Source organism: Phoenix dactylifera, chromosome 1 (assembly GCF_051530095.1).
Source record: "Phoenix dactylifera cultivar Ajwa chromosome 1, Ajwa_hap1_PhDact_Kaust_v1.1, whole genome shotgun sequence".
Lineage (NCBI taxonomy): Eukaryota > Viridiplantae > Streptophyta > Magnoliopsida > Arecales > Arecaceae > Phoenix > Phoenix dactylifera.
In genome coordinates, this window is record NC_143190.1 from 51,203,151 (window position 1) to 51,274,648 (window position 71,498).

A 71,498-nucleotide genomic window follows, 5' to 3' on the forward strand; every position below is an offset into this window, starting at 1 on the left:
TAGTGCCAGTTGGACCAGAAAGCGCTTCCACAACCGTGTTCAGACGAAGGATATCCGATCCTTACATTTAATCGACGCCCACGCGTTTTAATTTTGGGCCACACCAGTGAAAACAAAGTTCCGTACAAACTATGCTACCATCTTGTTTGCTTTTCTTGAACTTTTTCCCTGCGCATCAAGGCAGATCAGCATGAGACTCCAACATTTTTCACTCTCGGATTTGTTGCTCCCCATGCCAAATAAAATGTGATGCTCCTGATTTGCGACCAGTACTACGTAACATTCTCGAGAACAAATCAGTTACCGTTAAGGAAAACCGTCAAGGAACCAATATGAAAGCGAGAAATGCAAAACGATGGTTATAAAAAGACCCTTCTATGAAACAGGGTTCCCTTTGCTTTCCACGTCTTAAAGCAAGAAACGCGACCTCTCGGTCCTGTAATAGGACTCCTATTATTAGCTCAACGGACCCGTCCGTTCATCAAGAAGCCCCTTTCTCCTATTCTTCTCCTTCGCCCCTTCCTCGACGGAGTTCTAGGGTTTCCGGCCATCGATTCGAGGCCCAGATTTTTCCCATCTCGCAAACCCTAGCCATGGCGGCCGTCGCCGTCGCGGCGGAGTGGCAGCTTCTCCACGACCGCTATTACCGCAAGCTCGAGATCTACTCCATGCAGTGGGGCCGCATGGACCTCGCCCGCCACCGCGTTGCCTGTGCTCCCTTCGGCGGCCCCATCGCCGCCATCCGCGACGACTCCAAGATCGTTCAGCTCTACGCCGAGTCCGCCCGCCGCAAGCTTCACATCTTCAACTCCGCCGGCGTCCACCTCGCCTCCGCCGCGTGGGACCGCCCCGGCGGCCGTCTCGTTGGCATGGCCTGGACCGACGACCAGTCCCTTGTCTGCGTCGTCCAGGACGGCACCGTCTACCGCTACAACCTCCGCGCCGAGCTCTCCGCCCCCCAATTCTCCATGGGCAAGGAGTGCTTCGAGCAGGGCGTCGTCGAATGCGTCTTCTGGGGGAACGGCATGATCTGCCTCACCGAGGACCGCCAGATCTTCTGCGTCCCTGACTTCAAGAACCCGAAGCCGTGCAAGCTCGCCGACCCGGGTATAGAGGAGTATCCTTTGTGTGTTACCGTCGTCGAGCCTCAGTACACGATGTCGGGGAACGTGGAGGTGCTTCTTGGGGTCGGCGATTACGTCTTGGCTGTGGAGGAGGACGGAGTCCAGCAGCTCGGGATCGGAGTGGGCCCGTTGCAGAAAATGGCTCTCTCACACAATGGGAAGTATCTTGCTACCTTCACGCATGATGGGCGGCTCCTGGTCATTACCACGGATTTCTCCAGGATCATTTTGGAGTACAACTGCGAGGTTAGTCGCGCAATACTTTCTCTTCTTTATCCTTTGTCTTCTATTTCATGTTTTCTTTACTTCTCTTTTTTCATCTATCTATATTTTATGATGTTTGTTTGGGGATTTCTGAATGTATAGAATGATATTCATGAAACTCCAATCTTATGACCATTATATCGATTATTACATTGCTTATACTCTACATAGAACAAGCAAAAGCACTTCCTTTTCGCCAGTAAAGGGAGCCGAATGGTAACTTCATTAGCTGTTTAGAAGGTTCTCAAACCGAAAACTTCATGTTCAGTCACAATTCTTCCTAGTAACCCAGTTCTTGCTTACATGGAAGTGTTGAGTCTGCAAATTGGCTATTTGGTCTGCAGTTTTTATTTTTTAAGCGCAGTTTATGTAAAGTGCTCAGAAGAACTGTTTGATTGTGGTAATTACATGGATCTTGGCAGCCAAATTGCAATTGCATCCATTTAAATACCAGAGAGAATAAATTCTGATGTTGTATTAAAAAAAAAAAATTAACCCAGCAGCTAACTTCCTCTCTCTCTCTCTCTCACACACACACACACACACACACACACAAAAAAAAGCAAACTTATTTTGTTTTGTTTGTTTCCTTAGAGATTTTGAGCTACTAGAACACTAAAATGTATTTAGGGGGTATAAAACAAGAAAACATTTGAATTGCTGTCATGATTTGAAGATGCTATTGTCTAGGGCTTCTTTTGTCAGTTTACTTTGTTAAGCATAGTACATTATCTGTTTCTTAGTCTCCACTGTAGTATAATTTTAACAAACTTGCCACTATTAAGTGCTCTTTATCATTAACATGTCAAACCATATTTTCCCAAATTTACACAATACAACACCTCATGCTGCTACTTAATGTGGTATAATTCTCTGCGAATAACTTTGAGTCTACAGTCAACAATTTGTAATCTGATCTTAAATGTTTTAATTATTCGTTTAACAAGAATGAAAGACCAGAGATAGACACTTTTATACTTACCTTTATCTATTATGAATGCTTCTTACTGTTTGATCACTTTGATCTTGTGTCATTTATGTTCCTGAAGCCCTCTGGATATAACTAAATATTAGGAGAATCCTCTTCCTCCCTTATGAATTAACTTAAGGTGTTGTCTTACATTTATTTTTTATTGTACAAACTGGATTCCAAGTGCGTTATGTACTTCTGGATATAAATTTTACATCTATCTCGCAGTCAGCATTGCCCCCAGAACAGATAGCTTGGTGTGGGCTGGACAGTGTGCTACTCTATTGGGATGAAATGCTTCTGATGGTGGGTCCCCGTGGAAATCCAGTTCGTTATCTGTATGATGAACCAATAAGACTCATTCCAGAATGTGATGGAGTAAGAATTCTCTCAAATTCATGTATGGAATTGATACAACGAGTTCCTGATTCCACTGTTTCAATCTTTCAAATTGGAAGCACATCTCCGGCAGCTTTATTATATGATGCTTTGGATCACTTTGACAGGCGAAGTGCTAAGGTATCTTTGTAGTTTTATAAATATAAATTAAAAGAACTAGTTCAGCTTTCTTATATATAGATGTTTATGTTCTTTTCGTGTTATTGAACAGTTGATTGCATGCCACTTAAGAGACATCGTAATATGATAGTATTTTGGAAAATATAGATAGAGGGTGAGATTGTATAACTTTTTGAAGGAAACCAACCACTACTGAACCAATCAACAAATTTCTTGGAACTCTTGGTGGTTGATTTAAGCCTTCAAGGACTTAAAAAAGATGAGTGTAATTGAAGTGAACTCTTTCTACTATTTTGAGTTGGAAACCTTATCTTTCTTTTTCTAAGAAGTTATTGATAGATCCTGCAACTGTTCTATTTCTTACTGGTAAGAATGCACATGCATAATGTTGTCTCATGTGCGACAAGCTAAATCTGAAGGCTACAGTCTATTTCACATGAAGTCTTCCAATTCTAATAATCCTTATGCAGGATGTGCTGATGCAAATCATGATAGCTGCACATTGTTATATCAACATGCGATGAGATTTGTTACTATACACACACACAATTATATATATAATATAATGTGGATATAATATATAACGTAGATGTATAGTTACTATAGTATATAGTGTATACTATATATGGTATAATATGCAATACATAATATATAGTCTATATAGCATGTGTATATACAAATGTGTCTATGTAATATGCATATATCTATCTTGGATATTTTTTCCCCATTTTTAGAAACACATATGGATTATTGATGACTTATCCATTGGAATGACATGTATCTAACTGTTGTTGAATAGGAAATAGAAGCCTTTATTGCTACTTAGTTTCAATTATAAAGGTAATGTGAAGCCATTTTGTCAATTTTTGTTTCAAGAAAGAGAATGAATCTATTTTTTTCTTAGACATGTTTATAGGGTTAAGAGCTCCTGCTTTTAGGTTTGCTAGATTTATATGGGCCTGGAAGAAGAGGAATAAAGAAAAAGTAGTAGTTAGAGAAGGGTTTGCTTTGAACTCTAGAATTTGAGAAATGATACTGATTTTAATTTGTTGAGGAATTTTACTACTGTTTAATATGGATGGTCTCATCACTACATATAATCATATAAGTTGCAAGTTACATCAATCTCTGAGATAGCATATTGATCCTCTCTAGTTAATACGCTTTAACCTGGATCGTGGAATAGATCATACAAAATAGCCACTGCAAGCAATTGATAAGAAAAAATGAAATGCATTTTAGAAATTATAAAAGGTTTGTTAATAAGCTTCTATAAAACCTCAATCAACCTTCTCCAATTTTATCCAGATTCCTTTTCTTTTATTAATCTCAAGAACTTAGTCATGCATGCGTTATTTCTTCTTTGACCCTTATTCAGAAAATAAGAAATATATTACTAATTGATGCATGTTTTAATCCTGCCCTGGTGAGCAGGTGTGAATGCTATGATCTGCAGTCCTAAATGAACAACCGATGAAATATGGGTTGGCTTATGAGTTAAATAAACCATTATTTATACCGATGAATCATAGCATTAGTCACAGCAATCTATATTTTAAACAACTGTTGGGCATTTAACATACTCGCATGTGACCTCACGTGACTACTGGAATGACATATGGATAACAGGGACCAGTCAAGAGTCGGAAAAAAATCTCAAAGAAAAAAAAAAGTTGCTTCAACTGGCAAAAGCCCAAAATAGCTAATAACCTTACATATTCCCCATCATGTGCATCTTATGTGCTTAATTCCAGTGCCAATAAACTTGAGTAAGACCTGCACTTGCTTGTTCTTCAAATCCAAAAGCTAAAAGACTCGAGACGACCTTGAGCAACCTGCTCTTGGCTTTCAGTGCCTCGGTTGTATTTTTGGATACAAACTAAACTTTTACTAGCCGATTTTATTTATGTTAGACTTTTAATTCATAGTGAAAATTGGTACCAATTCATGGTCTGTTTAAGTTTTTTTTGCTTGCGCAGTTCTTTGAACCTATTCTATTCTGTTGGCATTTGGCAGGCTGATGAAAACCTACGATTGATTCGATCCTCTCTGCCAGAGGCAGTGGAGGCTTGTATAGATGCTGCTGGGCATGAATTTGATGTTTCACGCCAACGCATACTACTGAGAGCTGCTAGTTATGGCCAGGCTTTCTGCAGGTTGGTTTTCTTGGGGTTTACTGCTCATGTTTAGAAAAAGAAGATATATGTTGCCCTATGATAGAAGCTTTCTCAATTATACCAAGTAACCCCCTTTTTATATGTGAAAAGATATTGGGGTTTTGTCATAGTTTATTCTTTTTATCAATCTCATTTAGGTTTATTTGGTAACGTTTCATGTATTTCCCCTGTTCAATTTTCTGTTTTTTACACATTGCCTAACATCAAATCAATTTCTGATTTTTCTTGTTTTACCATAATTTTGAACTGAATCTAGTAGCAAATGTACTATGTATAGAATAATTATAAAATGGAATAAAATTGAGAATGTTCCTTAGTCTTTTAACTTTTCCTCAAGAACACAACACGCATCTAGATCTAGAATGCATACATGTATTATTTTGATATTGACCTGTATTTGGTTTATTCTAATATCACTAACTAAAATCTAACAACATCGTCATCAATTTGATATCTGTCATTGTAATGACACGATTGACATTTTTAAGTATGTAAATAATCTCATATGTATGTTGACTATTAAACCGTCACTTATTCTTTGAAAGCATTTGCTAACATGTTGATATAGAAAGATAAAAATTCATTCATCATTCCTTGATGTAGGAAACCAATCTTTCATCTTTTTTCTCTTCCTTAGAAGGATATTTTCATTTGTTTGTAAGAAATAATCCCAGAAACAGATGAATATTGGAAATCATACCCCATCGTAATCTTCCTAATAAGTTCCTATCAAGAGATTCGTTGTTTATCATCGCAATCCTTTCAAACCCTTTTTTCACAAATTCAACTCATTTTTCCATATTGTTCATCCTCAACTTCCTTGTTCCCTTTGTGCATTGCTATAATGTACCTTTTCTTACATGTACTACTTTTGCTCCACATGGCTACGGTTACACCATGGTTTCAAATACAGTCGAATACGACAACTACTGTACCATTCTGTGTGAAACCAGCACTACTAGTACAGGTGCTGTGATCCTGAAAAAGCTGTAATGTTATGTACAGCCACATTAGTTTGTACCAGTCCATACTGGTGTTTATATGCAACCACCATACTGGCTGTACTATTCCACACCAATGATTTTTTTTAGAATCTATCAGTTTTGGTTCGTACCATTGGTACTAGTACTATACTGTTCCGATAGAAAAGCGGTATAGGGTTCAATACCGGTGTTTAAAACCTTGGGCTGCACCATCTCAATCCATGTTCCAATGGTGATCTTTTTGTTGGTGCAATATTTTATTGTGATCTAGTTTAGTTATTAATAATTTAATAATTGTAATCACAGTGTACATCAACCTCAATATTTTTATCTTTATAGTGCTTCACGACCTCTAGGGGATGGACTAGAGTTATTCTCTCGGGAAGCTCAAAATCATTATTAACCAAAAGATTTTCTATCAATAATCTTTTTGTTGCCCTATAATTATAGGTCTGGATTGGAGGAGCATCAAGATTGAGCAAGAGGGCATTTGTATTATGTTAAAGGCAATGCTATCTTTCTACTTGAACGCATAAGAAGTAGGATTTAGACTAATATAAGTAAAGATTTGAGCTAATATGAATTTTTAAATATGTAACAGTGTTACACCATCAGACATTCCAATACAATGTAAGGAATCGTGGTCTTTATATTACCTTACAAAAATTAATTACACTTTGTAATTGCCAGAGATTTCAACAATTCTTTCAACAAAAGCTAGTTGTTGGGCAAACTGTTGTTTTAGGGGGGCCTAGGTCATGGGTCATGACCCCTTGTGTCATGGCTACATCCACCATCTTCTTTTAACTTTATTTGTTAAGAATTTTTATTTTACTCTTGATGTGCCAACTCGATCTCTGTAAGAACCTTGAATAGTTGAATGTTATATACAAAGCTAGATTTGAATTCTCCTGCTCAAATTTGAAATTTTCTGATCCAGTTGCTGAATATCAGAGTGAGGAAGAAGGAAGAAGGATAATTTTTTATTTACTTGACATAAAGTCTGTTAGAGCACTTCTTTGAAAACTAAACATGATCCCTGATTAGATCTATGGCCCTTAGGATTTTATCTTGTTCTAACCGTTGCAAGTGTAGGAGCAGATAGGCACTGAGAGAGGGGGGAAGAGAAAATAAGGGAAAAGGGGGAGGAGAGTGTGGTGGGGTGGTTGGCATGATGGAGCAGGTTGCCTTTCCTTTTGTTTTATTTCTTACATATCTTATATTGGTTTGTTTGTTTCTTATTTATTTCTCTCTTTGCTTGTCCTTCTTCTTTTTCTTCTTTCCCCCATCCTTTTTCTTGCATCTCTCTCTCTCTCTCTCTCGCTGCACCCCCCCGCCCCCTCTTTTATTTATTTATCTCTTTGCTTGTCCTTCTTCTTTTTCTTCTTAGGATTTCACTTTTATTCATAGGATTGGTATGTCATAGTTTCTTCAATCGTGTGTTTGTAATGCAAACACCAAGTAGTGCCATTAATATCTTCATGCCGCGACTTCTTCTTGAACATTCTGTGCACCTTGTTAGCATGAATCATCTAGGACTGTAGTTTCTTGAGTTGGATATTAAGGACTCTTTTGGTTTGCGGGAAGAGGGGGGGGCGAGTGTTGGCAATGGGACAATGACCAAGTGGCTTATGGTTGGTTGGAGGTTTCAAATGAGAGAGATAGGAAAGTAGCCTTCCCATGGGAATAAGCTTCCCACCTCCCATAGGAAATAGAAACCCGTGCGGGACAAGGGAAACCCATTTTCCCATGGGCTTGGGAACTGAGTTAAAATTCTTTTCTTGTCGAGAAATGCCCTTAACACTAGTGGCTTATGTCCTTTCTCTCCTTGTAGTCAGTTTATAAAAGGCATAAAAGGTGTTTTACACAAGTTTTCCAAGAAAGTAGACGCTCAACTAAACTAAACATAAGTAACTCCAAAAAGTGTGCTTCCGATGCCACTTTCATATGGTCAACCAAACGTACCAAAACCACTTTCCTAGTTATAATATATCCAAGCATCAACTTCCTAAGAAACACAATCCTGTAAAGTAAAATTCTTCCTGCGAACCAAACAAGTCCTAAGTTTTGGAGGAACAACTATTTAATAGCCAATGGAGTCATTGTTCATGGTAACCCATCAAATGTCTCATAGTTATTTGGTCTTAAAAGAGCAACTTCTTTCTAATTGTGATCTTGGCAATGATATCTAGTTGGCTTTGGCAGTCATTTTCCACAAGACCGTGATCGCTTTCAAGAAGTGTGCAAAATACTGCGAGTATTAAATGTTGTTCGCAACCATGAGATTGGGATCCCACTGAGCATTCAACAATATAAGGTCTTCATTGTTCTGCTAGAATTGAATTGTTTATATAACATGCATTTCTTTTGTCATTGTTTTATGTTAACCATGGCATACATACTCTTTATTTCAGGTGCTTACAGCACCAGTTCTGATTGGGCGCTTGGTTAATGCCAACCACCACCTTGTGGCTCTTCGAATCTCTGAGTACCTTAACTTGAACCCTGTAATTTTCCTTATCCTTATGTTTTTGTTTGCCTATATTTTTCTGTTGTCTGATAGTAAAGGTCAAATAGCATGTAGACTTATGTTCCAAGTAGAAGAATGCTGGGAGCAATTATGCTAAGCTTGCAGTAAAAATAACTAATTCTTCTGTACATTATTCAAGACTCCAGTAATATAGTAATATGCAAGCTTACTGGGTCTTAGAACATAGTCGACCATGTATTGTTGCGTAAAGTCTTCTAACAACATGTAGGAATATGAACATGCTCTCGAACCCATTGACTTAATCTAGTGTTGCATCTAAATGCTGGCAGCTGGTTACTTAAAAAATTCTTTTTATTTAGAAGCTTGCATCGACATAGGTTACGCTTAATAAAAAAGTAGCCATCTGTAGATTAGTTGTGATTGGGCTTTTACTTCAAACACACACACACACACATAAACGTGCATAAACTAATCTACAGGCACGTGCAGTGTACTTTGGTCTAGAGAAGGAAAATATGAAAAAAAATTGATAGCAACAAATTATAGATGAGAGTGGAAGTTGTTAAGGTGTGCAGCAGAGAGAGGGGAATAGGATGAAGTAGTTCCATCTTTAAATTTGAATAGGATACATATACACTAAAAGAACTATGCCTTGTTCCAATCTTGTCGATAGATATAACTGATCTCATATAAAATTTTAATTAACAGTTAGTTATTATCCAATATGGGCAAATATGACGGACCCAAAGCTCTTAATGTGCCTTTTGATTTAATGTGTCTTAGTTTGTCAGTGTGTCTGTGTTTGCTTGTATTATTGTACGCATGTATGTATCTATGGGATATGTTCGTTGCTGGTGTTGAACTATTCAGAGAAAATCATAGATAATTAGACATTAAGCAAGCTTACATGTAATTTTCACTTTTGTGAAAATCTTTTGTAGGAGGTGGTTCTAATGCATTGGGCATGTTCTAAGATAACAGCTTCACCAGCTATTCAAGATGCTGCTCTTCTTGAAATCTTGCTTGACAAGGTCTGCATTTCCATATATATGGAGTTCTGCTATTTTTATTTTCTTGACTCTTGCAATGTCTGAAGCATCAATGGTTGAATTACAGCTGAAATTATGCAAAGGCATATCTTATGCGGCAATTGCTGCTCATGCGGATAACACTGGGCGGCGAAAGTTAGCTGCATTGCTTGTTGATCATGAGCCATGTTCTTCCAAACAGGCATGCTAAATTGCTTAATCTAAGAAATTCTTGTTCATGTGTATATTTTTCTGTTTGTTTGCTACATATTGCACTTGATAAGGCTGACAAGTTTACAAAATACTTGTTTTTCTGAAGAAAGTGAAAGTGGTGCTGCTTAAGATTGTGATAGACATGTCTAATAAATAGAGGTTTACTTGATTCATTTTTTGTTTAAGAATATTTGTTATAAATATAGAGCCGAGTCCATGGCAAATTTCTTTTGCCAATACACTATTACCATTGGCCACCATGGATATGTTAGCAGTGGATGTTTCTAACCTTGGGTTTAAACCTTGTTTTCATGTTTTCCTTGGTTGATTTGTAGAAGACATGAAATTGATTCTTAGGCATGCTAATATAAATGTGTGTTGACATGCATATGCGCATGCACTTATGCAGATATATTATTAAACAGGTAGTAGCATCTTATTATTCATTATTCATTTTATACATATTTTTGTGTCTTGATTAGTTATTTTATTGGATTGGGTGAATCATTGTCAGGGACTCAGGTCAATGAAGGATCTCATGATTTGGCTGTGAAACTTGGGGAGCTACATTTGCAGTGAATAGAACAATCAACTATCTGTATGCGTGTGCGTGCGTAAAGTAACTAATTTGACTAAATTTCTTTTAACATATTTTGCCCTCGTAAAATTATAAAGGATTATGTATTCCATGTTTGCCTAGTGAATGTTGAAACTTTGAGGTTGTATGTGTTTGTGCCAAGAAGACTGTGAACTGAGTAGTTGATGGGATTTGTGGTAGTGAGTGTTGCACGTAGCAGTGGCAAAGAAAGTTATTCTTCATGTCAGTCTAGTAGTGAATGAAAAATTGTTGGCGATATCAATAGCCCTATTGGTTATCACCACACTTCACCTGTTTGTTTGAAATCCAATGTGAAACTAGTTAGTGTTGCATCTAGTGAAACGATCATCTAGTGCCTAATTTAAATGCACACACGCATATGTATATTCATAAATACATGTACATACTTATGTTATATATACACATGTTTATATGTTTGTATTTTGGAAGGGGGGGTGGGGGGAGTTATTTATATAACCTGACTATTGGGTTCTTTTTTTGACAAATTGTCTACTTGTACAATGTTTGAAAGTAAGCGAAAATAAAACTTGGATTTATCAGGTCCCTCTGTTGCTAAGCATTGGGGAAGAAGACACTGGACTGCTTAAGGCAACTGAAAGTGGTGATACTGACCTTGTTTATCTTGTTCTTTTCCACATCTGGCAGAAGGTATATTTGTTGGGAATAAAAGTGTATACTGTATGAATGTAACTATTATGTATTTTTCTATTTTCATATCATGTGGTGCTGCTTTTTTATTGCAGAAGCCTGCTTTAGATTTCTTTGGAACAATAAATGCAAGACCTTTAGCTCGAGATTTGTTCATTGCATATGCAAGGTATTGCATCAAGCTTTTTATAGGATTCGATCTTCTTTCTTCTTGGTGATTAAAGACTGTATCATTAAAAGTTAACATTTTGAAAATGCATCCATTGTTTCTCTGCTTGCAGATTCTATAAGCATGAATTTTTGAAGGACTTCTTCCTGTCAACAGGGCGACTTCAAGTAGGTTGAGTTATTGAAAGGTCCCAATGAAATAAATTTGATTGCTTACTATGTTTTCTGTATCTGGATTCTGCAGAACCATCTTAATCTTAGATTGGCATAACTTTAAAAGCAATCCATCTTGTGATATATTATACTAAGTATAGTTCCTTTTGATTAGGAATGAATATAATTATAGTTGTCACTTATGTTTGTCAATCATTGATTGACTGGATTGCTTTTGGTATTTTGGTCAGTTTGACTTGATAACCACTGGATGCTAAACAGTGACCTGCTAACTAATTCACAACTATTAGATGGGTGGCCCAATGCACGAGACTCCCGCCATTGTGAGGTTTGGGGAGTGTCAGATATATACAGCCTTACCCCCTCGTGCAGAGAGGCTATTTTCATATTCCAAACTTGTGACTTCCTAGTTCCTAATGATGATGGAACAGTCTCACCATTGCACAAAGTTTCACCCTCTGGAAATTTTAGACTATAGACGGACTAATTAATTGTTATATGGCATTGTTGTTTTTTATTTGTTGGTAATATTTGTTTGGTTGTTTTTTATATGGCCTTACTTTTAATTATTACTGTTTAGTGCAAGTAGAAAACATTGAAGAGCACATAGAGTAAGGCATTATGCCTAGACAAAATACCATATGAGGTATGCTACATCATTGGGGAATTATATGATTTATGTATTTGTAGATCAAAATGGATAACATGCTGAGTTAAATCAACTATCATGTTGATGTTATCAATGGGTCGCGTCATAAAGATGGAGATTGACCAAGTCTGAGAAACTGTCAACATACTTTGTTAATTGTTTGGCTTTATAATAGTTTGGTCAGTTGTTGATGCCGTTGTTTTGTTTAGGCAATTGATGGATAGGTTTAGATAGGAAAAAAGATAAAAACTGCACATGATTTCTATTAACTTAGAGTTAATCATGTGACAGGTATCAGAAAGTGCCTCATGGAGCTACATGGTAGCTTTATGGATGAAAGCTGAACTTAAAGAGAACGTATTGAGATCTAAAGAATATTTATGATTTACGAAAGGCAAGTGTGAAAATTTTTGTGGTAAGACAAGCAAATTTTGGTTGCACTTGCCTGAAAAATGATTGAACTTAAAAAGCCTACTATCAAATGCATCATAGATTGGTTTAAATCTTGATAATTAGATGACATCATTTTATAGTGTGTTATATTGATATAATATAAAGTTAATTTCTGAGACAAGAACATGGTTAGAATTGTATAAGAAATAGGAAAAGGTGAAGTTTAAAGAGGAGCATAGCCAGAATGAAGAAATTTAGTTGGAAATGAGTGAAAACTAGCCGTTGATCAAAGATAACGGTGAAGAGATACCAATGTGATTCTTCATTTTTTTCTTTTTTAAATGTGAACTGATAGAAAAAAGATAAATTTGATAAAATTGGGTGAGTGGATGAATGAAGAAGATATGAATTTGGTTAGAAATTCTAGTATGCGATCGAATCTGGATACAAATTCGAGTATCTACTTGTAAATATTGTTGGATCCAGTTCTGAATTCGATTTTAAGGATTTTTATATCCGGATCCGGATAGCCGGTAAAAAAGTTCGAAATAACCTTTACAAAGCAATGACCTTTCACTTGGATAACAAACGCTCAATAACCAAGCTGCAAATCATTTGTTGCTATTTTAAATAGGTAGTTTATTTTACTTATTCATATCTATTCACACTATTAAATAGTCATTTGATGTATATTCTGATATGTCATATTTGAGGCATTAATTTTTCTAATAATAAATCCATTTCTCTTTGATAAAAATAAATTGAATATACTTTATATTATTCTTTCTAATATTTTCAGAACTTTATTGTTAAAAAATATTTTAAAATATTAATAACTTTTATGTGTTCATACATTTACATATACTCTTTCTTACATGCTCTCTAGAAATAGATAGTTCATGATTAGTTTTTATTTACACAATAATTAAAGAGTAATGGCGGTATTTGATGCAAAAAAATTAAAATTTTGTATTATATATTTTTATTCTTTATTTTTTATTTTTAAGTTTTAATATTTTAATGCAAATTCCGTCGGAACAATGACATGGACCCTTGACTAGGTCGGTCTTGGTGTGTTTTAATAACTATGCCTTAGATTCTTAGCTGCGTGTGTCACATGCAATCTAGATAGCGTATTATGAAACTATGTTAGTTTTTGTTATTGAATTCACTTAAAATCTGATTTATATCCAAATAATGTCCGACATGTATGTTTGGATAGAAAAAGTATGGATGTAGCCAATATCCGACTTGTATCCGGTATCCATTCAGAACAAATATAGATATACTTAATATCTGCTTCTTATCTGTACTGATTTAGAACAAATATGGATACTAATTGTGGCATCTGTTTAATATTCATATCAGTTCATACTCATTGATAAAATGTGTGCATGTATGCATATGCTAGTATCAGATCCATATTCGTTTTCAGCCTTAGACCTCGCTAAGTCATAGGGTTGCTATTTCAACTATTGGGTCAACTAGTGCGGCCAGTTACATATTAAGAATGAAAAATACTGATATGTAGAGTGGATGGCATGGTGACAGAGGAGAGTGGTGCTAGTATATTGGCATCAGGAGGTTAGGGTCAAAGACGTGGAAGACGTGGTGAAGGAGTGACATTAGAGTTTGGACTTCAGTAAGCAAGGATGTGATGGAGAGGTGGCATTGACGAATCAGGTAGTGGTTGGTGCATCCAATTTATTAAGTCGTTTGGGCACTCTATTTGTTAAAACCCTGGTTTAAATAAACCATAAAGGGCTTGCTTGGATACACATCAAACCCATGGTATTATCAAGGAATCATGCATCTGAAGAGAATCCTAACCATATCATGATTTTTTCCTCAAATTGCTGTTTAGATTGCAATATGGAGTTTAAGTTAACCAGGAAAAAAACCTGACTCCATGTGAAATAAAAAATCTACTCCATCTCGATTTTTCTTTTCCTACATTTATCATGTGGAGCTTTCCTTCATGGGTTCCCCATTATTAGAGGTAGCCCTTCCACCCCCAAGTCTCCCTGTGGGTGACCCCAAGATGTCTTCATCCTCCCTCTCCCATCCCCATGGAACAACAATAGGCTTTTAAGTCTAATCTATGTTTTGGCTATTGCCCTTCAAATCACTATTGTCCTCTCCCTTTTCATCTAGTAATGTTTTTTGAGGATAGAAGGCGAGATGAAACAAGATAAGATGAAGAGATCACATATATTGGTCTTTTCCAAGGTTTTAAAACTTGGTTTCATTTTCAGTTCTGGTCCTTCCAATAGAGTTTTGATTTTGACAATTCCGGCTGTATCACACCAAGTTTTGGACAAAAAAAATCAGAATAAAATTTTTAAAAAAGAGAAAATTAGAAGTAACAAAACTAGTTAAGGCAAGTTATTGCACATCATCTTATTGTGTTTTGAGTTATCTAGGATCATAATTTTGTAGTTTGAGTAATCAAGCACCATCCTTTTCACCATTTTGTAGGACCTCTTTCCATACTGGAATTTTTCAAAGTCAACAAAATGAAAAATAATTGGAGGCTTCTTGGATAAGTATTTTGAATTTCACTCATTCCTAATCATAGGATTGACAAGATTATGCCATCTAGCACATAATTGATAAGTCATAAGATGCAAAGTTATGTGGTATGTCTTTTGGATATATTATGAAACAATTTCATTCACCAACACACTTGAGTATGATATGAAACTATGACCATGCTTCCACCAAGTACTCCAAGCACTTATTCAATGAAATATATTAACTTTTGAATTGCCTCAAGTTTGATGCCTGCTAATTTATGATAATAACATTCATTAGTTCATCAATAGACATGAAACAGCATATTGTTGAAGACTTGTATCAAATCAGCAAGATAGATTAGAAGTTATCCAATGCTTAATACATGCAAAGAATGTTTTATGAACATATTTTGTTTAAAGTCTAATCATAACTAGATTAACAGAATGTTGAGAGGCTAGAGAGGCTCCGTAAATTCTACTATAAGAAAAAGAAAGAAACAACATTTTTGGTTAGTTTCAGCCGAAACAGGTTTGGCCAAAGCTGTCAGATACCACCGAAACTGACTGAAATTGGCTAATTTTGGATTGAACTTGACCGAAATGATCTGTTTCGGTTGAAAAATGGATCAGTTTTGGTTGAAACTTAAAACCTTGGTCTGTCCCTTTTCAGATTGTCTGACACCTGCCCTGGCCCTTGGAAGATGAAGGCACCATCTCTCTTGGGCTTTGTCCTTCCAAGCCATAGATTGGAAATTTGATACTTAATTATTCTATTCTTATTAGGGAAGATTCAACATTCAAACGTAATGAGAACCATGTAGATTGAAATCATGAAATTGGAGGGGAATGAGTGGAGCTAGAAATGCACCTACTGTATTTCAGTTTGTTGGATTTTGTGTATTTTTTCCATAAAAATTTCCATAGTTATCCAAACAGCAATTGAAATAGAATTTCAAATTAATCTTTTCTTTTGGAATCTCGCTATAGCAACATTCTATTGTATGGCTTTAGAATCCTTTGGTAATTTCTGCCTGAGCGTCCAAATATTCCCTGGAGGTGGGGGCTTTCTTCCTAGGTGATCTGATAACATACCTGGACTAAGCCAAGCCAAGTGGCACGTACCAATCTGTGCAGCAAATCTGATCCTGGTATGATAATAGGTTTTTTTGATCAAAAGATGCCTCTGAGACTATAGGGAGTATCTTAAATGACATAGAATATTGGCAAAAAAGAGGCTCCTCCCACATGGATGTTGAAGTATGCGAACACCAAGGGGTATGTGGGGTGGTTATGTGTAGTAAAATTGAGTTGATAGTGTTAAAATCAAGTACATGAGTTGAAGCAGGCTGGTTGAGAACATATTGAGATGGTTTGAGCATGGTAAGGGGCTTGAATTGTTCAAGAAGTCAAGAGAGAGGAAAATAAATTCTACAATAATTGGGCCAAAACTATGCTCATGTAGGCAGAGTAAAACATAAATTGGATATTCAAACACCGAGTAAATGGAATTATGCTTGTTGGTTATGGTACTGTATAGATTCATGTAGCCAAACCAAACTAGTTTAGATTAAGGCTTAGTTGAGTTGAGATGAGTTGAATATATGGTATTGTTTATAGGTTCTCTGTCTTGGTGCTGTTATTTAACTGGACCTGGCATTGTTCTTCTGCTAGAAAATGTACCAAATAATTCAGTATGTTTGTGCGGATAAAAGGCAGAACATCTTTCGGCAGTATAATCATTTATGATAAACAGATTGATCATTGTAATAATTAGAATGTGTTCTTTGTTTTTGTCTAATAGATTATTAAAAAACTACTAAGCACAATCTTTTGTGTGCTATGTAAGTATGGCTGTGAAATTTGTCTCGTAATTGGCAAAAGTTTGATATCTTGACAATGTGATTTGTCTAGCAGGATGATAACTAGCATTTAACTTGTTACATCCTTAACATATTCCTTTTCTTATTGCTTTGACATATTCCTGCATTTGGATGCATATGTCCATAACATTTGTTTTCTGCTGTTATCGGCAATGTTTACAAAAATACTTGTTGAAATTTGGAAAAATTTCATGTTTTTTAAGCATTTGATGATTATATACACTTAATACTATTTTTATTGATTTTATTGTCTTGCATGTTAACTGCTAAAGGTAAATATCAATTTCCTATATAATTGGAACTGCATGAGCAAGTACCATATGATCTTTTTTGTCTTTCTAAAGCTTTGTCTTTTTATCTTTCCGTATGATAACTGGCATGAGTTGTTCTTTTGATTAACCTTGAACAACCTTTCTATTACCCCCTTCAATTTTAAAATGCTCGTTCAATATAGTCAAGATACTGGTTTTTGCAGGATGTTGCTTTCCTCTTGTTAAAGGAATCATGGCACCTAGAAAAGAATCCAATGGCAAGCAAAGGAGGATCTCCTCTCCATGGACCACGCATAAGGCTTATTGAGCAAGCTCAGAAGCTTTTCTCTGAGACCAAGGAGCACACCTTTGAATCAAAAGCTGCTGAGGAGCATGCAAAATTGTTGAGGTAATAAAATATATTATTGACTAGTTTTCACACTATTTTACAGGCTAAATATGTGATTCCTTAACCATCTCCAAGCGTATATAAATGAGTCTGAAACACTATTGCCTCAGGCAGGGTTGAACAAAATACAAGCAAACAGCAAAAGCAATCTTGATGTGACAAGCACTGCAAGTTATATTGCAAAATATAATTCCATGGAACTAATTTAATGACCATCTATCATCATCATTCTTGAGGTGTTGATGTGGTGGTTGTTTAGGAAAGTTGTGAGAAAACCTACAAATTTGACAAAATTACACAGATTTCTATAAGGAAAAAGGAAGGAGCAATAGGACTAGGAAAAACTGTAATCAGATATACTCATTCTGGAAATATATATAATGCACCATACTTTCTATTAAGATGTATATTATATGATTTAGTTTAGGGCATCAGAATTGTTCAAAGAAATAGGATAGCAACTTTTGGATCTAGATCTGTAAGTCCTTTCTATAATGATCTTTTCTCGGCTTTTGGAGAATTAGTTTGAAATTTTTTTCATTTCTTTCAGCTAAGGGAATCTTGTTTGACAATGGTTTGAGGTATCTAGAAATAGAGAGTTGATAGTAAGCTTCTCTATGGGGATTGGTGGAGTGTTACGTGTTGTTCATTAATAATTATTTCTTTTTATTTGTACATTGTTCGAAAATTCTTTCTTTTCTTTCAACCAAGAAATGCTTGTTTGACAATGGTGTCTAGAGATAGAGAGTTGATGTGGGGATTGGTGGAGTTTCACATGCTGTTTATTAGTAATTTTTTCTTTTTATTTGTACATTGTTTGATATGATTTTACAAATTACAACTTTCTCATCCCGGTGTATCCTTTTTATTGAGAGTACAAGCATGGCATTGCAGATGACTGAAGATGTTGACCTTATGTGATTTAACTTTCTAAGCCTGGATACCAAGGATACAGTTTGTCACATCTTGGTGGATCCAGAAGTTGCAATTCTGGGGACTTCTTGGTTCTTAGGTTCTTGATGAGTGAAAAACTTTCTCTGATATGCATTAGGTTTATTGATGTGTTAAGGTTGTTAAATTTCAGTTCTTGGACTGGAAATCCACTCTACCTCTCTCCTAACTCAGGATTAACTAAGGCTCTATCTGATCTGTGGATGATGCATCTAGTTGCACTGAGTTTATTGCTCCCAGGCAATGTGTTGGGACGATATAATGGGCACATTTCTATCGTGAGGCCTTAATCTGAGTTCTGTTCCATAGGCAACCCCATCTTGATGGGACAAAGCTGGGCTGTTATTTTTAATTAAGGAATTTCTGGTATCGAGCAAATTGGTATTTCTCCTACATGTTCAAGGAAGCTCAAATTAGCATGGTTTTCTTAATCGGGTACTTTGGGTTTCTGTTTGAGTCCAGTCATGTCCTAGTTACTTGTGGAGGTATTCTGCAGCTTTTTACGAGTCTATGCTTGTGCTTATGGGTTACAATTATCATCAGTTTTAACATGAGCAATCTTAAGAAACTGATGGTGTTCCTTCCAGCAATATCGTTGGGTGACGACACAGCCCTTGAGGAAGGGTTCCCTGAGAAAAGGAGAGGGAGAATTTAAGAACTTCTGATAAGATGCTTGCATTAGAAACTTGGATGAATGAGGTAAACATATGACCATTAGATGTTTCAATTATTAAATCATATTGACATGAATTTCCCATGACGGACCTACATAAAGTATACTCTCCACCTGAAGGAGTTCCCTAACTATTGTCTTTGGAGGACATGAACAGACACCAGTCTTGGTTTAGATGGAGGCATGCTGGATTGACATGCCTGTGAGGTAGAGAGCATCCCACAGTTGCTGCGCACCACATAGCCCCATAGCCTGTCTAGATAGATCTCAAGCCAATAGTCAAGTGGGGCCCACACAGAATATGGTATTTGGCTGCCATTCGTTTACTGCTTGTTTTTAGCACCATGATTATCAGATTTACAAGAGGCTCAAACAACCTTTTGATGTGCCTTATGTGAAATCTCTGACATCAGAAGTTTTTGCTTGCCTTTTTTTTCACTTAAATGTCAAACTGCTTCTTGTGTTTTATCGTTGGATGATAACCATCCAAAGACAACAGCTTGATCTTGATGTTTTCAAAATGTAGTACTCCATGTTGTTAGGATCAGGATTGGGTTGTAAATCATAAAGGGGATAAGATCAGACAGGATCACAGACCACAAGATCCTTTCTGTTGAGTTAATTGTTACGTAGATGAATTAGAATTTAACAAATGATTGTAAGACTTTGAAAATTTGCCTCTTGCTTTTAAGTCCACAGATCCTAAATTTTTTCTTTACGTTTTAGAAGTTAAATGCTCCTTGCTACCTTGAGGTTTGTTAGCAATAAATAACTGATTCATAAAGCCATATAATCAAATAATTTATAGAAAATGGATTTTCATATGGTTTAATGAAAGTTTTATGATCAAGTTGGATTATATGATCCATGCAATAGATCTAAATTTTATGATCCTAACTGATCCTTATCAAGGTCTGCTGAACCGGTCGGTTCCGACCTGTTCAGCCTGTACCGTACCGGTACCAGCCTTCACCGGTATGGTAAAACCATGTTTGGGGTCGGAACCGGTTCGCACCGGTACTCGCGAGGAAGAAGGGGGAAAGTGAGGAGAAGAGAGGAGAGAGAGGGGAAGACCTCTCGTGCGCTACCAGGCCTTTTTCTTCCTCCCGAGCACCTCGTGGGGAAGAAGACCTCCCTTGCTTGCGGGAGAAGGGGGGAAAGAGAGGAGGAGAGAGGAGAAGAAAAGAGAGGCTTGGAAAGAAGAAGAGACGAGGAAAAGAAAAGAAAAAAAAAAGAGAAGGCTGGAGGAATAGCGCCCGTGTGCGGGGGCGTGGGCGCGAGTGGGGAAACACATCCCCGACTCGCGCACGCGCGTGTTCCAAGCGATGCGAACCGCGCGACCACGCACGGGGCAACGAGCCCACGCGCTGCCCCGCGTGGGCTTTTAATGCCACAGAGTGACATTAAATGCCATTCTGTAGCATAATGCGCGCGCGCACCCGCGCGTTTTCTTTTCTTTTCTTTTTTTTTGAACCGGTTCCAACCGGTAACCGGTACGTCGGTTCGGTAGGTTCCACATACCTTGATCCTTATCCAAGGATGAGATCCAGATGGTTTTAGACTATTTTGATGTTTGTAAGATTTTAATAACAATGGTAATTACTTACTGTTGTAAGAAGTTTCTAAATGAAATGATTGGTTCTTAGACGTACTTAAATAATTTATAGTGATCGGATTACCTGTTTTTTTCAGTACAAAAACAATTTTTAGTTTAAAATCGATGGTTACAAAAGAGATTACCATTTCCATCAGACAAGGGTCTACCCATCTAACCTGTGGAGGCCTCAAATGCCCGTTCCAGAGCACCTGGGAGCTTCCCTTATGGTCAATGTTAATTGAGCTCTAACTATAAATATTCCTTGTGCATTTCCCATCTTTTACCTGCATTTTTTTTTTGTAGGTTGCAACATGAGTTAGAAGTCTCTACAAAGCAGGCTATATTTGTTGGTTCTAGCATCAGCGATACAATTCGAACTTGCATTGTACTGGGAAACCATCGAGCTGCAATGAGAGTGAGAGCAGAATTCAAGGTTCTTACAATTTTCTCACTTAAACAAGTCTCAAATATAGTAATTTCATCTTTCATGATTTCTGCTATAAAGATAATATTTTTGCAGGTTTCAGAGAAGAGATGGTACTGGCTGAAAGCGTTCGCATTGGCTACTGTGAGAGACTGGGATGCTTTAGAAAAGTTTTCAAAAGAGAAGAGGCCACCGGGTGGTAAAATTTCCAAGTTCTCTTAGACTGCCAGAATTTTTCATGAATTTACACATCAGCATTGTAGTACAAATAAAATTGCAAATAAAGGATCTTTTGAATGGGCAAAATGTTATTTTAAGTTGCAGATATATAAATAAAATCACTTCTTCTCTTACCTCTATTTTTCGCTTGCATATTTTCTATATAATTATCTTATTCATTTAGTAATTCTCCATTTCCTTTATCTAATTGATAGGTTATAAACCCTTTGTGGAAGCCTGTATTGATGCTGACGAGAAAGCGGAAGCTCTCAAATACATTCCAAAACTTGCAGAACCCCGGGAAAGATCAGAGGTATAATATATATGTTTCTGGTTAGCTTTATATATCAATAGGAGACCTTCGGAAAGCTCTCTCTAAGTACTGGTGTTGACTTTTATAATGAAGTTTCATGTATTTCATTGCCATGCCTCTGGAGCTTGCTCTATACATAGCGGTCTTAATTCAGATACTCCAACATCCAGTGTCATGGCAAGTTCAAACATGGACATGCTGGGCCACCATTCCAAGTTCTACTTCATATGGTTTTTATTACATCTGGTTTTATTCTATTTTTATTTTTTTAAACCAGGCATATGCGCGAATTGGCATGGCCAAGGAAGCTGCAGATGCTGCATCACAGGCTAAAGATGGTGAACTGTTCGGTCGACTAAAACTAACCTTAGCACAAAATGCTGCTGCGTCCTCCATCTTTGACACCTTGCGGGACAGATTATCTTTCCAAGGAGTTTATTAACAAATCTTTTGGATACATTTAAATTTATGTATGCAGCTCCATGGCAATGCATGAAATAGTAGTCAACCTTGATTTCATGCATCATTCCTCTGTTTTTAGTCTGGAAACTTTTTGGCGCTATATTGCGCGATGCCCTTGTTTCCTCGTTGGCTGCCTTCCCTTTTTTGGCGTCAATGTTGGTAATCTTCTGTTTGGCTTTTGAAGGAAGCATAAATGTTAGCGCTGTTCTGAATGGCTGAAATATTTATAGTTACAACGTTTGCTAGCTGAGCAATCGTTGTTTAAGAAAGTGTTGTAAAGAAATGGTTTGTGCTTTAAAATTTTTTTTGGTAAATCGGATATAGTATTGTGCGATAAAATTTATGACACGGTTCCATCCTGCAGCGGTTGCAAAGAGCTGTACGCTGACGGTCGACAGGTCATATTTAGACTGCACTGTCTGGTCTCCCTGTTTTGCATAATCTCTCACTGGTCTCACGAACATTATTCAGTTATGCGGTGGAACTTACGTAGGTCCTTTTCTTGAATTAAAGACTAATATGCGAATTCCCCTTCAGCTAGGACCGAAACTCCTTTTGTCTCCAAAAATTTTAACCACGAGGAAGTGCAACTCGTTGTTGTGTACCACGATAGTCGCATGGAAGGCGTCTTAAGTCAACCAAACAGGGAAAAGGGCAAAAAAAAAAAAAAAAAAGGTGAGCGCCTGTGAAACGAGTTAAGGGGCTCCTGGGAAGCGCTGATTGGCAGCGAGATTTGCTCTGCCCCTGGCAGGAAACAACTAGAGAGATCAAGAATTGATGCCAGGTATGTTTGCAGGGATGCTGACGAGTCCCACAGTGTATGGTATCACAATCATTGATTAGGAGCGAGTGCGAGCAGATGACTCATTTAAAAGAAACCGGACCGGTGTTTAGCACATATACCGACTTGAAGAGCACAAGAACTAGATAAGCCAAATGAAGCGTGGGGGAAGCAATACTGCAGGATGATTTCAATCGCAAATCAATTTTTGTGTCATGGAGGTCTTTGTGTGTATATGAACTTTCAATCTGCCGTCTAACTTGAAGCCATTCCATCCATTTGCCAGATATCGCACGTGGGCTGATGCAATTTGATTGATGAGAAACCCTCAAGTTAAATTTAGTGCTTGAATAGTGTTTTTGATGTGCACTTTGGAAGATGCAGTCTGTTAACATAGAAAACTACAAATGCAAAGCAAAATCAGAAATAAGCAATCACTCATGAATCCTAGACGGTAATCAGGTGCATGTGTTCATGGAAACCTGCAAATCGCAAGGCGAGGGGAGTTGGTCGAGGCCGAGGGAGACGAGGGCTGATGCCCGGTTCTCCAGGGCCGGGACAGGCAGCAGACGAGAGCAGCGTTGTTGCTGGAGAGCACCTCATTGCCGGTAAGTCTCGGCCGGATGGTGCAACCATGGGTAGGTACCATAGAACTCTTCGAGTTCAAAAATTTTCAATTATAACCGTTACGAGTCGATGTTATACTTTCATCCAACTCTATTAAGGAAACTTCAATAAAAAGACTCAGGTCGTTACCGTTCAGGTCGACGTTACACTTACATCCAACTCCATGAAGCAAACTTCAATAAAAAGACTCAGGTCGTGTGCTTTTCTCCGTCCTAACGCATTTGGATAGCACACAGACCCATACACGTCCGAACATGTAGATTAGCATACAAGCTCGGCTGCCTCAGTAGACGGGGAGCACAAGACTAGAAGGCTTGCAACCATTTAGCTTTATTTAAGCGGAATGGAAGAATATTCCGCAGCTGGGCAGCAGTCATAGCACGCTCCTCGTGACTTTTACAACAGTTGGCTCGTCATTGCAACAGCAACGCCCTAACAAGTTTCAATTAAATATAGCCTCTACCGCAAGTAATATCTTTTCATCATGCAGCTTGCACCACTTAAAATCATTCATTTGATTCCAAATAATTATAATGCACCTTAATTTATTTCAGTTGTGTGAGAAATATCTGAATGACTAGATCCAATCTTCCATCAAAAAAGGGAGAAAAAAAAGACTAGATCCAATCACAAGCTGTTGGGTGACATCATTAGAAAACCAGAAAAAATACAGCATTAAAGCAGCTAAAATGTTTTCTACAGAATCCGCAGCAAATCATCATATATCCTAAAACAATAACTAAAGCAATTATTGCTGGACAACAACCTTACTTGCTTAACTGTCTTAAATATTCATTCAAATTTATATCATTTTTAAAGGGTCATTGCTGGCAAATAGAATCTTCGAGAATCTAAAACAATTCTAATTAAAAGAAAAGACAAATAAACTAGTTTTCCAAGGAAGGCAAGAATGCAGCGCCCGAATCTGCATCAATCCTTACAGCCTCCCTTTACAATGCGACCCACATCAAATTTACGCAGGGCCAAAGATGGGGTAGGGTGGGGTTTGTTGCTGCAAGCAGGAAGGGTTCACCTACATGTTTGTGTTCCTTCAGCTCTATCCTTCATGAGACCATAAGCCTGGAGAGCTAGTTTCTAAATCATTATTTCAACTCATATTTACATTTATTTAGTACTGGAATATACAGAACTACAAGAACAAATGCCTCTCAAATTAGGTTTACAGAACAAATAATACATTAAGCCAATCATAAGGTCATCTCCATGTAGTTTCGCACTAATACCACACAAAACAAGCAACATTGTGCTTATCCATCCAATCATCAAATTGAAACTTCAGCCAAATCTCACAAAAAGCACATAGTAAATACCATGTGTCATGAATTATGAGAACAGGTATAAAAAGCACGTTGTAAATACCATGCGTCATGAATTATGAGAACAGATGAGAGAATATGCTACCAGACTGGTATCAGACAACAGGCGTGCATTCAATACAAGCCAGAATGACCAAATAAGCAAATAGCATCAGCAAGACAGCATACAAAAAGCAGGTTTATGAACGTGTCCAACCTTTTTAGAATGGTGAGGTTGTTTTCCATCAACTAAACAATAAGACCCGTAACCCACCATCTATATGACATGAGAAAAGATTATAAAGGGTAAATAACAAGGAAAACAATCAATCTCACCTACATTGCTGCTTTGAACACAGCTAGGCCGGGAGGGGAGTGGGAGACAAAAATCTGATACTCCACCTTGGCAGGTCAAAAAAATGAAGTCATTGAAGCAGGAGGTAAATATTTATATGTCAAGCAATTACAATTTCGCAAGCCATGCTGACGACTTAAGTACCCCTAGTCAACTAGACAAAACCTAACAGCAAGACAAGCAATGTGAAAGGTTGTTAAAGATAATATGTTGGCAGTGGTGTTTGCCATCAATCAAACTAGAAGGCAGGCAAAGTAAAACACCAAATTGCCAAGAGATATAGGCAACAGGGAAAAAAAGGAAACCAAAATTAAAAATTGGTAACCTCGGCAAAGTTGCCCTTCTGTGGAAGGTTATTTTCAAGTCTTGTTTAATAATGAGACACAAAACCTAACAGCAAGACAAGCAATGTGAAAGGTTATTAAAGATAATATGTTGGCAGTGGTGTTTGCCATCAATCAACCTAGAAGGCAGGCAAAGTAAAACACCAAATTGCCAAGAGATATAGGCAACAGGGAAAAAAAGGAGACCAAATTAAAAGTTGGTAACCTCGGCAAAGTTGCCCTTCTATGGAAGGTTATTTTCAAGTCTTGTTTAATAATGAGAAACAAACCCTAACAGCAAGACAAGCAATGTGAAAGGTTGTTAAAGATAATATGTTGGCAGTGGTGTTGCCATCAATCAACCTAGAAGGCAGGCAAAGTAAAACACCAAATTGCCAAGAGATATAGGCAACAGGGAAAAAAAGGAGACCAAATTAAAAATTGGTAACCTCGGCAAAGTTGCCCTTCTGTGGAAGGTTATTTTCAAGTCTTGTTTAATAATGAGAAACAAACCCTAACAGCAAGACAAGCAATAGGTTGTTAAAGATAATATGTTGGCAGTGGTGTTTGCCATCAATCAACCTAGAAGGCAGGCAAAGTAAAACACCAAATTGCCAAAAGATATAGGCAACAGGGAAAAAAAGGAAACGAACTTAAAAATTGGTAACCTCGGCAAAGTTGCCCTTCTGTGGAAGGTTATTTTCAAGTCTTGTTTAATAACGAGGAAGGTAAGTAAATCAGGCAGATATAGAAGTGCCCCATCATTAGATATTCTATGTATCACTATGGCACTATTTAGTGTCTTGATTGCCTTGAAGAACAAAAAAGGATGTATCACTTGAATAGGTAGCTCAGTATATTCAAGGACATTACGACACATGCAAAGATCAACCATAATTTTACTAAGAAAACACAAAAGCAATGAAATCCTTCACAGAAGCAGAATATAGCTTGTTGATGGAATGCATTCAAATACAAGACAAAGCATGTCAACACACTATGGTCTCAAGCAGGTAGCTAAAATACAAGGTAGTCAGTCCACAAGAAATATTAAACTAGCTAAACTTTGCATATCAGCAGTTATATCCAGGACTTCCAACCACAAAACTTTATAAAAGTAAAAAATAGCTCATTAAATAAAGTAAACCAAAATTTCCAGCCACAGATTTGACAAATCAGAGAACGTTCGCTAAATAAGTTGTCTATCAAGAAAAAGGACTGAATAAACTTTTGACTCATCTGAACTTCTACCTCGATGTAAGAAGATCAAGAATGGAGAACTAGTAACTAAGCTGAATTACATAAACAAGTTTGGCCTTGATGCCTTATATGTGGTTTTCAGCTTCCTGCTTGGCGGTCTAACCATCTTAAACACCAGGGGAAACTTGATTTTGGAATCATGAAATTGCTTAGTGCTCTCTCTCTTGCAAAGCTTAGCTGGAATTGTGGCTGTTTTGATAATTTGTATACAGTGACACCTTACCCGATGACGAGAAGCCATCTCATTGTACATTTGCTCTACAGCACCATTTAGAGTGGTGTCACGGAATTCCTTGTACATATTGTGATAGCCTGTTCTGCTCTGATAACGCAGCCAAATTCCATAGTTCTTTATCTTGGTCGGTTTCCGCTCAAAAATCTGCAATTCACTCCAAATGAATCATAACAAACACAAAAGAAGCCCTGAAAGAATGAGTAATCAAGAGTATAAACTCAAACCATCAGTACATTGAAATGTTAAGCAACCCGAATGATAGATATATTAAGGAACAGTACTGTCACCAGTCACCCTCTAATGATCTCTGCTAAATTCATGCGGGATGTGGCAGTTGGAGATTGGTGCTCAGTGTTGTCCGTCAGACCCTGCCTGTGCTCAGCAATCACCAGCTTCCACATCTCCTAGTGAATCGAGCAATGATCACTAGTGGGTGACCAATGGCTTTTTCCAATAAGGAAAGCAGGCTAGACATATAAAAGACTATGCAAATTATTTGTTTCAGTAGTTCCTCAAATATATCTAGCCTCACCAACTTTTTGCCACTATCATCACTTTGGCCGATGCCACCAGTTAATTGTTCCCTTCCTTTTTATTTTTGCCAATCTAAACAGTAATTCACTAAGACTGACATTATTTGCGTGTAATTAAACCATAGACATAATCTTCTATATTCACAATTTAGAACACTAGAAATGTATAGCACGAATTAAAGGGCCTGGGACATCTAAGAACAATAATTTGCAATTATAGTTGTGAGCATGGAAATAAGTCTCACTATGATGAATGATCAATCAACAAAAAAATAGTCTTTCGAAAAAAATGCCCGCCTTCAATCTTTCCCTCTCAGAAACACATGAAAACAAAAGCGGTTACAGACTGCACCTAAATCTATATCTTTGCAATGTAGAGAATCCATTTCAACAGGGGTGCTCATACTATTCCACACATCCAAAAGAAAAGAATCTATTGGTCAAGCAATTGTCTTGCCATGTGACATCCCCTCATCTTGCCAAGTGTAATCAAGAATTATACAATCATACAATCAACCAACACATTCGTAACCCGGACCAAAAGGGAGATGATGGTGACAGAATAATATACTCTCAAACTATAGGAAGAACACCGGATCAAATTATCAGTTTCAAACTGAAACCAGAACAACGTTTATATTAATCGAAGAGAAATCATATAAGAAAATGAGTTTCACAAATCAAAGCTAGGTAAATGAAAAGAGGGTAAAGACACGGAACCTCGTTGATCGCCAGAACTTGTCCATTGCTCTTCTTAACTTTCTTGAGCTTCCTCAAGAAATACCTACAATGCGAAATTGTAAAGAATTAGAAAGGTTCTTGAAACATCGCAAGCCAAAACACAAATCAAAGAACCAAGATTTAACATCCAGAGTACTGCGAATCGGGTTCTCGAACGCCTACCAAAACTTGGATTTGGCACGGACCTCGTTGGTCGCCCACAGCTTCATCCGATAGATCTTCGGGTGCTCATCGGTCGGCGAAGGGAGCGCTCTCCCCACCACCTGATACTGATGGAACTGCGATCAACGAGCAAAGCAACAACAAAAACCTAGAACCGTTAGATCCACAACATGGAGAACGCGAAGAATCGAAATGAACCCTAAAAAACTCCACGGGATTGGACGGAGAAGGGAACGAATGAGCATCCAAGAACGCATCAAAACCCCAAAATATGCATGGGGTTGGACGGAGAAGGAAGGAACTCACCCTAAACACCACCATCGCGAACTCTGAAAGCCCTAGAGATCGCCTTCTCTTCTTCCTCTTCCCACCCTTTCCCCCGCCTCACGGTGAAGCGCTGGCGGCTGAACCGATGGACGAGTTGGCGGTGTATATTTATAGCCTTGGTTTATGAACGGGTGATGAAGGGGATCGGCTAAACCCTAATGGGCCATGTAATGGGCCAAGATAGGAGTTGGGCTCTTTCAAGAAGGCCCATTCATAGCCTTCAGCTCCGACGGTGGTGCAAATGGATTGGCTTGCGTTCAAGTAGCGACATTTTCACCCAATCCTGACTGCATCCAATTGTTGGGCGGATCGTGTCACACATTTGACTCGGTCTAATTATGTGATGCCCCCATTCTGAATCTAGGGACCAGAAAGTAAATAGAAAAAACGAGAAAAATATTAAAATATTTGTAGAAGAGGAGAAAAATAAAGAGAGAGAGAGAGAGAAAAGTGATTTTATTTTTGGTTATATATACTCATGTATAGACTCCATACAAAAAATAATACTCACTGATATAAGTTGTTATGTGATCACTAAAAGTACTCTAATAAAATTTTGCTGACAAAGAAAAATAATAATGACTAATAAAAGATCATGCTGATAAATAAAAATAATATGTATTACGTGATTTCTAAAATTATACTAATAAAAAAAAAAGAGAAAAAGATTGTGCATTTGGTGTCTGCTTTTCTTCTACCAGTCCACTTTTTTAACTAAATTAAAAGGCATATGAATTAATTTTTGTCCCTTACAGTTACCAACTATAAGATGCTATCCGTTCCATCAAAGTTCCCTTTTCTCAAATAAACAAAATGCGCTCTCCAACATTTTTTTTTGTTAAATTGCGGTCTCCATCGTTCGGCTTGGTTTTTTTCCAACAAAGCTCAATAAGAAAGTCACAGATCCATACTGAAATGTAATTGTAAGAGCAGGCCAACTTTGCCATAGAGATCCATACCTCATTACCTGGCTTTCCTCCCGACGGATGTGAATTGAAAAGCTCGCCAGCTATCCGTAGCAACACCTATTATCTTAAAATCACAGAAATAAGAAAAGCTTAAACTATCCCTACTATTGATGCATGAGGTTACAGTATTTGAATCATCATCCTCTACCAATATGTTTAAATGCAGTGCATGAGGGCATTTCAGTGTTTGCAGCCTTTTGACCACATCACATCCTTTATATGCAGTTGTTATATATGGTCAAGCTGCATGCAGACTCAAAGATTAAATCACTTGGCACTAATTTAGATACATTCGCACAATGGTTATAATTGCCTACTGATCACTGTGCAGTCACGTATATAACCTCTTCAACGTTCCTAAAAAAAAATTTTTAAAAAAAATCAGAAGAATCCAGTCATACATCTAGCATTTATCAGAGTATATTAAAACTATAAAGTTTCCTTGGCGGGCTCAGACCAAATCAGCCCTACGAATTGGTGTTAGTCCTACTTGCATCACAATTGGAATTTGGAAACAAAGCTCCCAGCGCTCTTCCCATACATCCATTCCTTCTCGCATACATGCTCAAAATGCATGCATTAACTAATTGGAAATCTTGGATTAAGTAATTTTGATTTTGATTTGATAATTTCGCAGTCCTAGTTACTTTCTTATCATCAATAAGGTGGGTTTAATTTTAATTAAAACAATTGAGGTTTTAACCAATAATCCGGGGAAGCTCCCTTGTTCAGTTTGCTCTCTTGTGGTTGTTGTAGTAACAGCATTTCACTGGTCGATAGGCCTATGGATAGGATTGAGGTGTGCATGGGAGGGAAGTGCAAGAAGTCAAGTGCATTACAGTTATTGGAGGAATTCGAGAAGAAGATAGGTATTGAAGGAGCTCTATGTAAGTTAGATTTTGAGCCAAAAATCTAACTTACATAGAGCAGCTCAATGAACAACTAGCGGCAGCATTTTGAACTTGGATAACGCATCCATTACCACAAAGCCATAAACATCTCAAAGCCAAACCCATGCATCAGATGGGTTAATCGAATCACTGCCATCCAGCAAATGCTCTTTCATTCTCAATCAAGGACAGGCATTGCATATTTGAGGAGAATATAACTTGATCAAACCTATTGTTACCTTCCCACTGCTAGAATCACATAATATGATGTCCAAGGAAACAGCCGATAAAAGATAACAAAATAGTTCAATAATGTTTAAATATACGATTTTTTACCCCAAATTTGTCAAATATGCTGAGAAACAGGCTGCATCAATGCAAGGAGTCCCACCTACCAATCATGCAGGTGGTCACTCAGATGCTTGGAGTTAATTCATCAACATGCGATAAGTCTTGACAAATTAATCGCTTCACTTATAATTGTGGAGGCTTCAACCTAGATTCTAATACTGAAATGAGACATATTATGTGCGATTCCACATGCTTCATCTTAACGCAGCCAAAAAAGGATCCTTTGCTTCACATTATACAGTCACTTCTTTGGTGCAAATCCAAAGCTTCTGGAGAATATCTTCAACAGTGTATGGATGCCATAGGAATTGATGAACAGAAAATAAAATTTCACGAAAACAAAAGAAAACATGTCAGCCAAAATAAATATTTGCTGATATTTCATTTCTTTCCCGTCCGAGAGAGGTTAAAAATAGCAACAACAAAGTCACAAGGACCTTCAAAAGATTCTTTTCCACCATGAGCTTAAATCTACACTGAACAAGGGAAGCAGGTAATATGTGAAAGAAACCATTGCAAACAGCAGATATAGCTATGGGACTTTTAATCACCCTTTAGTTACTTGCAATCTTATTAACAAATAAAAAACCTGCACCAGCTTATGAATTAAATAAAAAACTACAGATTGTTTCCAGAATTTACAATATCGGGTGAATATAAATACGCTAAAGGTGACCAACTGCAGCTTTGTAAATGAATCACCATACATCAGTTCCCTGTGTTACTCCCAGAAGAATAGCAATTGCAGCAAGAATTGCCTGTCAAGACAAGTCAAAATTTAGTTTAAAAAATCTGTGATTTCATTCCTTTCTCATAAATTTTAAATCATAAATACATTGGGAAAATCACTCTTGACATGGATAATATTAATTTTTTAAAAAACTATATAACTCTCTCTTGCACATAATTTGCATAGAAATTTGCATATTTCATCACCCAGTATTGACCATGTTGGAATAGCAATCTATTAATATGAAGGATCATAACTAAAACCAGCAATTGTTGCCCATTAACTCAAGAATGGCTGTTTAAGGTGCCGAGTTTTATGCCAGAAGCTTGGTGCAAACTCTTTGCAAAACCTACCTGAACAACTTCACTACACATTTTTCTAGATCTTCTCCCTTCTCTTTTTGATCTTCCCGTTAACAAAACACTAAAACCACAACATAGACCTATATTTGTCAATATCAACTGCCTAATTTACATACGGTGCAAGTGATGGAATACCAGCATGTCAAAAGCTGTACATTTTAGACCTGATTCCCATCATAAACTAGCATCCAAAAATTAGCATCCATCTTGAGATAGTGACATTGAATGATGTTCCAGAAGTTGCATGCCACTTAATTGAGGAAGAGATGCCACCAAACGACTTCATGTGATAAATTGCCCCCTGGGCTAGCCAAGCCCACCAAACCTAGAATAACATGCTCCCTCTGAGTCTTGACACATAGACCTTAAAGGAGGTGTGGTGAAAGGGTGTAATAAGATTGCATCTTAATTGCCAAATGAAATAGTCCATATAGAAATCCCCAAGCCAGGTCCACCAGTTCTGGAAACATGGGCTACAGCACTATTGTTGTATTACACACTGCCATGGAGGCCTTTGTTATGGTCCAGTAAACCTACTACATTGATCATTTATAAGACGTAAAGATACAAGTTAAAACTATAAAGAGTTAAATGTATCTTAGGAGTCAAATCATCTTAGAATGTGAAGCCTCTTGCTATTAAGGCCAAGAAACATCTAAAAAAACTAGAAAAACAATGTATGAATGCACACCTTATTAAGATTTTGGACAGGCTATGATTAAACTGACCCCCCACCCCAAAAATACATAACGGTCTGCCATATTCAAGGACAATAGTCGGGCACAGAGTAAACTCCAAGCTGATAAGTATGACTATCGGATGCAATCAGCAATGTAAGGAAATATGGCTGACAGTAAGTTGGACCAACTTTTAGGAACTATGTCATTATTATTTCTCTGTAAAGCTCCTCTAGAATCAGTTATTTGACAAGAGAATTTTTCAACAAAAAATCTTTTAACCAACCAAGAAAATTGAGAAATGGAGGTGCTCCATCTCCAGTAAAGGCCTCTATTGCTGGAATTTGGACCCGGGGGCGACCGCAGACCGAGGAAGAGAAGCTCCGGCTTGGCGGCGGACGGCTGTCTCTGGCAGACCTGCAAGAAGCCAGTGGCTAGGGTTCCTGGCGCCGACCCTCCGATGCTTAAGTCAGAAAGGGGCTTTTTTATGGAGAGAAGTAATGGAGAAGGATGATATATGGGTGTATTGGTTGGGGTCGAAGAAGTTTCCCCTGCTTAGAGCTCTCGCCCCTTTTTATAGGAGGGGTGTAGCGGTTACCTGTGATCAAGAGTGATTGCGTGAATCAATGAGTTACCATAACGATCCGAGATTTCGGGCTAGCTGGCGATCCGTTGAGATCGGGTGCATTCAAATGTAGACAACCGTTGAGGCGGAGATCGTGGGATTGATCCCGGATATGGAGAGCTTGATTTTCAGTATGGTGGGGAGATCTGCTTCTTCCTTTGACTGGGTCTTTCCTGGTCATGAGGTCGACCGGGCTCAACTCTGCCGAGACTGTGCCTGCAAAGGTCGTGCCGAGATCGAGGTCGTGAGCTCTGTGGTTGTCGATGCCGAGACTGGGCGCTCTGAGGTCGGGCACCCTGAGGCCGAGCGCTCTGAGGTCGGGACTGCCGAGAGCATGTTCGCTATAGTTACATTCACCATTAAGTGCCGGCAGTTTGACCGCGCGCTTCGGGTGATCCATTTTTCCCCTCAATACTACCCTCCGACTTCCAAGTTCGAGCTGTTTCGGAGCTCGGACGAAGAAAGTAATTATCTTTATCATGCTGGTGAGATCAGACGGATTTGAATTGTTTTGTCGTTCCGAACAGAGGGGAAAGGGCGCTTTTGGGTGTCTTTAATGAGAGCACGAGGTGGCGGCTTTTTACTTTTCGAGGCGGTTTCGAGCCGCGGGCTCATGATGAGGCTCCAGTGTTCGACGAGATGCCGCTTCGATTCTGCCTTTAAGGTGACGATCCGATGTTGATACGCTGGTTCGGTTTCTAAGGTCGGCGCGTGGCGCGATCTGGACGGGGGGTGTGGCTTGGCCTTGTCGATCTGAACCGTCAGAAAGGTCTATATAAACCCTGGCCTGACCCTAAAATCTTTTATTTGGCCGCCGTAGTTCTTGTCTCCTTTCGCTTTCTTCTTCTCCCAATCCTTATTTAGCGTTCTCCGGCTGCGCTTCGAGGTGCTTTCCGGTGATCGTCTTAATCCCTCGCTTCCAGCCATCAACGCTTTCGGTGAAACCCACAGTAGGCCTCTTACCCACGTTTGCTCGGAGGGCTGTCGCTTTTCTTTTTCTTCTTCTCCTTCCTTCTTTATCTTTTTCTATTTGGTGAGCACGGCAATGTCGGATGGTGCTTCATCTTCCGGTAGGGACCTTTTTCGTAGAAAGGGGGTCGTATCGGAGGTGGGCCATGACCCAGATGGAATCGGGTCAAACTTGGCCGAGGAGGAATTGGACCTGATTCGAGCTCGGTTTTTCCCTCAGCGCGGGTTCTGCCTTGAGCCAGTGAGGCCGGAAGATCGGGTTACGAGACCTCCGGGTCGGATTGGAGTGTATGTGGAAACGCTCTGGGCCGGCTTGCGATTCCCTCTGCATGGGTTTGTGAACGAGCTCTTGACGACGTACCAGCTCGACCCAGCGCAGCTCGCTCCGAACTCGTGGACTATCATCGATTTTTTATCACTTTGCCTCGCGCACGAGATACCGGCCTCGATAAACATCTTTCGTTGGTATTTCATGTTGAAATCTAACCCCGCGGATGGAGAATGGTTTTACCTTGCCCTTTGGAGTGGTAGGCCGTTTTTCCGAAGTGCTCCTTCCTCCATTCGTGGGTGGAAGGAGAAATTTTTCTTCCTATCCTCCGAGCGCACGTGGGAGTTCGACCCATCATGAGGGCTGACCCAGCTCAAGGCCATCAACAAGCCCCCCAAGCTTTTGGTGAGCGAGCAGAAGATTTTCGACGCTCTTCGCAGCCTCGAGGGGGACATTCTTCTAAACGACCTCCTGAGCAATGAGGCTCTGGTGAACGTTGGCCTGAGCTCGGTGCGCCCTATGGGTAAGGGTGGTCGTACTGCTCCTCTTCTATCCCGTCATCCTAATATTTATTTTTCTTTTTATTTTCTCAGTCGGTTTGGGGACTTTGCTTGGCTTTAGCTTTTTTTCTTTTTTTTCCAAAAGTTTCGAGGATGGTGTCCAGCAATAGCGCTCTCCTCACTCGGTATAACAAGAGGGTGGCAGAGGTTGGCGGAGCTCGTCCAGTCCCGAGGAAGAAGCCTAAGACCACCTCGACTTATGCTCCCATCGAAGATCTTGAGGTTGAAATCCCTCAGCTTGTTCGAAAGAACAGCCGACAGGAAGCAGGGGAGCCTAGACCGGAGGAGGTTCACCCTACTGAGCGCGCCACTTCTGTCAAGCGCGCAATTTCTGCCGAAGGCCGCGGAGGAGCCATCGGCTCGTGCTTGCCCGACCTCGGGCCCTTCTAGGGCCCCCGCAAGGTCATCCGTCTGCGGCGCTCAGGACCCGAGGCGGGGAGTGGCCTAGGGGTCCTGAGCTCTTCTCGAGCTCCTTTGCCGGATCCTTCGGGGCCCGATGTCCCGAGCTCCTCGGGGGTTGAAGATCGCCCCGAGAGAAACCTTTATTGCCCCGAGTGGGTGATATTTGAGGACGACTCCGCGCTTCATAACAGCGAAGTCGCTCGCCAAGTCATCCGCTGCGCACTGCTTTCAGTTGATCGTGTCGAGATCAACACCATCGGGGTCAGCAAGTTTGTTGATCAGGCCTTCTGCTCGGCCATCCGGGTAAGTCTTCTTCTTTTTTTTCCTTTTTTCTTTTGCTGCTCCTTTATTCCCATACCCAGCTGGGTTTTTAATCTTGGTTGATCTTTACTTGTTCTTGTTACAGCACCTCCATGATATCGATGTGTTAGTCACCGCGGCGGCTGACTATCAGGCTCGGGCTCGAAGGAGCTAGAGAGGGGAGGAGATCGCCGAGAGGAAGCTCACTGGGGGCAAGGCCAGGTGGGAGGAATCCACCGTGAGGATAGAGGCTCGAGTCTGAACTCGGGCTTATGGGATAGTCAATTATTTTTAAAAGAAGATAGTGGCGGCAACGGCGATAGTGGTGGCGGCGGTGGCGATAGCAGCGATGCTGGCAAGGTGTGCCGGTAGTATGGCAAAGGCGGTGACGGCACCGGTGGTGCTAGTGGCAAGGGGTAGCAGTTGTGTAGCGTAGGCAACAGAGGCAACTTTATTGGTGAGGATGGCAGCACGGTATGGTGGAGATATTAGCAATGGCTACGATTGTGGAGGCAATGATGGTGGCGATGGCAGAGACAGGAAAGCCAGCTATGGTGACAAAGGCAATGATAAAGGTGGTGGTGTTAGCAAAGATAGCAAAAATCATGAGTTTCTTATTTTTCAAAATAATAAAAGTAACAAAGTCTTGTTTTCATCTTTTAAAATAATAAAGACGACTTTGAAAAATAGAAAATAGGAACAAATACGTTTTCGAGAGGAGGAAACTTCGCATTCCCTCGCCAGGTCAACCCTTCATGCTGCCGAGGCCCGCTTGGTTGATGCCCAGTCTGAGCTCTCGGGCCTTAAGTATGAAGCGGGAGTTCTCCAGCTGAGGATCGAGCAGCTCGAGGCTCGAGAGAAGAGGGCAACAGAGCAAGCCCGGAACGCGGTGTAGATCTTTCGCGAATCGGCCGAGTTCCGGGACTTGATGGAGGAGAAGGCGGTCGACGAGCTTATCCACGGCTTCGAGGATTGCCGGTCCCAAGTTTGGAAGCTTTGCCCTAAGCTCGACCTCAGCGGTCTCCAACCTCGTCTAGGGGTCGCCGAGGATGGCAGCGCGCCCGGGAGCCCTGAGTACTAAGGCATACTTGACAGCGCACCCAAGAGTCCTGTAGCTGAGACCGAGCGTGCCGTTGTCGAGGCCGAGGCAGCTGAGCAAGTTGCCCGTGAGGATCCCTCTGGAGAAGTGACTCTCGAGTCCGCTCCCGAGGTCGCACATGAAGCTGCTCCCGAGATTGCGCCTGAGGCCGCTTCTGAGGTCGCCCCCGCAGTCAGCTCCGCTCCAGAGGCAACCTGATTTTCTTTTTCTCTTTCTTCTGCTTGTATTTTGCCCGTGAGGTTGGCTGCTGAAAGCATTGTATAGGCCAACTTCAGTTTTTGTACTTAGCCTTAGGGCTTTTTCATTAATGAAAGCAATGTGTTTTTCAATCTTGTCGTGCTTCTAAACTTGCTTCTGCTTGCTTTCTCAATGGACCCTTGTCTTCAATAGTTTGGGTTGGAACTTGCCCATCACTGGCTTTCACAGTTGATTCTGACGTTTGTTTTGGAGAATTCTACTAAGTAATCATGCTCGGAGTTTTGAAGAGTTTCGCTAGCTCTGTAGGCTTGGACTTAGTGTAGTGTGAGTCGAAGCTAGGTTGATGTTCGACCGTCGAAACTTGGGTGCTTCTTGACTTGTAGTTTTTGCCTTAGGTATTTTAGACTATGGCTCTGATTCCGTTCATTAGATAGGACTCGAGGTCGTCATAGGGGGTCACCTTGAACCTAGTTGAAACATCCGAACTTGGTCGGGCATTCCGAGCTTAGTCGAGGCATTCTGAGCTTGGTCGAGGCATCTCGAGCTTGGTCGAGGCATCCAAATATCGCTAGATTCTCCCTGAGGACTTGAATCTGAAAGTGAATCCTAGGTTCTTCGGTGTTAGGCATGCTGAATTTTTTTTTTTGGAAAAACTATGGCTGAACTTGATCGAGTTGCCTACGTACTCCTTCATAAGGGGGATCAAGCCATACGTAGTTTTTTTTAAGTTTCAAAAATGCAGCGAAAAAATAGAATCAAACAATTTAATTCATGCATGCTTACAAGATCAAATCTAGAAATCAACACCTTAAGAACACATAGGATTATGCCGGAATCGTTTAAACAATTATGCTAAAACTTTCATGCATGATTAACTATCAGATCTGAAACTTAAGAACTCTATTCCAATTAATCTCTGAATATCCATCGAATGGATTCTGGAGATATATCCCTGAGGAGCCCCAAAAGAGAGTAAAACCTCAGAAAATCGGACATAGATCTTGACACCATAATAAATAATTAATGCTGGATTAATACCTTTTATGATGGATGAAAGTTGTGGATCTGATCCTTGACTTCGCAGCCACACACACAAATGGCCTCTACGAGAAGTACACGCGAAGTTCCTGGAGAGATCCAATCCTGCGGAAGTGCTAGCTTGCGCAGAATTTCTTGAGGCTGAAATTTGATCTTCCCAACGCTATCAACTTTTGATCCGCCTTCTTGGAAGAATTTGGAGGAAAGGTTTAGAGAGATTGAAGAGGACTTAGATCTGATCTAAAGACTCTTATCAGGGACCCCTAAACCTAATGGCATGATCGACTTAGAGGAGGAAGAAGTCGGCTAGATTGAATGCAGAATTTTTCCATGCATGAACTAGGGTTCCTCTCTTTTCTTTCTCCCTTTTTTTTTCTTTTTCTCTCTTTTTTCCTTGAATTCGACCACCAGCTGATGGAGGTCCTTTTAATGTTGCTATCCTATCTAACTTCATGCCAACCATCCCATATTTGGAGAGAATTTTGTGGGGTTTTGAATTTTGAATTCAAAATTCAAGTTCATGTGTCATTACATGATGAAGCTTGATCTAATCTAAACCATTCATCATGTTGCCACTTCCCTTTATCAATTTCGAAATTTTCATGCCTCCAATCAGATTAGAGGGTCACGTGGTGATTTTATGGTGATTAAATTCGAAATTCAAGCTTAATTAGAAGTGAGATAAAGATAAGGATGACATATGCCATGAAGAGAGAGAATTTGATCTTATCCAATTCTTTTCATGAATTTATCTCTCCATGTCATCCCATCTGATGATGAAAGAGGTTCCTGATGTTGCCAAGTGTCCCATGGCACCATTAAATAAATTAAATTAATTTTTAATCATATTAAAAATCAATTTATGGCGCTATGCATGGATATGTGACATATGGATTTCGAGATCTGAACAGTTTCAGATCAAACCCATTTAATTTAATTAAATTCTAACAATTAGAATGATCCAATTACCATAGGTTGAACCTAATTCAATTAGGTCAATTCCTAATTAAGCACAAATTTAATCTAATTTAATTTGGTCAACCTAAGTCCTCTTGATTCAGATCTAATCCAATCAGGTCAAAAACTCTGATTGAGCCTAGAATTGAATCTAATTCAATTTGGCTCATGCTTAGTCTAATTACTCAATCCAATTGAGTTCATTAGCAATCTAATTACTAATTAATCCTTCGATAATTACTTTAATTATTTTATAAGATAATTTGCCAATCAAATTGACCAAATTACCCCCGAATGATTCTTAATGATTCATCAACCTTCTTGATCAATCAGGAATCTTCTATGCGTGTGACTCCAAGTCGACTCCAAGTCGCCTTCCCGATCTTCGAGTCGACTCCAAGTCGCCTCGAGTCGACTCCTTCCCCTTCGAGTCGACTCTAAAGTTTTGCGGGTCGATTCTGACAGAGAACATTTTCTCTGATACGCCCAGCGAGTTGACCCCTTCATAGCTCGAGTCGACTCCAAGTCGCCTCGAGTCGACCCCAAGTCGCCTCGAGTCGACCCCAAGGAAACTCGAGTCGACTCCACCTGGGAAAAACAGAAGAGGTCGTCTCTGGATTCTCTTCTCGAGTCGACTCTTAGGAAACTCGAGTCAACTCCAATCAGGTCAAAAACTCTGATTGAACCCAAAATTGAATCCAATTCAATTTGGCTCATCCTAAATCCATTTACTCAATCAAATTGAGTTTATTAGTAATCCAATTACTAATTAATCCTCCAATAATTACTTTAATTATTTTATAGGATAATTTGCCAATCGAATTGACCAAATTACCCCTGAATGATTCTTAATCATTCATCAGCCTTCTTGATCAATCAGGAATCTTCTATGCGTGTGACCTCATAGGTTCGAACCTAAGCCGGTAGTATAGGAACGACTTTCTACACTAATCGATGTGACTATCTAGCAATGGTACCCGACGTCCGGATAGGCCGAATATATGCGAAGCAAATATTCTGAAACCCTGGACTATGGTTACTGTATAATTCAATCCCTTTGACTCCTAATGCCAGGATGACTTAGAGCCCACTGTCAACCCTATAATTAGTACATCCATTATGTGATTAACTTTAGATATCCCGTGACTCCTCACTGGGATTATCCTGGCCAAGATTTTGCTAAATTAATCACAAGACATTATCTCCTGTTTTCAGGAGGGGTCAATTCCATCTCGACTCACAACTGACTATGCAAGTACTTGACTGCACCCAGTGACCTTCTGTCACTGAATTAAAAATTCAAGTAGTCCGGTACCAAAGTACAATGAGTTGCTTGCTAGTCACAGGTTGCGGTCTCAGGTCAGAAGGCTAAACTTATACCCATATCCACTTGGAACATCTCTTGACAGTAGAGCGTTCCGAAATTGGTTACGTTCAGTGAAATGTACTCCTACACTTCACCTGTGGGGCATACCAGTATCTCCACACTCCTTGGTTAAGAGGATAACCAACGTATATGTCACACAACGACCTAATCTCGATAATGCTGTCGTCCTTGTAACAACATATCATTTGGTCGCGAACTAGTTTAAGGACTCGAAGATAAATCCTCCTTTATCATTAATAAGTCCTAAGGACTTCATCATATAAGAGTTCATTTGAAGATGTAAAATGATGAATAATGCCAAAAAATACTTTATTGATTTGTCAATTCATTTACAAAATTCAATCATCAACATGCTGACGATTGACATTTAGGATACAATTTCCAACAGAATCATCTCAGGATCTTGGAGTTCACAAGCAAATTATCATCAGAAGAAGCGTTGAATAATTAAGAGAAAACCATGAGAAATGTCTTATTAGCTGCGTTCTCAAACACCGGAGACCCCTGGGAAGTTTTACTGATAATACATTCGAAGATTCTCGGAGTACTAGCTTTGGGGAATGGGGGTCCCATCAAGGGACTCTAACTTGTATGCTTCGGGCCATTGGACTCGAACAATTCGATACGGTCCTTTCCAGTTCGGGGCAAGCTTCCCTCGCTCGGTAGTTTGAGAAGCCTCAGCTTTCCTTAGGACAAGGTCTCCTTCTTTGAAGAGCTTGACTCTCACCCTAGAATTGTAGTATTGTGCCGTCTTCTGTTGATATCTTGCCATGCAAATTCGAGCGGCTTTCTTTATTTCTTCGAGAAGATCCAGGTTATTTCTAAGTCGTGATGAGTTCGAAGTCGCGTCGTAGTTTTCTACTCTTGGCGAAGGGAGCCCGATCTCTAAGGGGATAACTGCTTCTGTCCCGTAGGCCAAATTGAAGGGAGTTTCGCCAGTTGGGATTCGGAACATTGTTCTATAGGCCCAGAGGTTGTTGTAGAGATCTTCGACCCATTGCCCTTTGGATCAATCGAGCCTGGTCTTGAGTCCCTGGAGGATGGTCCGATTTGTCACCTCCATTTCTCCATTCACCTGTGGATGAGTGACCGAGGTAAAACGATGATCGATGCCAAGCTCGGAGCAGAATTTCCTAAAGCGGGCATTGTCGAACTGACGGCCGTTGTCAGATATGAGGATGTGGGGGAGCCCAAATCTGCAAATTATTGATTTCCAGACGAAATCTCGCACTTTCGGCTCGAAAATTTGGGCCACTGGCTCAACTTCGACCCACTTGGTGAAGCGGTCGATGGAGACGATGAGAAACTTTTTTTGTCCCGTGGTTTGAGAAAATGGCCCCAAGATGTCGATTCCCCATTGGGCAAATGGCCAGGAGGCGCTGATCGAGGTCAGTGGGACCAAGGGTCAGCGCTGAATGTTGGTGTTTCGCTGACATCGGTCGCACCTTTGAATGAAGTCCGCAGCGTCTTTCTGAAGTATAGGCCAGTAATATCCTTGGCATAGAATCTTGTAGGCCAGTGCCCGACCTCCTAAGTGGTTCCCATAGATCCCTTCATGGACCTCTCGCATGGCATAATCCGCTTTCGAAGGGCGGAGGTACCTGAGGAGGAGGGAGGTGAAGGACCTGCGATAGAACTTGCCTTCGTACAAGAGGTATCGGAAAGCCTGACGCTTGATTCGGCGGGTCTCGAGCTCATTATCGGAAAAGATTTCGTTCTGCAAATAGTTGACGAACGCATCCATCCAGCTTGGTTCAGTTTCAATGCAGAGGACCGGTTCGGGCTCCTCAATGCTCGGTATTTTAAGGTACTCGAGCGTTGTGGTCTTTGGGAGCTCGCTCATGCTGGATGTCGCCAACTTTGATAGCAAGTTGGCCCTTGCGTTCTCCACCCGCGGGATATGCTAGATGTCAAAGGTGCTTAGCGTGGAGGTGATGTCTCTTGCACCTTCTAGAGGTATTTTTGCATCGACGACTCCCTTGCTTCAAAGTCTCTCAAGATCTGGCTCACGACCAGTTGGGAGTCACTGAGAACCTTCAGCTTTTCGACCTTGAGCTCCTTCGCCAATTTCAGCCCGGCGACGAGCGCTTCGTATTCCGCTTCGTTGTTCGAGGCAGAAAATTCGAAGCGTAATGCTTGTTCTGCGACCACCCCATCTAGGCTAGTGAGAATGAGGCCTGCACCGCTACCCTTCGAGGTCGAGGAGCCGTCGACATGGAAGATCCATGGCTGCTCTGGGGCATCCCCTTTTGGTGTGAGTTCGGCCTCGAGGTCATCTGGTAGGGTGCATTCCACAACGAAGTTGGCAAACACTTGTGCTTTGATTGCTGGTCTCAGGCGGCACTCGAGGTCGACCTCTCCGAGCTCGACCGCCCACCTCACGATTCTCCCCGCCTGATCCGACCGTTGCAAGACTTGCTATATGGGTTGGTCGGTTAATACGACCACGGTATGGGCCTGGAAGTAAGGCCGGAGTCTTCGGGCTGGAATGAGCAATGCATAGACTTTTTTTTCAGCTTGGAGTATCGGGTCTCGGCGTCCCTCAGAACTCGGCTGGTGTAGTATATTGGTCTCTGAGACTTGTCATCTTCTCGAACTAGGACTGAGCTCACTGCTACTGGGGAGACGGCCAAGTATAGATAGAGGAGCTTGCCCTGCTCAGGCTTTGTGAGCAATGGAGGGGAGGCAAGGTGGCGTCTGAGCTCTTCAAAAGCTTGTTGGCATTCTTCAGTCCATGTGAATTTCTTCGGCCGCTTGAGGATCTTGAAGAACGGGAGGCACCGTTCCGCTGACTTGGAGACAAACCTTCCTAGGGCCGTAACTCGCCCAGCGAGCTGTTGCACTTCTTTGACCGTCCTCGGTGGTGTCATCTCCTGCAGTGCTCGGATCTTTTCAGGGTTGGCTTCGATTCCGTGTTGGGTTACCACGAACCCGAGGAACTTGCCCGAGGTAACTCCGAAAGCGCACTTCGTGGGGTTGAGCTTCATCCAATAATTTTGGAGGGTCAAGAACGCTTCGTTAAGGTCGGCTATGTGACATTCAGCAGTCTGGCTTTTTACCAACATGTCGTCTACATAGACCTCCATGTTCCGACCTATCTGATTTTTGAAGAGCTTGTTGACCAACCTCTGGTAGGTAGCTCCAGCATTTTTCAACCCGAAGGGCATTACCTTGTAGCAGTGGAGGCCCTTGTCGGTAATAAATGTCGTCTTCTCCTCGTCCTCGGGTGCCATTCGAATCTGATTGTATCCCGAGAAGGCGTCCATGAAGGTCAGCAGCTGGTGTTCTGAGGTGGAATCGACAAGCTGATCGATCCTAGAAAGGAAAAAACTATCTTTTGGACAGGCTTTGTTCAGGTCGGTGTAGTCCACGCACATGCGCTATTTTTCATTAGCTTTCTTTACAAGAACTACACTGGCAAGCCAATATGGGTAGAAGACTTCTCGGATGAAGCTGGCCTCGAGGATTTTGTCGACCTCCTCGGCCGCTGCTCGCTGTCGTTCAGGTGCGAAGCTCCATTTCTTCTGCCTCACGGGCTTGTAGGTTGGTTTCACCTAGAGTTGGTGGACCATGACCTCGGGATCTATCCCCGGCATATCAGTGGGTGACCGGGCGAAGACGTCCGTGTTGGATCGGAGGAACTCGATCAAGCGATCTCCATTCGCGAGGGCTCAGGCTAGAGCCAATCTGTACGGTCTGCCTCGGACTGTCTTTTCTCAAGGGGATTTGAATGAGGAGCTCGCCCGGTTCCGTCCGTTCCCTCTTAGGCTCATCTCGTGCCTTTAAGGTTTCAATTGGCAGAGCCTGGTCCGAGACTTGGGCTAACGTGTTAATTGGTTGTTCTGCTCGGCTTGGTGTCTCGATTGGTTGCTTTGCTTTGAGGGTCGCCGTGTAGCATTGCTTGGCTATCATCTGATCCCCTCGAACTTCGCCAACTCCTCGCTCGGTAGGGAATCGCACGAGCAGATGGTAAGTCGAGACTACGACTCGGAGGGCATTGAGTCCTGGTCGGCCGAGGATAGCATTGTAGACTAAAGGCAGACGGACCATTAGGAAGTTTGTCCTCACGATGCTTTCTCGAGGAGATTGAATCTCCGGTGAATCCGACCAGCGGAGCATTCATTCTTCGGAGCTGGCCCTCTGTCATTCCCATTTTTTGGAAAGCATCATAATATAAAATGTTTGCCGAGCTTCCATTATCAACTAAAATGCGTTTTACATTAAATTTATTTATGACCATAGAAACGACCACAGCGTCGTCATGAGGAGTTTCAACTCTTTCTAGGTCCTCGTCCGAGAACGAGATGGCTTCAAAGGTGCGTTGACGCTTCGGAGGGCCTTTCCTCTCGGTCAGTTCTTCAGCTGAGCTCCCTTCAGTCGGGCCTCTCCCTATGGTGTTGATGGTGCTAGCGATGGGCCTGTTATTGTTTCGACCTTCAGGCGGCGCAGTATTCTCCGCTGGTCTTCCTTCGTCACGCCGGTTCCGCATGAACCGGTTAAGCACCCCTTGGCGAATGAGTGCTTTGATCTCGTCCCGGAGTCAGAAGCACTCGGTGTCATGACCATGGTCTCGGTGGAAACGACAGTACTTTCTAGAGCATTGCCGAGCTTCTGAGTCCCGCATCAGTAGCGGTGGTTGGAGATAGCCTCGGCCTTTTATTTCATGAGAATCTCGGACCGAGTAGCAGTTGGGGGGGTATAGTTTCCGTACCTCCTTGGGGGTGTTCTCTGCCGAGGCGGTGATCTCGGCCGGGGCCGTGGTCTCGGGCGAAGAGGACTCCTCAGCCGAGGCATATTTTTCTCGCGGCGGGGCGACCGGCTCCTTGGGCGACCGCGTTCCTCATGACGTCTCTTCTGCCCCTTCGCGAATTTTTCGGCGGTATCCCACCGAGAAGCCATGGCCTCCTCGGCCTTTGCATACTTCCAAGCTCGGGCTAGCATCTCCGTGAAGTCAGTGGAAAAATTCTTCTCGAGGAAAAAGAGGAATCTGTAGGACCGAGCTTCTGTTTTCAGCGCAGACATGGCGATCGACTGATCGAGCTCGCGGACCTCTCAAGGTTGCGGCGGTGAAACGATCGATGTAGTCTTTGAGGGACTCTCCTTTTTGCTTGATGTCGTGGAGAGAATCTGACGTTCGTCGCGAGCGTCGGCTGGCGGCAAAATTGGCAGCAAACTACCTACCCAGCTGCTCGAAGGACGACACAGTGCTGGCAAGATTCGCCGTATCGGTACCGAACCCCGTATCGGTGCTGCACTAGCATAGGCGTACCGAGCGTCGGTACGGTATGGTATACGGTACGCCAAGCGTACCGACACTGGCATATCGATACTGGTATCCATCGGTATGGGTACGATACGTCCGGTACCGACCAGTACCGATCGGTACAGCATACCATGGTGCTCGGCTTCAGACCGGAGAACCAAAGCCAAGCCGTTCCTCGGAGAGTTGTGGGAAAGGCCCTGCAGAGCACGGCCTTTGAGGATCCCTACAGCGCCATGAGAGCTCGGTAACTTTCCAAGTGGTCCAGAGGGTCGGTGGTCCCGTTGTAAGGCTCTATTTGAGGCATTTTAAACCTCGATGGGACTGGTTCGTTCTCAATCTGGCGGGAGAAAGGCGACTTGGTGGTGAACTCTAGGTTGCCATCGCGCCTTGCCCTCTGGTCCTGGAGAGCTTCGATTGGCCGCTCGAGTTTCTCGACCTTCTTGTCGAGTTCTCCGCCTTGGAAGATCGCCATGGTGGTCTGCTTCGGTATTGACTGACCCGAGGTCGATTCGGCTTCGGAAGGTTGCAGTCTTTTGTCCTGGTTCTTCCCTAGTGGCTCTCTTTGGGGGGACGCCTGGGTTGAACCCTGGTGACAGCGCGGTCCTCCATTGTTGACCCTCGAGGAGTCATGGGGGTCTCGGCCTTGGGACACAAGTCCATCTGGAAGGAGCGCCGATGGAACATGATCCCGCGGAGGCGGCGCGGGAGGGGCCTCCATGCGTTGCAGACCTTGGACTGCTATTGCCAGGGTCTAGACTTGCTGCACCAGCATGTTGAATTGTTCTGGCTGGATCTGAAGAACTTGATCCGCCAGAGGCCTTGGTGGCAGATTCTGGACTGAGTAGCCAGGACTTTGTGCGTGATGCCGAGAGGCATTAGAGGCTCCTCTGCTCCTTAATCTCAAAATCACGACTCGGCCCCTTCCTCTAGCGCCAATTGTTGCTGAAATTTGGACCCGGGGGTGACCGCGGACAGAGGAGGAGGAGCTCCAGCTGGCTTGGCGGCAGACGGCTGTCTCCGGCGAGTCTGCTAGAAACCAGTGGCCGGGGTTTCCGACACCGGCCCTCCAATGCTTAAGTCAGAAAGGGGCTTTTTATGGAGAGAAGTAATGGAGAGGGATGATAAAAGGGTGTATTGGCTGGGGTCGAAGAAGGATCCCCTGCATAGAGCTCTCCCCCCTTTTTATAGGGGGTGTAGCGGTTACCTGTGATCGGAAGTGATTGTGCAAATCAATGAGTAACCATAACGATTCGAGATTTCGGGCTAGCTGGCGATCCGTTGAGATCGGGTGCATTCAAATGTTGACAGCATTGAGGCGGAGATCGCGGGATTTGATCCCGGATATGGAGGGCTTGATTTTTGGTGTGGTGGGGAGATCTGCTTCTTCCTTTGACTGGGTCCTTCATGGTCATGAGGTCGACCGGGCTCAACTCTGCCGAGACTGTGCCAGCAAAGGTCGTGCCGAGATCGAGGTCGTGAGCTCTGTGGTTGTCGATGCCGAGACCGGGCGCTCTGAGGTCGAGCGCTCTGAGATTGGGCGGCCTAAGATCGGGCGCTCTGAGGTCGGGACTGCCGAGAGCATGTTCGTCGTGGTTACATTCACCATTGAGTGCTGGCGGTATGACCGCGCGCTTCGGATGATCCATTTTTCCCCCAACAGCCTCCAACAAGCTTATTTCTAAAACCTTGATTCCAATCAATCATGTTAAAGCATAAAAGGTTAACAAATTAAGATGTAGGTGTCAGCCAAGGTACGTATATACAACATTGTTCTCCTTCCATACTGGCTTTTTCCCCTTAAAATTTCATTTACCTCCCAGCAACCACCTATTTTTTATTTTCTCGAAAACCTAACGACAGGTGGTTCCAGGTAGGCCTGTAAATGGATCAAATCTGGATCAAAATGTGGTCTGTCCAAATCCAGTTATCCAACAAATTAGCTGAATGGCAAGCTGAATGCAGATCGGTGAAGAATCAAACTTTCAGTCCCAAAACTTAATCCAATTCAATGGTAGTTTCAAAGGTTTGGGTCACAGACAGGGATATCAGGTATCATTGGTTAGCCATATCCCATGGGGGGTGGTGAATTGGCCATGGGAAGTGTGACTGGCACAAGGAAGAGAGAAGGAAAAGAAAAGGGAGAGGATTAGAACGAACAAACACACATACACGCATGCTCACACATGTGGCCAGTTAGTGAGCAGTGAACTTGAATCACCATATGGCTGTTACCTCTCCTGGTCATGGTGGTGATGAAGGAACTCAAACAAATTCATCTCTAGACCTTGATCTAATAGTTCATATAATGTACCAAGTGATCCAATTTGGGTTATTTCCGAATCAGATTGATGTTGCTGCTAGGTGATCATTAATCAAATACAGGTCATACACAGATCAACATGGCAAAATTGTGCACCAAATCCAGCTAATTTAAGTTGAATTTGGATTACAGCTGAGTTCAGAATCCCGATGCAACCTAATAACAGCATAATTCCAAGACATAATATACATCGAGCCCAACTTGTAAATATCGCAGGCACAAAAAGAATGCATCAAACCTGATACCAGGAATAGGATCACTATAAGGTATATACATGGACTGCACAAGACTTGTCTTTCATAACAAAGAATGCAGGTTAACTTGTATGGTTGTACTCACAAGGGCACGTGAGATATATGTTATGCTTTGATCCAGCCCTAACTGTCATGTGCTATATCGCTATTGGTATCAGTAGAAAAATTTATAAAATGTTCAAGAGCATTTCATGAAGAAGCATTTATAAAATGTATAAATGAATGGTCGCAAATAATTAAGACGTGCGAACTAAAAGAAATATTCTGCAAAGTGATGATTTGCAATCTCAATGATGTAAATAATGATTCATAAAAAGCTAATTCAGAAGATGAAAGAACAAGCTCAAAGTAAGAAAAAACTTGAAAAATGGTTAAAGAAGCAAGATGGATCTAAAAGGCATTGCACAAAAGTTGCAGCTAAGATAGGGTTATGTGATTCAAATCAAAGACCAAGAAACATAGGATTCCCTGATACAAATATCCTAGTTTATGGGGTTGTTTCATATCATTATTTATGTATTGTCTTCTTGAAGGAGCGGGTTCAATTTTGAATTAAATTTTCAAGTACAAGTAATTAGATATGCATACCCATTTTAGGCACATAGATACTCTATTTGCAGGCATCAAACACCATAATTTTTGTTTAATCAACTTTATTTGTATGGTTGTTACAAGCTAAACTTTCCAGTATAATCTACTGACAACTAAATGAAAAGTATCAGTTTCTTTATGACTATTGATGATTATTTTCACTTTTCTAAGTCCTCTGGTCCGAGTTGGGTTATCATATTACTACTTAAATAATATAGTAAGAGTTCCCAAGTAAGTGACAAGGAACTGTGGAAAATAATGACAGTCAACTCTTTTCTTTTCCATATGCATCAACTGTGGGCGGGATCTCTTAAGTGTCAGGATTTACACCAGAATATGTCCAGAGCAAAACTGCCAATACCAACTTCATATCTTCTTCCTAAACTCAATTAGATTTCAAAAGATACTTGGAATTATGATCTAGTATCAGTAACAGGAGTTTATATTGGCAATACATGGATTTAGTAATAAAGCATGTCCGGGTGTTTTACGTTCGTTAGAAATTTTTATGCAACTTAAGACAAAAACAAATACCATAGCATTGACGATAATCAATCCATACTATATCAAAATTCTGAAAACATTGATGGAGAATCATGGCTATAGAGATGCAGGCATAAAAAAGAAGATGAAGCCCGTAGCAACTAAAATCTAGGTCAGAGAGTATTAAATAGTAGAGAAATAAACAAGATCTGTGATTACCACATTTTATCAGTGCGCATGAATGTATAATGGCAGTTAGATAGACATATATGACAGAAGTTTTACACAGGAGGCTAGATTGGATCTTTCACTTACAGCAATAGTGCAAGCAATGAACCCTGGTTTCTCTCTGTAATCTATTCTGACCCAAAGTAGAATGAAAGCTCCAACATACCAGGGAATAGCAGCAAGAAAGAAGCCAATGATAAACCTTTCAAAGATATAAAAATTATTATAATTAGCCATCCACTTAGAATCAATGCTTTGAAGTTTCATAAAAAGTTTCACAAAAAGTAGGTTAAACAGTCGATTAACCAACAATTGTAAACAGCACACATCAAAATTCTACAGATTTAGTCTTCAAAAGCATTGGTAATAGTTTAAATAGAATGAAAATTATGATTACTTACAGAAACCAGCCAATACCAATGCCACAGCAGGGAAGGCGTGGCATTCTTAAAGGTCTTCCTTCAGCAACCGTAGCATAACCTACAAGAATCAGAAAAATCAAAGAATATGGTCAAGTGCAGACAGTCGGACATCTTTAATTTTCATCACATCGTATATAGTTATTTATTCAAAAACAAAATATGCCCAAAATCATTATAACCAAGAACATGGAACAGTAAGACATGTTTGTCCCAAGCAGCAATCCAAATAAAGCTCACTTTCATAAGTCATATGTAGCAATCCAAATAAAGCTCACTTTCATGAGTCATATGTAGAAGTGTGGAACAATGTTTGAACTTTGAAACTTTAGAAATACGAGATAAGCTCCCTATATATAGCCTAGAAATCAAGCATGCATCCACACAAATATGGCTGTTTGATGCCGCACAAGTGCGGGGAAAGAGGAGAAGAAGGAAGAACAAGAGAGGGAGAAGGGAGAAGGAAGAAGAGGTTCTAGGGACGCAGGAAGAAGAGAAGGGGAGGAGGAGGAAGAAGAAGAATAAGATGTGGGGGAAAAGAAATTCTTAATCATTCATTCATTCATTAAAACTCTAATCATGAAAGTAGTCCCCTATATATAGGGCCAAATAAACACAATTAACATAAAACCCCCTTACACAAAAATAACTCCTAATAAGCCCACAAATAACACAAATAAGCCCTAAAATGCAAACAAGCCCAGAAATAAAAATAAAATAAATATGCAAATAAACGAGTCTGGCTCAATCCGAAGGCTCAGGATCATCTGGATGAAGGGCTCTGATATCCCCATCAACTCCTCCCGGGTGAGAAAAACTCGACCCCGTCGAGTACAGGTCTGACCGGCTATCGTACTGCTCCAAAAGATCGGGGTCAAGGTGCTGCAACTATGCTCTGAAAATCCACATCACATCAGACTTTGGTCGACCTTTCCACCGAACAAGGTAACGTTGGTAACCACCATTCCTGGTTGAAATAACCTGCTCATCCAATATATGTTCTATTTGTTCTCTGCGTGCATGAAATTTGGGAGGTGATGGCTCAACAGCAGGTAATAGATCAGGGTGTCCAACATGGGCAGGTATATCAATAAAGGGGTTAGAAGGCATGAATATTGTCTTTTTGTATGGGACTAAATCTTCAATATTAAATGTCGCACTAATCCCATAGTCATCAGGAAGATCCACAACATATGCATTCGAACTGATTTTCTTTAAGATTTTGAACGGTTCCGCACTACAAATTTGCAATTTCTTAAACGTATCTGAAGAAAATCGTTCAAGCCTAATTCTTATCATGACGTAATCTTTTTCACTTAACTCTGTATAACGTCTGTGTAAATCAGCAAGAAATTTATATTTTAAGTTATCAAAGTGAGTACAATTGCTGACTTCTTGATGCAATGAATGTGGATGTGATGCAATTGATTGTGCAGACTCAAAGACTCTATATTGATGAGACATGAAAAACAGATCTATGGGTTGCCTAGGTTTGTAATCATGCACCACTTCGAATGGACTCATACCTATGGACTTGTTAACCGAACTATTACATGCAAACTCAACTGTCGGTAATATTAAATTCCATGTCCTAGTATATGCATTTGGGTTGAGCCTATGGTGTGGAAGGTTGGGCAGAAATACTCCGAAAACTAGATCAATTGCGTGTTGGATATCATGCATCGGAGAAAGTGCATCCGAAGATCATCAGGGACTACATCATTAAACTCCTCTAGAAGGAAAACTACTATAGGGGAATGTTCAAGATTGGACTCCACATGGGTATCTTTAGCTACAAGTGCCAATTCAGGTGACTGGCTCTCAATATCTGTCACTACCTCTTCCACAGTAGTGATGTGAAGTGACTTGGTTTTACTTAGATCAATAGTCTTCCTTTGGAAATCATTTTGGACAAAATCTAATTCTATAGGTTCGTCTTCAAAGTCTTCTTCATAGTCTTCTATATTTGGTTCATAGACTTCTTCGACATATTCGACCTCTTGGCTCCTAACTTCTGATTTTCTAACTTCTGGTTTAGTAATCAGGTAAGTCCTAATGGAACATTGGGATGCTATGTGGTCGAATTGTTGACACCTTGAGCATTGGATTTGGTGCCCAAAAAAATGGGGAAGGATTACAGGTGGTGCAACCAAACCGATTTTAGGTTGGGCTGCAACAAGGGTTGGCAGTGTAGGGGTCCTAGAATTTTGCATGAGCTCACGGATCTCTTATGTGAATTCCTTGTATCCAGCCCGCATGGCAACGATCTGTTCCGTGATAGACCTCAAAATGTCGGAATTCATGGTAGCTACAGGGGTTTTAGGTTGACTGAGATAGTACTCCATATCACTACAGGTTGGCATGCAATGATGACACTGGGTGATGATGTGAAATGCAGTGTCACTAATGAAACCCTAATAACTATGATGTAGGACCAAACTTGATGCAGGACAACCTACTAATGCAATCTATTATGATTTCAGAAATCAGCAAGTCTTCACAAGAATAACTTAAAATTTAAATGTTGCTGATTTTTACTTCGGTTATTCAGAATTAAGGATTGAGATTATTCAATTTAAGAAATTAGATTGCAATCAAGTAGTACAGTTGTTCTGATCCTAAAGTAATCTGATCGAAGAATGCCGAGAAATGTCCAGTTGCTAGGGTGTGCTAATTTAATATCTAGATTTTAAAAGGCGAATAGGATGGGTTTGAAAGTAGGGTTTCTATGTTCTGAATTTGGACAGCAAAAGTAAGTTTTAAAATATGGCTATCATGCAAGAGAACTAGAACATAATTAAATGAACAAGTCCAAGAAAAGTAGAAATCTATCACCTGTCGGGAAACAGGAATGGTGCGCTCGAGGGCTGGGGCGACGATCAGGAGCGACAAGTCGGCTCGTCAGATGGCACGAATCTGATCGAATCACAGCAACTCGGTGGACCTGATAGCAGCAATTTGGGAGCCTGATCAAAAAAATTCGATGGGTCTGATGATGGGCCTCAGGGGCATGGCTCGGGCCTGATGAGTTAGCTGGGCCACAGGTGGGCTGAGGTCTGATGGGGCTCGGGTGAGTGTAACTACAGTAGTGGGAGGGTGAAATGGGTTGAGGGTCTTGGGTGTGTCCCGTGGCAAAGGGAAGGGGAATAACAGCAGGACGGCGGCCGCGGGATGGAGGTGCTCGGCCGCAGGTGGGCGGCGTCTCAGGCGACGAAGCAGCGCGGAAGACAGGTGGTGGAGGGTGGTGCTCGGGGAGCCAAGGCGGCGATGGGGGTCTTGAGGTGGGCGCGGACGGCAGCGACTTGGCAGTGACGCGACGCAGCGACGGTGGAGCGGCGTTGTGGGAAGAAGGCGCACGAAGGAGGCGCTCGGTGGGGAAGGCAACGGCCGAAGGGGCGCTTGATGGAGGCGGCGCTCGGAGGATGGAGGCGGCGATCTTCCAGCGGTGGCGACTCGAAAGAGGAGGCGGAGCTCGGCTTCAGTGACGACGCGGCGAGTCGTGCGCAGGCGGCGCGGATCGGTAGGGAGGGCACAAGGGCAGCGACGGCGCATGGCAGTGGAGATGGCAAGGTGGCGGCGGCGTAGGCGGTGGCGGGGAAGCGACACAGGCGGAGGCGGCGAAGGCAGAGCGGCACGGGCGGAGGAGCTTGGGTGGGATGCTCGGCGGCGGTGTTCGTCGGCGGCGAGGCGCAGGCGGTGGGGAAACACCGTGGACGAGCGGCGGCTCGGCGTAGATGGCGTCGATGGCGACGGCGGTGGAAACCCCTAGGGTTTCCCTTCGGCAGGAACAGAAGTAAGTTTTTTTTTTTTTAAAGACACGTGCAGGTCACGTGATTCTAGGTTTTTTTTTTTTTTTTTTTTTTTTTTTTTGGCAAGCACGTGTGACTCACGTGCAAGGATTTTGTGGCAAGCACGTGTGATTCACGTGCAAGGGAAGCACACGCAGATCACATGCGTCTCTCTCTCTCTCTCTCTCTCTCTCTCTTTTTTTAAAGCGGAGCCGGGCTAGCGGGTTAACGGGTTTGGATCTTACCCGTTAATAAAGTCTGTCTTCAACCGCCAACGGACTCGGTGTAACTCCGTGGTCTTCACGGCGGTGGTTGCGGGACAGAGGCAGAGGCCCGGTTGCAGCTCCGTGGACGGTGGCGCCGGGGTAGTCGACCATGGGTTTCCGGCGGGCGGTGACTTCTTCCGACGATCAGTCACGGGACCGACGGTGGCAGAACCGTGGAACTCGTGGCACGGTGGGTTTCCGTGGGGCGCGATATTCTCCGGCGGCGACCCAGTGGCACGGCGGCGTCGTGAGGGGAGGTGGCGGTGGGTGTGGGCACAGTGACAGGGAAGGCCAATCACGAAGGGGCTGTCCTTTTTTTTTTTTTTTCTGTTTTGAAACCGAGGGTTGGTTCCCCTCTGTTCTTCCCGTGAAAACCGAGAGAGCGAGGGAATATTTTTCTGGTGAGCAGCACTGGTGGAGGGAGGACCCTGTCCTAGTTGTTGGTGGGATTCGCGCTTTGGCAGGGGCAAGGCCGACGACCAGCATAAACCGGATCGGGGCTTTGGCAACAGAGGCAAAACCCGCCAATGCTCTGATACCAAGTTGATGCCGCATAAGTGCGGGAAAAGAGGAGAAGAAGGAAGAACAAGAGAGGAAGAAGGAAGAAGAGGTTCTAGGGACGCAGGAAGAAGAGAAGGGGAGGAGGAGGAAGAAGAAGAATAAGATGTGGGGAAAAAGAAATTCTTAATCATTCATTCATTCATTAAAATCCTAATCATGAAAGTAGTCCCCTATATATAGGGCCAAATAAACACAATTAACATAAAATCCCCTTACACAAAAATAACTCCTAATAAGCCCACAAATAACACAAATAAGCCCTAAAATGCAAACAAGCCCAGAAATAAAAATAAAATAAATATGCAAATAAACGAGTCTGGCTCAATCCGGAGGCTCAGGATCATCTGGATGAAGGGCTCTGATATCCCCATCACTGTTTCAGCTCCTAAATAGGAACTTATAAATTATTGATTAGAAGAGGAAAATCATGCTTGCTTTCGGATGCCCAACTTTTACAAGAATAGTTGCCATACATTGGCTGCAAAAGAGCTATATCCACCTTCAGATTTTGCAGGCCGTATCCACACCCGTAGGGTGTGAGCCGCCGTTGTACCCAAAAAAAAAAAAAAAAAAAAAAAAAAAGAGCTATATCCACAAAGTGTTTAATTTTGATGCAACAGTCGAGACTTTGGGGCTGTCATAGGCAAAAACATACAGCAGCTTGGAAATTAGCCAGATAATGAACTGTCTTGCGAATGTATAGAGGAACTAGCTAATTCTAGGTAGACAGAGTACTGGTTTCGTCTAGTTCATCAGCTTGCATATTTTAAATGCCCTTGTCCTATTTTACTCAAAGAAACAAAAACAGATATTTTTTTGGTCTGACGCACATTTACTGTCCATAACTAAGCTAATAATATGGAAATCACATCTTTAACTTCTTCCGGTTACATTATACAGACTGAATACCCTTCTGGTTTATTTGAATAAACCAGAAGGGTATGCATCATATTTTAATGCAAGAACTTAAATATGATCAAAATTTAGGAGCAGCAATGTATTCAGATTCCGAGACCAACACAACTCCACTAACTCAACCCGATTTTGTTGTAACCCACGACAGATCAAGAAACTTGGCTCCTCATCGGCCCCACAATTGGCCATTAAATAACATCAAAGAAACCGTAATTTTAGAAATCAAGAACACGTCTTTATCACAAATTCACTAATTCCGTTTCTAAAAGTAACCCGAAACAATCAAATTTATCATTTTCGAGGTTATTGTTCAAACAAACAGATATTTGGATTAATCAAAACATAATTTGTCTGGAATTTCGCTTGTCGTCTAGGTTTAAAGATACCTGGAACGAATTGGTAGCCATGGGAATAGTATAGAGGGCCGCCGGAATAAGGAGGGAGATAAGTAGAGGGGGCCAACGCGGGCGGAGGAGCCGGCTGCGGGAACCCGATTGCCGGCTGAGGATAGCCCGGGGCGCTGCCCTGGAACGTCCCATACTGCTGCTGATGGGGGTGGCCGCCGCCGCCGTAGTGATCGCCCGTGATTCCCCGGCTCTTCCCGTCGCCTTCATTCATCTTTTTCACTTCTCCTCGCTAGCTTTTTTTTTTTTCTTCGGTTGAAGGGGGATGGCTATGGACTCATGGAGGCAAAGAAGACGTTATTACCAAATCTTTCCCCTCTCTCTCTCTCTCTCTCTCTCTCTCTCTCGGAGCTATATCGGGTCAAGAAAGTCGCAGGATATTCCGGAAGGCAGCACCGATGCGGTTCAAATATTTGTCTCTCTCTCAGCGTATCGGGAAGCGGATATTTTCTTGAAAGAGCGCCGATACGCTTCCCAAGTCTCATCCCCAAGCTGTTAGAAACCGGGATAGGATACGGTCATGGGGGGGCGGGAGTTTTTATTTTTGGTCTACATTCCCGTTTTACCCTTCTACGAACCTATGGTGCGGCGAGTTCAGATAGCGTAGATGAATTATTTGTGAAGCATAATAAATCCTTGGGAGATGAGTCGGCCACAATGATCGGTTGGATCCTAAAGATTTCAAGCCATTTGGGACATCCACGCAACTGGTAGAGATGGAATAGCTTTACAAGCCAAGTATATATTTAGAAAGGCAAATGAGGCTTTAAATTGAGTGGCTGCTTATGTGACCAGCCAATTCGATGGCACTATGTAGCCCAAGGAGGAAGAGTTATCTCAGGCACTCCGTGACATTTTGTTTTCTGACTTTATTTAGTGTATTTGAAACCGTGTTGTATAAAACACCCGCTTTAAAAAAAATCTTTGACATAATAAAAAAATAATTTATTATTAAAAAAATTAGCCGATTCAATCTATAGCTCACCTGTAGACCAGACTAATAATATCGAGCCACATCATTTAATTTTCTACTAAATAAAACATATATAAAAAAAGGGAACTTGCTTAGCGGTCCATTTATTGACCAAACTTTAACATTAAATCCCTATTGACCAATTGTTTAACAACCGGTCCATATATATTTCAACATTGCTTTATGGGACGAAAATGCCCCCGCCTCTCCCATTCCCACCGAAGAAGGAGAAGAAAAAGGCAACCGCCGGCCACGGCCCGCCCCTCTCGAGCCTCCTCCCGCGCCTGCCGCCGGCCATGGCCCGCCCTCTCCCGCGCCCGCTGCCCCCTTCCACACCGCCGGAAATGCCACCGCCCCCACGGTGGGGAGGTGCCGAAGAAGAGGAGCCGCTGGCCAGTCGCGGCTGCCACAGGCGCCACCGGCTGCAACTCGCCCCTCCGGTGGCCCCCTCCTGTGGCCGCCACCGTCCGGCCCCCTTCCGTAGCTGCCGGCCTCGCGAGAAGAGAAGGAGAAGGGAAGAAAAGAAGAAAAAAAGAAAAGCAAAAAAAGAAAACAAAAGAAAAAGAAGAAAAGAAAATAAAATAAAAATAAAGTTAACTGTATTTCTAGACAAGTTAACTGTATTCACAGACCTGGGGTCGACCCCTGCTCACCTGGAGTCAACCCCTTAACAGCACGAGTCGACCCCTGCTCACCTGGAGTCGACTCTCTCAGGCTTTCCTAGACAAGTTAACTGTATTCCTAGACAAGTTAATTGTGTTCCTGGACAAGTTAACTGTGTTCCCAAATAACTTAACTGTGTTCCTAGACAAGTTAACTATGTTCACAGACAACTTAACTGTGTTCCTAGACAACTGTATTCCTAGACAAATTAACTGTGTTCCTAGACAAGTTAATTATGTTCCTAGACAAGTTAACTGTGTTCCTAGACAAGTTAACTGTGTTCCTAAACAACTTAACTATTTTTCTAGACAATTGTATTCCTAGACAAGTTAACTGTGTTCACAAACAACTTAACTGTGTTTCTAGACAACTGTGTTCCTAGACAAGTTAATTGTGTTTCTAGACAAGTTAATTGTGTTCATAGACAACTTAACTGTATTCACAGACAAGTTGACTATGTTCACAGATAAGTTAACTGTGTTCACAGACCTGGGGTCGACCCCTGCTCACCTGGAGTGTAATAACCCCAAAATATTTTTTTTATATAAAAAAAGGATAGAATAGTCCTTTAAAATTGATATGAGGGGTAAAATTGGAAGGAATCAAAAGTTAATGGCATAACGGTAGATATGTTGAAGTGTTAGGGGCAAAATGGGAATTTTTGGTGTGTGATGTGACTTAATTAGGAGGGTTTGGTGGCTCAGACGTGAAACAGAGAGGAGAGGGAGTTCTCAGGCGACAGAGAGGAAGAAAAAAGAAGAAGAGGAAAGAAAAGGAAGAAAGGAAGAGGAAGAAGAAGAAGAAAAAGAAAGGGAAAGGAATCTCGGTTGCACTTCCAGCTGAAGGGAAAAGTGTAGATCTCCTTCCCCTCTACGCAAGGACCTCGATTTCCAAAAAGAAAAAGGTAAATGTCCATCCCTATCTAGTCTTTTGATAACATTAGGCTTTACAAAGGGTGAATATAGTCTAGAGGGGTCGGATAAGGGTTGTAGAGGCAGTTAAAAGAGGAAGAATCGGATTTTGACAAATTTTTCCGGCACTACGGAAAAACTGTGTCGAAGTCCCAACTTCGGCGAATTATTTAGGGGGTCAAACGACCTCCGATAGCAATGCATGTTACCTCTTTGGAATCCCCTATGAGTGTAGAATGTTAGGTAAAAATTTCATCAAATCTGGAGTTTGGAAAGTGGATCAAACCCGGGATGAAGTAACCGGCTGTCGGTCCGGGTTACTGTTCATCCGGGTGGAAAATAAGGGATTTCATGCTATAATAGAGTATTAAGCCTAGATCAAGCTAAAAGGGACCTTGTACTCATGCAAGGAAATCCCTAGTATACATAAATGATGAGTTAATTAATAGAAAAAAGAAAAAAAAGAAAGAAAAGAAAAGATTTAGGGAACGGGGGAGTTGAATCAATTAAAGTTCCCTATATTATAATTGGCACGTAGATTATGACCTTGATACAAGACTAAATGTATTGTAAATGCATGTATCAGTTGGGCAAGAAGCTAGGGAACAAGAGGAAGAAGTTCCCCACTGCCAGCTGTAGATTTTTGGAGGCGTATCAGGGCTGTGCCAGATTGACAGGTGAGTGGGAGTCATGTACTTTGCACCATGAGCATCCTTAATTCATTTTCATGAATGTCGCCAAGTGTGAATTGATTCCACTTGAGCATATTGATTGATATTGTAGTAGATTCCTCTATAATCTTGATTCTCCATGCTTGATTATTCTGTACATGCATTTGAGGGAACATTGAGAGGAATTATGAGGGGTTGATGAGTAATCAAATTGATTCCGAATTGTGAAATAACTTCTTTTGTAAATTGATTTCATTTCCTCTATTTCAAAGACTTGTGAGTGGTAGCTTTGATTATACTCCTTTATGAGTAATTAAATTGGATCTGAATTGTGAAATGACTTCTTTTGTAAATTGATTTCATTTCCTCTATTTCAAAGACTTGTAGAGCCCTTCTCATGGTATATTGAGTTGCATTGTACTCCCGTGATTCCTCACTCCCAACCCTGATGTTAGTTATAATTGGGTCGTGGCCGAGTGAGTGGTAGTCTTGATTATGCTCCTTTTTAGTAGAGTATTGGGAGGGTGCATTATGACATTTATGCATGGCTTGGCAGTATCTGCAGGACACCTATAGTCGATGGGGTTGAACATCGGCCTTTGTGCACATAGTAGCCTTCTGGGTGGGCGGAGCCCAGTCCCTTCCTAGGGGGGGACACGGCCCTAGGCGTAGGATCGGCCGGTCCTACGACTTATATTCTGCTTGCCGCCGGGCATAGTAAGACCCCGCGAGGTGCAGTATGGCTTTCCGCGGATGTAGAATTCCCGCGAGGTGCCGTTTAGTATGTAGATGTGAGATGGATTTCTGTTCTGGATACTGGCCGGCATTTACATGATTAGTGTGATGTCTTATCCTACATATGCATGTGACAGTAAGGAGTTGTTGCTGGTTCGCCTGGGGCGTAAAACCCACCTCCCGACAGCTGTCTAGTGATGATTTCAGCATATTGACACCTGATTTGTATGTTCCAGCATTATGATCTGTTGAGCATATTCATGAGTAGCATATATGTTTGCTTGATTATTCCATATATGCTTCAGATGAGTTGATATTGATTGAGGTGATATTGATGATTTATTCCATATTCTCTATGTTGAGTTCATGTTCATGTTGTTATTGATCTTGAGATTTCATCTCGAGCCATGATTATATTTGTCTCATGTGCATAGTACTCTCTACTCCACTCACTGAGTATTTATATACTCACTCCCCAGTTTGGTGTTTTTGATTGCAGGGCAGGTATTGTATAGAGAGGAGCAGGATTAGTGGTTGCCTGCTAGCTGTGCCGCTCCATAGTATAGTATAATATAATGTAGATAGAGGTTTATACCTTTTGGTGTATTATAAACCTTCTATTGTATATAGTGCATAGTTACAGTCATAGATCCTGTTGTGGATATGGGTTTGACCATGGATGGATTAGGAAGCAGGTATATATATATATATGTGCAGATGAGTTATATGCCTGAGATGATGTATTGATATATATTGTCCAGGTTCATTATGTGACAGATTATGTGATTGTTGCTCTGACAGGTAGTGTTGTTGTATGTATTGAGATAATCCTGACAGGTCACTATAGAAAAAGTGATCATTTTGTGCATGTATCATGCCAAATTTTTCAAGATTTATTGATGATTGATAGGTAGTAGGGTTCTACGTGGTGGCTGGTGGCCTTATGCCTACCCGCACCCTAGGACCGTCGCGGCGGCCCGCCGGGAACGGGGCGGGGGTCGTGACAAAGCTTGGTATCAGAGCAAAGGTTAAACAAGAGTCCTGTCAGAGCAATAGGATGAGTCAGGATTAAGTATAGGATTATACTATGGAGCATAGGATTTTTCTGTATGTTATTTTATGAGTCATTTACAACTCAGTAAAATATATCATGACTCAGTGTGTAACGACCATCCTCTCTTTTTGACTTTTTTAGAGAGATATAAAGAATACCTCCAAGGAGAGGACCTGCTCGTCCTGGAAGGAGGATGGAGCCAGATATAGCATTGGATGCGGGTTCTGCACATGTCGAGCCCCAAAGAGAAAAACCTCCTCCTGCTGATAGACGGAGGGTTGATGATCAAGGAGATGTAGGAAGTAGAGATGCATTGATGGAACAGTTACTGGCGGAGAATCAGGCTCTGAGGGAGCAAATTGCTCGGGGGAAATCTCCTGCCCCGTCAGTAGTATCCATCCCACCTCCTGTACCTGTGCCAAGAAGTTTGGCCAGGCGGGCTCTAGATGATGAGGGGATTACTGTACAGGAATTTCTTAGGCTCAGAACCCCGGAGTTTAAAGGGGAAGAAGGTGAAGATCCTCAGAGATTTCTGGAGGAGACTGAAAAGATGATACGGAGACTGTCCTGTTCTGATGCAAGAGCTATAGAACTTGTAGGGCTTACAATGAAGGAAGATGCCTGGGGCTGGTACCAGAGGCACGTGGAGGACAGATTGTACAGTAGGAATCCTCCAACCTGGGAAGAGTTCAGACAAGCAGTGATGGATGAGTTCTTGTCTCCAGCTGAGAGGCAGAATCGGGCTCTTCAGTTTGAGAGGCTGAAGCAGATGCCCGGAATGAGCGTATCTGAGTACGCTCGTGAGTTCACTAGATTGGGGAAGTATGCTCCTTACATCATCCCCACTGAAGCTGCCAGGATAGAAAGATTCAGGCGAGGTCTGATTTTCCCGCTTTATAATGCAGTACTGGCAGTAGAGGTCCCCACTTTGTCTAGGCTGATAGATAAAGCAAAACACTGGGAGACCAGAAATAAAGAGGAAAGAGCTGAAAGAGAACAGAGAAAAATGAGTATGGGAAAAGGGCAAAGCAGTAGAGATAGATCTGAGGGAGTAGATCTCTCGGAGGGCCCGACGGAGCTGTCTGTACGCTCAGCTCCACCTACCCCACGTAAGAGGAAATGGAGGGAAAGAGGTCAATCACAAGATACTTTTCTACCATCAATACCTCGTCCTCCGGTCACTATGGCCAGAACTGAATCCAAGTTCCAATCATGGCCAGTGTGTGGCATATGTGGGAAGCAGCACCCTGGCAGATGCAGAATGGGTCAGGGAGTGTGCTACAGATGTGGACAGCCGGGTCATTTTGTCAGAGAATGCCCGCAGGGTGCCACCCAGCAGTTTGTGTCTTTGGCATCCTATCCTTCTGTGCAGATGGACAGGCCTAGTAGTAGGGAGCCTGTAGGCAGAGGCAGAGGTCAAGCACAAACATCACAGCAGAGTGCTGGACCATCTCAACTGTCAGCTCCAGTAGGCAGAGGGCAAGGAAGGGTGTTCACGGTAAATCCACAGGAGGCACGGGCATCAAATGCAGCTGTGACAGGTATGCTCCTCATTGATAAGATTAAAGCTAGAGTGTTATTTGATTCTGGAGCTACCCATTCATTTGTGTCCCCTTATTTTGCTAAAAAGTTAGCTAAGGATAAGATATTGATGCATATTCTCTTAGCTATTAGTACACTTGTAGGGGATAGTATAAAAGCGAAGTATGTGTATCCTACCTGTGTGGTAGAGATAGAAGGTAAAACACTTCTAATTGATTTGATTTCCAATACCACACCGAGCAGAATATGAAAAGCAGATACACTCACCCCTTTGAGTAATCAGGTAATTTACTCTTTTAAATTCGAGGACGAATTTTATATAAGGGGGGAGGATGTAATAACCCCAAAATATTTTTTTTATATAAAAAAAGGATAGAATAGTCCTTTAAAATTGATATGAGGGGTAAAATTGGAAGGAATCAAAAGTTAATGGCATAACGGTAGATATGTTGAAGTGTTAGGGGCAAAATGGGAATTTTTGGTGTGTGATGTGACTTAATTAGGAGGGTTTGGTGGCTCAGACGTGAAACAGAGAGGAGAGGGAGTTCTCAGGCGACAGAGAGGAAGAAAAAAGAAGAAGAGGAAAGAAAAGGAAGAAAGGAAGAGGAAGAAGAAGAAGAAAAAGAAAGGGAAAGGAATCTCGGTTGCACTTCCAGCTGAAGGGAAAAGTGTAGATCTCCTTCCCCTCTACGCAAGGACCTCGATTTCCAAAAAGAAAAAGGTAAATGTCCATCCCTATCTAGTCTTTTGATAACATTAGGCTTTACAAAGGGTGAATATAGTCTAGAGGGGTCGGATAAGGGTTGTAGAGGCGGTTAAAAGAGGAAGAATCGGATTTTGACAAATTTTTCCGGCACTACGGAAAAACTGTGTCGAAGTCCCAACTTCGGCGAATTATTTAGGGGGTCAAACGACCTCCGATAGCAATGCATGTTACCTCTTTGGAATCCCCTATGAGTGTAGAATGTTAGGTAAAAATTTCATCAAATCTGGAGTTTGGAAAGTGGATCAAACCCGGGATGAAGTAACCGGCTGTCGGTCCGGGTTACTGTTCATCCGGGTGGAAAATAAGGGATTTCATGCTATAATAGAGTATTAAGCCTAGATCAAGCTAAAAGGGACCTTGTACTCATGCAAGGGAATCCCTAGTATACATAAATGATGAGTTAATTAATAGAAAAAAGAAAAAAAAGAAAGAAAAGAAAAGATTTAGGGAACGGGGGAGTTGAATCAATTAAAGTTCCCTATATTATAATTGGCACGTAGATTATGACCTTGATACAAGACTAAATGTATTGTAAATGCATGTATCAGTTGGGCAAGAAGCTAGGGAACAAGAGGAAGAAGTTCCCCACTGCCAGCTGTAGATTTTTGGAGGCGTATCAGGGCTGTGCCAGATTGACAGGTGAGTGGGAGTCATGTACTTTGCACCATGAGCATCCTTAATTCATTTTCATGAATGTCGCCAAGTGTGAATTGATTCCACTTGAGCATATTGATTGATATTGTAGTAGATTCCTCTATAATCTTGATTCTCCATGCTTGATTATTCTGTACATGCATTTGAGGGAACATTGAGAGGAATTATGAGGGGTTGATGAGTAATCAAATTGATTCCGAATTGTGAAATAACTTCTTTTGTAAATTGATTTCATTTCCTCTATTTCAAAGACTTGTGAGTGGTAGCTTTGATTATACTCCTTTATGAGTAATTAAATTGGATCTGAATTGTGAAATGACTTCTTTTGTAAATTGATTTCATTTCCTCTATTTCAAAGACTTGTAGAGCCCTTCTCATGGTATATTGAGTTGCATTGTACTCCCGTGATTCCTCACTCCCAACCCTGATGTTAGTTATAATTGGGTCGTGGTCGAGTGAGTGGTAGTCTTGATTATGCTCCTTTTTAGTAGAGTATTGGGAGGGTGCATTATGGCATTTATGCATGGCTTGGCAGTATCTGCAGGACACCTATAGTCGATGGGGTTGAACATCGGCCTTTGTGCACATAGTAGCCTTCTGGGTGGGCAGAGCCCAGTCCCTTCCTAGGGGGGACACGGCCCTAGGCGTAGGATCGGCCGGTCCTACGACTTATATTCTGCTTGCCGCCGGGCATAGTAAGACCCCGCGAGGTGCAGTATGGCTTTCCGCGGATGTAGAATTCCCGCGAGGTGCCGTTTAGTATGTAGATGTGAGATGGATTTCTGTTCTGGATACTGGCCGGCATTTACATGATTAGTGTGATGTCTTATCCTACATATGCATGTGACAGTAAGGAGTTGTTGCTGGTTCGCCTGGGGCGTAAAACCCACCTCCCGACAGCTGTCTAGTGATGATTTCAGCATATTGACACCTGATTTGTATGTTCCAGCATTATGATCTGTTGAGCATATTCATGAGTAGCATATATGTTTGCTTGATTATTCCATATATGCTTCAGATGAGTTGATATTGATTGAGGTGATATTGATGATTTATTCCATATTCTCTATGTTGAGTTCATGTTCATGTTGTTATTGATCTTGAGATTTCATCTCGAGCCATGATTATATTTGTCTCATGTGCATAGTACTCTCTACTCCACTCACTGAGTATTTATATACTCACTCCCCAGTTTGGTGTTTTTGATTGCAGGGCAGGTATTGTATAGAGAGGAGCAGGATTAGTGGTTGCCTGCTAGCTGTGCCGCTCCATAGTATAGTATAATATAATGTAGATAGAGGTTTATACCTTTTGGTGTATTATAAACCTTCTATTGTATATAGTGCATAGTTACAGCCATAGATCCTGTTGTGGATATGGGTTTGACTATGGATGGATTAGGAAGCAGGTATATATATATATGTGTGCAGATGAGTTATATGCCTGAGATGATGTATTGATATATATTGTCCAGGTTCATTATGTGACAGATTATGTGATTGCTGCTCTGACAGGTAGTGTTGTTGTATGTATTGAGATAATCCTGACAGGTCACTATAGAAAAAGTGATCATTTTGTGCATGTATCATGCCAAATTTTTCAAGATTTATTGATGATTGATAGGTAGTAGGGTTCTACGTGGTGGCTGGTGGCCTTATGCCTACCCGCACCCTAGGACCGTCGCGGCGGCCCGCCGGGAACGGGGCGGGGGTCGTGACATGGAGTCACCCCTTAACAGCACGAGTCAACTCTCTCAGGCTTTCCAGAGAGCTGTTTTTTTGCCTGATTTCAGGGGTCAACTCCAGCTCTTCAAAGGTCGACCCCAGCTCTTCAAGGCTTGACCCCAGCTCAGCATGAGTATACAACAATTTTCTAATAACACTTAATCATGTGCACAGTTCTATTTACTGTGTTCGCAGACAAAATAATTGTGTTTCGATATAAATAACTATGTGCACAGTCGAAATAATTGTATTCTGTTGTAGAATAAGTGTGTTCCGGGATGATTTAACTGTGTTCCAAGCTTATTTAACTGTATGCTATGCTAGATTAAGTGTATTCCAAACTTATTTAACTGTGTTCCAAGCTTATTTAACTTTATTTTTATTTTTTTCTTTTTTTTCTTTTTTTTTCTTTTTTTTTCTTCTCTTCTTCTCTTCTTCTTCTTTCTTCTTTCTTCTCCTCCCGCAAGCCGGCGGCACACAGTTAAGTTGTCTGCGAACACAGTTAACAGGACTGTGCACACAGTTAAGTGTTCTTAAAAAATTATTGTAGAAGTGGGCAAGTCGATCCAAGATTCTCACGAGTCGATCCCAGCAGAGCAGGAGTCGACCCCAGTTCAAACCTTTTCTTTTCTTTTTCTTTTTTTTTCTTCTCTTCTTCCCTTCTTCTTCTTTCTTCTCCTCTCGCGAACTGGCGACGCCGGAAGGGGGCCGGGCCATGGCGGCTGCAGGAGGGGGCCGGGCCACCGTCGGTGGCGGCTGGCCACCGTCAGTCGCGGCTAGCCAACGGAGAACTCCTCTCCTCCCGCGAGGGCGGCGGCGCCGGAAAGGGGCTGGGCCGCGGCGGACGCCAGAGGAGGGCGGGTTGTGGCCGGCAACAGTTGCAAGACGTGAGAGGGCGCTCTTCTTCCTCTTCTTCGGCACCTTCCCACTGTGGGGGCGAGGGCGGAGGCATTCCCGGCGGCGCGGCCGCGGGAGGGGGCTCGGGAGGAGGCGAGCCGGGGCCGGCGGCGGCCGTGGGAGGGGGCAGGCCGCGGTCGGCGGCCGCCGCGGCTGGGAGATTACAGTTTGGAAAATCTCTGAAATTCTTCTTCTTCGGAAGGATGGGAGATCATGAGGGAAGGAGCATTTTCGGTACCTTATTTTAAAATAAAAGGACCTCAGGGACCGAGAATTACAGTTTGGAAAGTCTCTAGACCAGATGTTTTAGATTTAATTAACAAGGACTTTTTGTTGCAGTAGAGTCTTTAGAGGGATGGAAAAGTAATTTCTTCGTGCCCAACACCCCCCCCCCCCCCCCCCCCCCCCCCCCCCCACAAAACAAAAAAAAAGCAACAAAACACATTCCTTTGTGCTAATTCTTTCTGTTCTGATCACAGCATTGCATTGTATCTTTATAACCATCTACAGCACCCGTGCTGCCGAAAAAGAGACTCTTAATACTTTTAAGAAGTAATAGCATTTCATAGTCAGCAACACAGATCAGTAACCATCTGTTCGGCCCATTAAACTTCCTAAATGAGTCAATGGCAAGTGAAACCTCGTGCTCTGCTTATGTGCTCATGGTTGAACTGACAAGTCGATAAGAATCTCTGTCACAGCGTTCGAAATAACATTAACAGCAATCTTGAAGGGACAAAATTTCATGGTTCTGCTACATGTTTGTCCATTATTTCTATAGGAAAAACACAGAGCTTACATCCAGCATGAAGATAAGAGAAGACTGACATTAGAGTACTGTCTACAGTAGCAACGAGGAGTTGCAACATTTATTCTCAAATAAGGGAAGGTTATGCAGATAGACTAGCATCCTATTAGCAATGATCCACACCCAAACAAAGTGTCCAAATTATTCAGGTACGTACAATCACATCCCTCTTCTATAATACAGTACTGGAGAAGCGACACCTGCTAAGTTTTCTGAAGGATGCTTATTAGACCTTTGTTTTTAGATCTTGCAGTCCGCCAGCCAAATTTGCTGGTACTGCTACATCCATCATCTTTGGGTAAGCCAAGTTCAGATCTGGACACGAAAAGGAAAAGACATTCAACTTACAGTTCAAGAAGATAGATGCTAAAATAGTTCAAAATTATAACAATGAATTTATATCGGTCCAGAACAATATGATTACTTACTTTCCATGATACTCTTGAATGTTTCCTAAAAAAATACAAGGAATAGTCAGTAACAATTAACACTGCCTGGAAAAAGAACTGCATTCACTATGTATAATGAGTATAATACTGCAGTAGGATACAGATACAAGATAGAAATAGCCTATTTTCCCATTTGAAAAATCATAGACACATGAATCCAGTTTCAGTTGCCAGAACAGTACCATTCAATATCCACAATAACCAGACAAGGCATCCCTTAGATTGGAATTATTCAACGAAGTTGTCATAAATACAAAAAAAAAATGTCTACAGTAACGAAAGAAATACAAACAAAATCCAGTACTTACCTCATCCTTAGTTAGCCGAGGATTGTAGAGCATCTCCTCTCCAACTGTAGTAACCTGAATGTCAAAAGAGTATGCTTATGATACCATTAATGATGAAGGTAGAAGTCAAAGCTGTTGCCGGTGAGATTTTGTTCTGCTGATTGGCACCTCTCTCCTCAGTGCTTGCACTTGGGAGAGGTTCCAAGTTCCACTAAGAAAGGTGGCACTCTCACTGATATTTACACAAACAATAAAACAGTAAAGAAGGGCCAAAAATTTTACTTACAGTGAACCCTTTATAGTCATGAGCAGGATATAACAGAGTATCATCCGGCAAAGTAAATATCTGAGTATGTGTAAGAAAATAAATTAGTACATCTATGTTATAAGTTCAACCTTTATCTAAAATTAGTCAGCACATATCAGATACTTGCCTGTGAATGCACTGATTGGTAGAGCTGATGCGAACTTCCTCCCTGTAAATCATACCAATGCACAAGTGGGTTTTTTTTTTCAACACAGAAAAAAAAGAAACTGATGAGTGAATACACCTGACTTGCACTAACCCTTAAACTAGATTATTTTCTTCCACAAGTGGTCTCCCACTTTATACATATACTTGAGTTGATGATTTTAACGAGAAATATCGAGTATTCAAAATTTTCCTAGCTTCTACTAGCAGTATCAAGAATTATTTTTAAGTTTCATTCATCTAAATACTGCTTCCTGGCATTAACATAAGCACCCTGCGCTCTGGAATCTTACAATCTCTGCAGTAAGGTGACCTGGCTTGTAAGCCTTCCAGCCATTTGCCCAAACCTCTGTGTTGATGTCCCTTGGACCAACTCCTAGTTACTTTCCTACCAAATACACATAAATTAATAAAATACATAAAATAATTTATAAACCAAATAAAACAAAAGAAGACTCTTCGACGCCTGACTTTGTTTACCACTCTATGGACCGAAAAGATGCTCCCACTTCAGTACGTCAATCTGAGATTTGATGATCAGGTCAATAGTTGGGAAAAAATTGAAATGAGATTCGTGGACAATCAAGTAATTAGCATTTAAATTATTTATTCACTTTGTGATCGGAGGTGACTAGAACATATGTATGAACATGATCAGATTATTTCCACTCAAGGTTTGCCGCATACAAAGTCTAATGTTTGCAGCACACAAAAATGTCCATCCTTGAGAGAATTGTTGGTTCCACCCGGTTATACCACTTGGCTTCAACATAACATTTTGAGAAGTAAGCTGACGGGCTTCACATAATTAATCTACAATTATCCTGTGCAGTTGCCATAGTATAGAGTATGTTAAAATTTTCGGGTAGTGAACAGTGGACGACCTATACAGCTTGACATTTTGTAGGCAAAGTAGTAACACTTTTAGTATTTTAGAAAATAAGGAAGATATTCAATTATGATACCTGAAAATCTGTCCTTCCACAGCCACGTATCAGCAAGGCATCACCAGTAAAAGCCATTCTTGGATGCGGCTGATCAGATTCATCTCCTGTTACATAAGTAACACAGCCCACAGTATGACCTGGTGTAGCACGGACCTGCAAAATTTGAAGTGTTCAGAAACAAAGCATGTGAAGATACATGACATAATCTAAAATTAGCTGATCAAATTCATTCGTGCATTATTCTCCAATTATGCTAATTCACAACTATGTCCTCTGACAAAGATCATCATCAAGAACAAAAACTTTTCCTCAAATGACTCACTAGCTGGCATGGAACATGGACAGCAAAAAAGAAAAAAAAAAGTTATTTGGTGGTTGTCCTACATAAAAACAAACAACAATAATTTATGTTTTTGTGTACAGAATTCTGAAGAGAAAAATTATCCCTTAGCAGTAACTAAGATAAATGATGACAAAAGAATTTTGTCTTTTTTTCATTTTGGTTGGAAGAGATTTAATGACTAAATTTTTGAATATGAAAAAAGAAAATACATGTTAAATTAAGAATAACAAGACATATTAATAAAATAGCAACAAGATCTGTGGTTTTCTTAGACCTCCATAATCACTTCAAGAAGATTAATCAACTTGATTTTAAACCTCAAATATTTTCTCCTTCAATTAACTATACACTACAAACTCTTGACTTGGGAAACTGAACAAGACTCTGTGAGAAAGGAAAACACAATCCAACCTCAGGTCTCAAAAGCAAACGAAACTAAATAAGGTTCTAGAAAAACCAAACTAAGATACATGTGGAAATGTTTATTAGTCTCTTCAGTGCTTACCCGCACTCATGACCTTCCTACTCCAACATGTACCCTAAAGCATCATCTAACTTCATGTTTTTAGATGTAAAATTCAAGACACTAGTGACATATTCAGACTTCTGCTAGCATATCAAATTATCAACTCTCTTAACAATCTTTCTCCCTGAGTCAGAGTGGCAATTCATCTATGGTCAATCAATTTTTCTCATGGAAAACCCTTGAGGCATTAAACATGAAAGCACATAAGGTTCTCAAAAAAGTAGAGTATCTTGCAGCTCTGTGTTTGGCAGTGTTGCCAAATGTAGAAGTGTACAGTTTTGAGTATATATGTGTGTGTGTGGATTTTAAGCATTGCATTCGATCCAACCATAAATCAGCCCCTGGTGTGGTGTCAAACTCATAACGAGCATGATCTTTTAGTAATTGTCCCTCTAAATCCTGCAGGTATTTGCATTGGCTCCAGGCTACCAGCACTTGCTCCTCAAGTTTCCTGATAATCAGAACTGTTCGCGTCCAATAGGCCTCTGTATTTTCTTATATTACAACTCGAGAGATTGCCTTTGCAAATGCACACTATCCTCCTGCTATCAACCTAATCATCATTTTAAAATAATAAAATTCACAATTTCATTTGGTTATTGCACGGTCAAACAAAATGGATCAACATATATGCCTGCATGCAGTCAGAACATTTAATATGCCAGCACTAAAAGAAAATGCTTTACAATCATAATAAGAAATAGCCAGAAGCTTGTACATGAACACGTTGTCCATATATCCCACTTAATTATAACTATATGATGATATTAGCTTTTTCATAGGATTACCAGTGCCCAATGAGCAAACAAAAACACTGAAAATGAGTAATTTCTGTATTGTGCTCACTTGAGCAATGAGAAAATATTACAATCGATCGTACCTCCAGGAAAAGATTGCCGAAATATATTTTATCATCATGTCCAACCAAAAGATCTGCTTTTGCATTGCTAGCTTTGGAAATCACAGACTTCACACCTTGCATCTTACCCTGCAAGGAATAATTCCCATATATACATAAAGCTCTAATC

General features: G+C 41.3%; 4 protein-coding genes across 4 annotated transcripts in view; 1 reads left to right on the forward strand and 3 right to left on the reverse strand.

Annotated features, from left to right (window-relative positions):
• The first annotated feature begins 401 nt into the window (after positions 1–401).
• Positions 402–22,429, forward strand: VCL1 (vacuoleless1 (VCL1)). The gene is made up of 15 exons (XM_008812873.6): positions 402–1,370; positions 2,587–2,877; positions 4,894–5,033; positions 8,243–8,354; positions 8,452–8,544; positions 9,470–9,559; positions 9,645–9,758; positions 10,929–11,036; positions 11,132–11,205; positions 11,318–11,372; positions 17,292–17,476; positions 21,001–21,130; positions 21,218–21,320; positions 21,556–21,653; positions 21,931–22,429. Exons 1-15 carry the CDS (start codon positions 594–596, stop codon positions 22,093–22,095), a joined length of 2,535 nt encoding a protein of 844 aa, XP_008811095.4. The 5' UTR covers positions 402–593; the 3' UTR covers positions 22,096–22,429.
• Positions 22,430–26,625: 4,196 nt separating this feature from the next.
• Positions 26,626–28,897, reverse strand: LOC103722346 (large ribosomal subunit protein eL20). The gene is made up of 4 exons (XM_008812874.4): positions 28,755–28,897; positions 28,449–28,564; positions 28,266–28,329; positions 26,626–27,156 (listed from the first exon to the last, which is right to left on the reverse strand). The coding sequence occupies exons 1-4, from the start codon at positions 28,767–28,769 to the stop codon at positions 26,815–26,817; spliced, it is 537 nt and encodes a 178-aa protein (XP_008811096.3). The 5' UTR covers positions 28,770–28,897; the 3' UTR covers positions 26,626–26,814.
• A 2,440-nt stretch (positions 28,898–31,337) lies between these two features.
• Positions 31,338–56,401, reverse strand: LOC103722347 (large ribosomal subunit protein eL20z-like). Its single transcript, XM_039125555.3, has 4 exons — positions 56,031–56,401; positions 50,097–50,175; positions 49,783–49,897; positions 31,338–31,742 (listed from the first exon to the last, which is right to left on the reverse strand). The coding sequence occupies exons 1-4, from the start codon at positions 56,260–56,262 to the stop codon at positions 31,683–31,685; spliced, it is 486 nt and encodes a 161-aa protein (XP_038981483.1). The 5' UTR covers positions 56,263–56,401; the 3' UTR covers positions 31,338–31,682.
• Positions 56,402–67,365: 10,964 nt separating this feature from the next.
• The window catches only part of LOC103697046 (persulfide dioxygenase ETHE1 homolog, mitochondrial-like), a 5,118-nt gene continuing 985 nt past the window's right edge, over positions 67,366–71,498 (reverse strand). Inside the window, exons 3-9 of the mRNA XM_008778813.6 lie at positions 71,351–71,458; positions 69,620–69,754; positions 68,617–68,658; positions 68,469–68,528; positions 68,204–68,257; positions 67,875–67,899; positions 67,366–67,761 (exon numbers count right to left, since the gene is read on the reverse strand). Coding sequence (XP_008777035.3) covers positions 67,673–67,761; positions 67,875–67,899; positions 68,204–68,257; positions 68,469–68,528; positions 68,617–68,658; positions 69,620–69,754; positions 71,351–71,458 — 513 coding nt within the window. The 3' untranslated portion in view covers positions 67,366–67,672. The remainder of the gene's footprint in view (positions 67,762–67,874; positions 67,900–68,203; positions 68,258–68,468; positions 68,529–68,616; positions 68,659–69,619; positions 69,755–71,350; positions 71,459–71,498) is intronic.

Bases quoted from the DNA above. Each gene is read 5' to 3' on its own strand.
- VCL1 (XM_008812873.6), top strand. From the start codon at position 594: ATGGCGGCCGTCGCCGTCGCGGCGGAGTGGCAGCTTCTCCACGACCGC. The intron at 1,371-2,586 runs GTTAGTCGCGCA...TCTATCTCGCAG, and splicing joins TTTTGGAGTACAACTGCGAG to TCAGCATTGCCCCCAGAACA. The intron at 21,131-21,217 runs GTTCTTACAATT...ATATTTTTGCAG, and splicing joins GAGTGAGAGCAGAATTCAAG to GTTTCAGAGAAGAGATGGTA.
- LOC103722346 (XM_008812874.4), bottom strand. The intron at 28,330-28,448 runs GTAGGCGTTCGA...TTCGCATTGTAG, and splicing joins CGTGCCAAATCCAAGTTTTG to GTATTTCTTGAGGAAGCTCA. The intron at 27,157-28,265 runs GTTCCGTGTCTT...AGTGAATTGCAG, and splicing joins AAGTTCTGGCGATCAACGAG to ATTTTTGAGCGGAAACCGAC.
- LOC103722347 (XM_039125555.3), bottom strand. From the start codon at position 56,262: ATGAATGAAGGCGACGGGAAGAGCCGGGGAATCACGGGCGATCACTAC. The intron at 49,898-50,096 runs GTAAGTAATCAT...TATCTTTGAAAG, and splicing joins ATTGGTATTGGCTGGTTTCT to GTTTATCATTGGCTTCTTTC. The intron at 31,743-49,782 runs GTAAGTGAAAGA...TTGTCTTGACAG, and splicing joins TCATTGCTTGCACTATTGCT to GCAATTCTTGCTGCAATTGC.